The 60948-nt window shown below is 36.8% G+C and overlaps 1 long non-coding RNA gene across 3 annotated transcripts; it reads right to left on the reverse strand.

The window, feature by feature from the left end:
• Positions 1-31121: 31121 nt before the first annotated feature.
• On the reverse strand, positions 31122-60422 carry LOC147378729 (uncharacterized). Of its 3 annotated transcripts, none has more exons than XR_015148764.1 (5): positions 60241-60422; positions 48285-48396; positions 41105-41224; positions 40459-40512; positions 31122-34120 (listed from the first exon to the last, which is right to left on the reverse strand). It is a non-coding gene; the product is annotated as an uncharacterized LOC147378729 (long non-coding RNA). The 3 variants fall into 3 exon arrangements; XR_015148766.1 differs by lacking the exon at positions 60241-60422 and adding an exon at positions 48930-49062; XR_015148768.1 differs by lacking the exon at positions 48285-48396 and having other exon boundaries at positions 33980-34120; positions 60241-60374.
• Positions 60423-60948: the final 526 nt, after the last annotated feature.

The following is a 60948-nucleotide window of genomic DNA, read 5'->3' on the forward strand; positions in this document are numbered from 1 at the left end:
ATATATGTGCAAGAAGCAAAGAGCAACAGCACTGGAAAGTTCAACAGATGTCGATAGCTCTGTTGAAAAAGAGATCAGAAAAGAAAGTATGCCCCCTGCTGTTTACAGAATGATGGTTTCTGAACACGATTTTAGCTGAAAAAGTTTTGAGTTACAGCTCTGATTTCCTAGATCTTGACTCCAGCACTCTGTAACAAGTCTATGACCATGCATGTATACCTAAAGTTATTGTGAACAAGTCTCCTCCTTGTCTCTCTCCTTTGAACAATATAGAGGTGGTAGGTTGTTTAACTCTCTACTTGTGCTGATCTTCTATGTAAAATTTTCAGTACATGAAGATAAACATCTATGTGATTTCCTAATTATGACCGTGTAGTTATTAAAAAGCTCTACATACAGTATCAGACAGTCCAAAATGTGACTGCTCGGTGGTAAAATAAAAGGAATCATGTGTATCATCATCATTTCTTTTGTCTTGAGTCCAACCGGAAACCAAGGTAAATCACCTAAGAACCTTAGTGAGCTGACAGGAACTCTAGCACTTAGAAACTGCCAACTGGCCTACTTATTTCATATAATTCTAAAAACTAACAAATATTTTATATTAATAATTCACAGCTATTTTGCTATACTTTTATTTATTCTGGATATAGTTATAATTAAGGACCAGTATAATGTATTGGTTATAAGCACAGACCCTGGACCCAGACCGCCTGATTTCAAATCCCAGATGCACTACTGACAGTTTGGGGTAGTTTCTCAATATCTCTGCCTCCTTTATCTCATCCATAAAACTGGGATCATATTTATAGCTACCTCATGAGATAATACATGACAACATACAGAAAGAATTGCATCTGGAACATAATAATTACTCCATAAAAAGTTATGAGCATCAATATTATTTATTACTACTATTTATTTCTTTACTTTAGTCTACCATGTATTTCTCCAATGCTTTATGCAAAACCAAGCTTTTAGACTGCAATTTAAAATGTACTAGAGCACTCAGAAATAATCAAGAACTATTATCTATGTGAAGAAAATGAAACAACTTTGCTGACATACAAAAAAATTCTTAAGGAAATTATCACACCATGTTTACAGAGATGAAAACAGATATTATAATGACATAATAACAGTATAAATGGTTTTATTCGAAAATAATGTAAGGGAGCAAACTTGCCAAAAAGACTCAGGAAGAAACTGTGACTCTTCCCCTAACTGCCTAAAAGAATTTACAAAGAGGGCCTGTTTCTAAGCTTTTGCTAGAAATATCTACAAAGAATATGGTATGGGCTAGGTTTAGTTGGGGGAACTTGGCAGGGCCTGGAAATCAGAATTTATTCTGCGTCTCATCATCTCTGCATGACTCAGCAAACATTTGTGTACCAAACATTTGCTTTTCCCTCTTCATGTGAATTGCCTTCCTCTCCTTTGAGGTCCCAAACTCCTACTCCAGCGTCCTCCTTTGTCTGTTGAAGATGGTATTTAAGATGAAGGCTTCAGTCATTTTGAAGAGTTACTCAGTTTTCCTGGGTCTCTCCCATGTATACAGGGAATTAAACCTTAGTTTGACTTTCTCTTGTTAATCTGTCTCATAACATTTCATTCTTAGACCAGCCAGAAAAACCTAGAAAGTTAGAGGAAAATTTCTTCCTCTCTGACAGTAACAATAAACCTAATTCAAGCTACCTTTAAAACCTGAAAAGAATTTGTTGGATATCATAACTAAAAAATGCAGATACTTCAAATGAAGTCTGATCCAGGAGTCCAACAATGACACAAAATATCTGAATTCTTTCTATCTCAATTATCTGCCTAAAGCCTTTTCACCTAGCATCCCCAGTGAACACTGAGATCCCCTGTAATTGGATTGATTTAAGTCTCTAACCCTCCATCTCTGTCACAAGAAAGAAGGAATGTACTGATTAGCTTTAGCTGGAATAGCTTCCCTGAAATTGTATGGCTCCCAAGTGAAGAGAAAGCTCTGGTGGGAATGGAATAGGGGAGAAACACAGTTTAAGAAAAAACACAACAAATATTGACCCACCTAAAATTAATTTGTATGTAAATGGAATCTAATCAAAATTCCAAGGTGGTTTCTATACAGTCCTTTAAGAATTTTATCATTAAAATCTTTAGAAAAATACACATGAGAAAAAAAAGTGAGTTAACTTTAAGGAAGAAAACAATAATTTCAGGGATGGCAACTTGATATACCATATACAAAAATATATAAAGCTATGATAATTAAAAGTATAGTACAAATATAAAGTCAGGCAGAACAACCATTCAATAAATAATAATATAATTGAATAATGACTTAGAAACATTAAATTTTAGATCTTCTGTTCAGACTGCATATCAGAATAATTAATGGATAAAGAATTTAAGTCTAAGACATTAAGCTGTTAAAAGTAAATATCTATTAATATGAGTGAATATGATCTCCCAAATTGGGAAGGCTTTCTTAACATTTTAAAATCAGAAGATTGTTAGATGTGATGACTTAAAAGAACTAAATTAAAATATACTCTTTTACCTAAATCGAATTTTATTACAAAATCAAAAGGCAAACAACATTTCAAGAAAAATATTTGTTTTAAATTTGACAAGTGAGTGAAGTGAAGTCGCTCAGCTGTGTCCGACTCTTTGTGACCCCATGGACTGTAGCCCACCAGACTCCTCTGTCCATGGGATTCTCCAGGCAAGAATACTGGAGTGGGTTGCCATTTCCTTCTCCAAGGGATCATCCTGACACAGAGATCAAGCCCACATCTCCTGCATTGGCAAGCATACTCTTTACCACTGAACCATCTGGAAATCCCAGCTGTGTTTTGCTCTAAATAAGTGCCATAGACTGGGTAGCTTATAAACAACAGTATTTTCTTTCTTACAGTTCTGGATGCTGGAAATCTGATACCAGGATGCCAGGATGGTCAAGTTCTGGTGAGAACTCTCTTCTGGACTGCACACTGTCAACATATTATATCCTCGAAGAGTGCAAATAGAGTGAGCTACCTCCCTGGTCTCGTCCAAGGACACTAAACCCTTTCATGATGGCTCCATCCTCATGATCGAATTTCCTCCCTAAGGCTTCACCTCCAATACCAGGACATTTGGGAATCAGATGTCAGTACCTGAGTTGGTGCTAGGAGAAAGGACCAACATACAGTCCGTAATAAGTGGTAAACAAGAAGGATGTACTATCATGCATATATAGCAGGATTATATATTGATTAAATTTCCTGCAGAAAAATGATTAACAATACCCATAAATAACCTCAAATATTTAAGTTCTTTGACACAATAACTTCAATTTTAAGAATCTATTTGGAAGATATCATTTTAAAACACAAAGATTTATACACAAACACATTCACTGCATCATTATCAAATAAAAACTAAAAACCATAAAAATGTTTCAAAATTAAGGAACTATCAAATAAGTGTTTCTATATTATGCAATAATTTGCAAATGCTAAATACATATATAAAGAATATGTAGAAGTCTGAGAAAATTCTGAAAGTTGAGAGAAAAAAACAATATACAAAATGTGTGTGTGTGTGATCTCATTGAGGACAATTGGAAAAATATAAACAAAAAATTTTTAACAGAGTCCCTGGGTGGAACACAGATGATTTTTATTTTCTCATTTATAAGAATTTTATATACTGCCTACCTTACATTTATCAAATCTAAAGCATTCTTAACATATTAGAAAACATTCATATGCAATTAGATTATTATGAGTTATTTGAAAAATAAACAATCTTTTTGTAAAGAAAATATGTAAATATTAAAATATATTATGTATAAATTCTTATTTCATGCAGCAGCTTTATTTACAATGATGCACATTTGCAAAATACAATAAAGAAGTATGTTTTGTCATTATTAACCCAGAAAAAAAATACACCATCAAAATAAGGAGCTCAAATACTTCTATAATTCATATTCTTTTACTAGCTCTTTATTGACTATGCCAAAGCCTTTGACTGTGTGGATCACAATAAACTGTGGAAAATTCTGAAAGAGATGGGAATACCAGACCACCTGATCTGCCTCTTGAGAAATTTGTATGCAGGTCAGGAAGCAACAGTTAGAACTGGACATGGAACAACAGACTGGTTCCAAACAAGAAAAGGAGTACGTCAAGGCTGTATATTGTCATCCTGTTTATTTAACTTATATGCAGAGTACATCATGAGAAACGCTGGACTGGAAGAAACACAAGCTGGAATCAAGATTGCTGGGAGAAATATCAATAACCTCAGATATGCAGATGACACCACCCTTATGGCAGAAAGTGAAGAGGAACTCAAAAGCCTCTTGATGAAAGTGAAAGTGGAGAGTGAAAAAGTTGGCTTAAAGCTCAACATTCAGAAAACAAAGATCATGGCATCCAGTCCCATCACTTCATGGGAAATAGATAGGGAAACAGTGGAAACAGTGTCAGACTTTATTTTTCTGGGCTCCAAAATCACTACAGATGGTGACTGCAGCCATGAAATTAAAAGACGCTTACTCCTTGGAAGGAAAGTTATGACCAACCTAGATAGCATGTTCAAAAGCAGAGACATTACTTTGCCAACAAAAGTTCATCTAGTCAAGGCTATGGTTTTTCCTGTGGTCATGTATGGATGTGAGAGTTGGACTGTGAAGAAAGCTGAGCGCCGAAGAATTGATACTTTTGGACTGTGGTGTTGGAGAAGACTCTTGAGAGTCCCTTGGACTGCAAGGAGATCCAACCAGTCCATTCTGAAGGAGATCAGCCCTGGGATTTCTTTGGAAGGAATGATGCTAAAGCTGAAACTCCAGTACCTTGGCCACCTCATGCGAAGAGTTGACTCATTGGAAAAGACTCTGATGCTGGGAGGGATTGGGGGCAGGAGGAGAAGGGGACGACAGAGGATGAGATGGCTGGATGGCATCACCGACTGGATGGACGTGAGTCTGAGTGGACTCCGGGAGCTGGTGATGGACAGGGAGGCCTGGCATGCTGCGATTCATGGGGTCGCAAAGAGTCGGACACGACTGAGCGACTGATCTGATCTGAACATTACTTTTTAATCACATTTATAATACTAGAAAAATAAAAATTGCTAAGAAATGAATTCTGTAATTGAAGAACTGTAGATAGCTTAAAAGATAATTCCCATCGGCCTCTTTGCATTATAGTAAGAACGTGCATCAACTTTTTATTTTAAAATAACTACACGATATTGATATAATAATACAGATAGATGCATAGTCTTTAGATTTGGATGGGTTGAACTGTACCAGTTTATCTCTGAGGATTTCCCAATATCCTGTTTGAATACTTGGGAGTCTAGGGTCTAATACCCAAAGGAAAAATTTGGACTGGATAAATTTGAGATTCCATCATATATATATAGTAATTGCAACCATACATATACACACATTATTATATAGTTTATATATATATATATAAAGACAAATAGAGATAGCACTTCGAATTCCTTTTTAAGGAGGAGTGTTAGACATAACAAATACATGAATGGTATTAAACCTCAAAACCAGGAAAAATATATTTGCATGTACAAAAGAGCCCTTTGGTTAAATTAGGGTTTCCCCTAGATGTGTACAAATGCAGAGATAACAGTTTTGTTGTGGATTCTAAAACACTGCCTTATTCTTGAAGATACGAATGTTTTGGTAAACAAAAGGTTTTAAAATGTTACATACTGTTCTTTGATATTGATGTCATAACACATGTCAAAGAAACATTCAATTACATTTTTGCAATGTTTAATTAAGGCATTTAAGAATTCCCACTTAACAAAAATCATACTGACTCTTATCTAAATTCCATGGATTAACTCTGTAAATCTCAATAAACATTTTGGTTTCATGTCCTAGCAGTTATCTTTATATTCACTCATGACAGAAGACTGAAACGTTTGCTTTGCTGCTGTTTCTGAATCAGAGGTTTAGCTCTATAATTCTTAACCACATCTGGCAGGAAACAGAAGACCAGGTTTCCTCATTTTGCCACACATGGTATTTTAAACATTCATTAATTCCTGCAAGTGCTTAAGAACAAAAAGACAAAATTCATAAATTTTTGAGACATTTTCATTTTCTCAGTTTTAGTCCTTTATATTTGAAATTGATTATTTCATTTGTGGCACCTCTTTCCCCATAATTTTATTATGACGTTTGACTATATTTTCATTTAAATGTAATGGATAAATTCTTTCAGAGTAGGTGTGATTCTCATTCCAGAAGAACCTTACACAGACCATATAATGTACTCGTAAGCCACATTCAAAGAAACTCAGTTGGAAATTATGACTCACTGTAATGAACAAGATCATTTCTCTTCATGAGGCCTTGAATTTTTACATCTTGGTAAAATGTTTTCTCATTCTGTATTACTGAAAATTTTTCTAGTGTTTTTCCTACGGGCAATTAAGCTTCTTAATTTAAAAAGACAGCTTGCTATATTCTGTAATGTTTTATTCCAAATCTTGGATTATACTAAAAATATTAATTTTTAATAATTAACTTTTATATATCTTCTGTGCAAATCTACCTAGACATTTTTAGAGTTTCTTTATATTATAAAAATGAAGAGCTCACTTTCAAGGAATTCATGTACCATTTTTATTATATAATCATAACTAATAGCCTAGAAATAAATCAGTTTAATAAATAGCTTCACAACCTATGAAATAGAATTTTTGCATTTCTTTAGAAAGAAAGACAGTAGTATACTCAACCCAAGAAACTCCACTAAGCAGTCTGGTTCATGGGAACTTGGTAATCCAGTTTAACGTGATCAGCTTTATATTCCATTGTATGGAAGATCATACTTTAAAATTACTAATATTAGTTGGTCATTTACTTTTAGGGTGAGAAAGAGATCTACTTAGGTAAATTGATCCGTAATTAACATTTAAGTAAAAAATTGTTTAGGAACTATACTGAAACTGGGAGATACTGTCAGTGTCTCAATCTCTTATCTACTGACACTGACCATTCTGTTGCATGCTAAAGAAGGTCTGAGGGCTTTGCCTGGTCAGAGCCTATCTGCACTGCAAAACAGTCAGAAGAGAAATGCTTGGGAGTAAATGACCTCTGGGACCAATTCTCAACCAATGACTGATGGGTGGCAGTTGATCATAAGCATCCTTCCCCAGTTAGGAATTCAGCCTGAGGTATATTCTAGTCTATCTTTTCAAATGAGCCAACAGTTCAGTTCAGTTCAGTTCAGTCACTCAGTTGTGCCCAACTCTTTGTGACCCTGTGGATTGCAGCACATCAGGCCTCCCTGTCCATCACCAACTCCTGGAGCTTGCTCAAATTCATATCCATCAAGTCAATGATGCCATCCAACCATCTCATCCTCTGTCATCCTCTTCTCCTTCTGCCCTCAATCTTTTCTAGCATCAGGGTATTTTCCAATGAGTCAGCTCTTCGCACCAGGTGGCCAAAGTATTGGAGTTTCAGCTTCAGCATCATTCATTCCAATGAATATTCAGGACTGAATATTCAGGATATTCCAATGAATATCCTTTAGGATGGACTGGTTGGATCTCCTTGCAGTCCAAAGGACTCTCAAGATCTTCTCTAACACCACAGTTGAAAACACCACATCAATTCTTCAGCGCTCAGCTTTCTTTATAGTCCAACTTTCACATCCATACATGACTACTGGAAAAACCATAGCTTTCACCAGATGGAGCTTTGTTGGCAAAGTAATGTCTCTGCTTTTTAATATGCTGTCTAGGTTGGTCATAGTTTTTCTTTCAAGGAGCAAGTGTCTTTTAATTTCATGGCTGCAGTCACCATCTGCAGTGATTTTGGAGCCCAAGAAAATAAAGTCTCTCACTGTTTCCACTGTTTCCCCATCTATTTACCATTAAGTGATGGGACCAGACGCCATGATCTTAGTTTTCTGAATGTCGAGTTTTAAGCCAAATTTTCCACTTTCCTGTTTCACTTTCATCAAGAGGCTCTTTAGTTCTTCTTTGCTTTCTGCCATAAGGGTGGTGTCATCTGTGTATCTGAGGTTATTGATATTTCTCCCAGCAATCGATTCCAGCTTGTGCTCAGCTAGCCCAGCATTTCTCATGATGTACTCTGCCTTTAAGTTAAATAAGCAGGGTGACAATATACAGCCTCGATGTACTCCCTTCCCAATTTGGAACCAGTTTGTTGTTCCATGTCCAGTTCTAACTATTGCTTCTTGAACTGCATACAGATTTCTCAGGAGGCAGCTAAGGTGGTCTGGTATTCCCACCTCTTGAAGAGTTTTCCACAGTTTGTTGTGATCCACACAGTCAAAGGCTTTGGCATAGTTAATAAAGAAGAAGTAGATGTTTTTCTGGAACTCTCTTGCTTTTTCAATGATCCAGTGGATTTTGGCAATTTTATCTCTGGTTCCTCTGCCTTTTCTAAATCCAGCTTGAACATCTGCAAGTTCATGGTTCACATACTGTTGAAGCCTGTCTTGGAGAATTTTGAGCATTACTTTGCTAGCCTGAGATGAGGGCAATTGTATGGTAGTTTGAATATTCTTTGGCATTGCCTTTCTTTCGGATTGGAATGAAAACTGTCCTTTTCCAGTCCTGTGGCTACTGCTGAGTTTTCCAAAGTTGCGGACATATTGAGTGCAGCATTTTTACAGTATCATCATTTAGGATTTGAAATAGCTCAACTGGAATTCCATTGCCTCCACTAGCTTTGTTCGTAGTGATGCTTCCTAAGGCCCACTTGACTTCCCATTCCAGGATGTCTGGCTGTAGGTGAGTGTTCACACCATCATGGTTATCTGGATCATGAAGATTTTTTTTGTATAATTCTTCTGTGTATTCTTGCCACCTCTTCTTAGTATCTTCTGCTTCTGGTTGGTCCATACCATTTCTGTCCTTTTTATTGTGCCCATCTTTGCACAACAGGATAGGGCAAGTGGTAATTTGCATAGTAATAGACCCTACTACCTGCCCATCTGCCTTTCTTCCTTCCTTCCTCCTTTTGAACTCCTCTGTCAGTGTTTCCTGGAAACAGCTTTTAAATCACTAATCGCACCCAAAACTTTGTACTCAGGTCTGCTACTAGGGGCATATACAATAAGTTGGAGGTTATTTAATATTTTTCTTTCTCAAATTTTGAAAAATGTATATCAGCTGGCTCTATGAATATATATATACACCTATATAAAATGAAACAGAAGGAGCTATTTCATATTTAACTTAGTCAACTCTATTAGAGGAAAAAGCTGACACTACTTTTTAGTGATCAGAGATTTTATTATATTCCTAATAACCTGTGATTCTTGGAATACATCACACTTGGCAGTGTAATAAAATACTCAATATATTCAGTATCTTTTAACACAATTCTTTTTTAAAGCAAACTAAACTCATAAAAACTCATTAGACAATTTCAAAGCAACAGTCAAATATACCTTCAATATGTACTGGAAAATCAAATGTCTTCCAAGAGAAAAGCTAAAAATACATTGTAATTACATTTTTATTTCTACACAGATACCCCTAAGTGAATGGAGACATGTCTACCACATTCTCCATGTTCTAATTTATACTTTGAGTGAAACTTTACTCCTTAAAGTAACACACTAATTCCAATCAATATTCCTATGCTGCTAGGAAAAAAGTATCACAGATTTTTCATATATTACTCTTTAGCTAAAAATTAAAATTGCCCTTGAGACATATCTATGCTAAATATTTAGGGGGTTTTCCACATCTCTGAATTTTTAATATTTTTTAGTTCAATTCTTGGCAACTTTCACAGTGGAATGCTAATAAAGAGGAAAGCAAGAAGTGTAAGAACAATCATGCCAGAAAATACAGTAGTTCATCTACCGTGGGATATTGCACCATATTTTTCCAAAGTCATGAGAAATACTTAAAATGCGAATAATTTCAGGAATAAAAATAGCTAAAAAAATAATGTTTCCCATATGACATTCACTGAGGTAGAAGTCTACACTTGAGTAGACTAATCCTTTCAACAAACTCATGGGGCAGTTAAAATTAATGTCCTCATTTTTCAGAAAAAGTAAAGAAACTGAAGCTCAAGAAATTTAACTTACCCAAGGTCATACTGATAGAAAGGGTGGAACCAGTGTTTGAACCCAAGTGTTTTGAATATAATGTGCTCTATAGAGCCCTATAGCTGAAGTGATTCAGTCAAACTAAGTTTTCTCCACTTCACGACCTCTCAGAATTTTCAATATAGTGAACTGAACTCAGAATCTACAAAGGGATAAATAGTTTCTCATGTTTATTTGACCATGTACCTTTTGGCATAGCACATCCTGCTGCTGCTGCTGCTGCTGCTGCTGCTGCTAAGTCACTTCAGTCGTGTCTGACTCTGTGTGACCCCATAGATGGCAGCCTACCAGGCTCCCAGTCCCTGGGATTCTCCAGGCAAGAACACTGGAGTGGGTTGCCATTTCCTTGCATCCTGAGAGAACAATGTTTAATATTCAGAGGAACCTACTTTAGGAAATCCCTAAAGGAGCAAAACTGAGTAACTATTTTTAAAATTTATTATAAAAATTATTTTGGCAACAATAAACAGGTTACTAGAAAGAATAAGAAGAAAATGTATAAAACACATATTTCTTTCTCAAATTTGACTAGTTATAATTTGCACAGTTCTTATAGCCAAAATTAATTTTATGTAAGCTAATAAAATCTCTTGATATGCTATTGATGATATATATATTAATTATTTTATTTTTATTTAATTTTTTGGCTGCGTGGCACGTGGGATCATAGTTACCTGCTGCTGCTGCTGCTAAGTCGCTTCAGTCGTGTCCGACTCTGTATGACCCCATAGATGGCAGCCCACCAGGCTCTGCGGTCCCTGGGATTCTCCAGGCAAGAACCCTGGAGTGGGTTGCCATTTCCTTCTCCATTGCGTGAAAGTGAAAGGGAAGTTGCTCAGTCGCGACCGACTTGTAGCGACTCCATGGAATGCAGCCCACCAGGCTCCTCCATCCATGGGATTTTCTAGGCAAGAGTACTGGAGTGGCTTGCCATAGTTCCCTGATCAGGGATCAAACCCATGACCCTTGCATTGGAAGCATGGAGTCTTAACCACTGGACCACCAGGGAAGTCCGATATAATTACTTTAAATGATGATATGTTGACAGAAGGTTACTTGAAAATATACTGATCAATAAAAGAAAATAAGTTACTAGAAGCAAATTAAAGAATAATGAATTTAATTTTCATTTCAATTTCAATTCTTTCTCAGATAAATTCATAACACAAAAATGTACAATATAATGCTTATTTTTATTATTATATTTTTATAGAAGAGCCTTAAAATGCCTAAAGAAAGCTCCTAAACATATGACAGCATTAGTCCTATGCTTTCTGGTTTCCAGCTAAATTTTATTTTGACTGCTCTGAGTTCTAGTCTGTGACGAAATAGATAAATGACTTTGAACAAGTCATTTAATCTCTGAGTTTAATTTCCTCAGCAATACAGTGAAAAGACTTGACTTAAACACTTGTTTTCAACTTTACAATAATATTATGCTAGTAAGAAAATGTAGTCATACCACCATAAAATTTTCTTCTGTTTAAGCCATATCATGGAAATAAACCTATAAGACATTTTACTAGGTAGAACTCTAATAAAAGTAGTTGACACGTGTATTCTCTTTTTTTTTTTTTGCCACTTTATTTTTTTTAATTGAAGGATAATTTCTTTACAGAATTTTGTGGTTTTCTGTCATACATCAACAAGAATCAGCCATAGGTACACCCATGTCCCCTCCCTTCTATCTCCCTCCCCACCCTATCCCTCTAGATTGTCACAGAGCCCCTGTTTGAGCTTCTGAGTCATATAGAAAATTTCCATTGGCTATCTATTTTACATATGTTGTTGTAAATTTCCATGTTACTCTTTCCATCTAACTGAAATATACATAAGTAAAACAGGTTTAAAGTGTACAGTTTCGAAAACTGGTCAACCACTTGTAAAAGAATGAAACTAGAGCACTTTCTAACACCATACACAAAAATAAACTCAAAATGGATTAAAGATCTAAACGTAAGACCAGAAACTATAAAACTCCTAGAGGAGAACATAGGCAAAACACTCTCCGACATACATCACAGCAGGATCCTCTATGACCCACCCCCCAGAATATTGGAAATAAAAGCAAAAATAAACAAATGGGACCTAATTAAACTTAAAAGCTTCTGCACAACAAAGGAAACTATTAGCAAGGTGAAAAGACAGCCTTCAGAATGGGAGAAAATAATAGCCAATGAAGCAACTGACAAACAACTAATCTCAAAAATATACAAGCAACTCCTACAGCTCAATTCCAGAAAAATAAATGACCCAATCAAAAAATGGGCCAAAGAACTAAATAGACATTTCTCCAAAGAAGACATACAGATGGCTAACAAACACATGAAAAGATGCTCAACATCACTCATTATCAGAGAAATGCAAATCAAAACCACTATGAGGTACCATTTCACGCCAGTCAGAATGGCTGCGATCCAAAAGTCTACAAGCAATAAGTGTTGGAGAGGGTGTGGAGAAAAGGGAACCTTCTTACACTGTTGGTGGGAATGCAAACTAGTACAGCCACTATGGAGAACAGTGTGGAGATTCCTTAAAAAACTGGAAATAGAACTGCCTTATGATCCAGCAATCCCACTGCTGGGCATACACACTGAGGAAACCAGAATCGAAAGAGACACGTGTACCCCAATGTTCATCGCAGCTGAATGTTTATAATAGCCTGTTTATATAGAACTGTTTATAATAGCCAGGACATGGAAGCAGCCTAGATGTCCATCAGCAGATGAATGGATAAGAAAGCAGTGGTACATATACACAATGGAGTATTGCTCAGCCATTAAAAAGAATACATTTGAATCAGTTCTAATGAGGTGGATGAAACTGGAACCTATTATACAGAGTGAAGTAAGCCAGAAAGAAAAACACCAATACAACATACTGACGCATATATATGGAATTTAGAAAGATGGTAACAATAACCCTGTATGCGAGACAGCAAAAGAGATACTGATGTATAGAACAGTCTTAAGGACTCTGTGGGAAAGGGAGAGGGTGGGAAGATTTGGGAGAATGGCATTGAAACATGTATAATATCATGTATGAAACGAGTCGCCAGTCCAGGTTCGATGCACAATACTGGATGCTTGGGGCTGGTGCACTGGGACGACCCAGAGGGATGGTATGGGGAGGGAGGAGGGAGAAGGGTTCAGGATGGGGAACACATGTATACCTGTGGCTGATTCATTTCAATATTTGGCAAAAGCAATACAATATTGTAAAGTTTAAAAATAAAATAAAATTTAAAAAAAAAGAAAAAAAAATAAAGTGTACAGTTTCATGAGTTTTGACAACCCCATCTTAATCAAAGGCAGAATATTTTCATCATCACTTTATTTTCAGAAGTTTTACTGTGATGTCCATAGATACAATTTTATTTGTATTTATCTTTATTGGGATTTTCTGAGTCCTCTGGATTTACTGGTACTAGAAATCGTTTTTTTTTTTTTTTTTTAAACAGTAAGTCCTTTTTGGTTATCTATTTTAAACATAGCAGTGTGTACATGTCAATCCTGAACTCCCAGTCTACCCGTCTGCCCAACCTGGTAACCATAGATTCATTCTCTAAGTCTGTAAGTGTGCTTCTGTTTTGTAACTAGGTTCATCTGCATCATTTTTCTTAGATTCTGCATATAACTGATATCATATGATGTTTGTCTTCATTGCCTGACATACTTCACTTAGTATGATAATCTCCAGGTCCTTCCACATTGCTACAAATGGCATTATTTCTTTTTTTTAATATCTGAGTAATATTCCATTCCATAGATAACTACAACTTCCTTATCGATTCTTGTTGATGGACATTTAGGTAGCTTCCATGTCTTGGCTATTGCAAATAGTCCTGGCTTCCCTGGTGGCTCAAAGGATAAAGCATCTGCCTGCAATGCAGGAGACCGGGTTCGAGATCTGGGTTGGGAAGATCCCCTAGAGAAGGAAATGGCAACCCACTCTAGTATTCTTGCCTGGAGAATGCCACGGACAGAGGAGCCTGGCGGGCTACCGTCCACGTGGTCGCAAAGAGTTGGACATGACTGAGCGACTTCACATACACACACATACACACACACACACACACACACACACACATCACACACACAGGAACACTGTAGTGCATTAATTCTTTCAAAACATGTTTCTCTCCAGATGTATGCCTGGGAATGGACTAATGGAAATGGATCCACAGTAGCTCTATTTTTACTTTTGTAGGGAGCCTCCATAATGTTGTTCATAGTGGCTATATCAAGTTACTCCTCCACAACAGTGTGGGAGGGTTCCCCTTCCTCCACATGCTCTCCAACATTTATGTTTGTGGATTTTCTGATGACAGCCATTCTGACTGGTGTAAGAGGATATCTCATTGTAGCTTTGATTTGCATTTCTCTAATAATTAGTGATGTTGAACATCTTTTTATGTGCCTCTTGGCCATCTGTATCTCTTCTTTGGAAAAATGTCTATTTAGGTCTTTTGCCCATTTTGGGATTGGGTTGTTTGTTGATATTGAGACACATAAGCTGTTTGTAAATTTTGGATGCCTTTTTGGTCGCATAATTTGCAAATCTTTTCTCCTACTCTGTGGGTTGTTTTTTCATTTTTGTTTGTGGTTTCCTTTCTAAGCAAAATCTTTTGAATTTAATTAGATCCTACTTGTTTATTTTTGTTTTTATTTCCATACAATCATCAAAACAGTAGGGTACTGGCACAAAAACATAAATGTAGATCAATGAACAGGATAGAAAGCCCTGAAATAAACCCATGCATCCGTGGTCAATTAATCTATGACAAAGAAGGCAAGACTATACAATGGAGATAAGACAGTCTCTTCAATAAGTGTTGCTGGGAAAACTGGACAACTACATGAAAAAATGAAACTAGAACATTCTTTAACACCATACACAAAAATAAACTCAAAAGGATTAAAGAACTAAATGTAAGACTGGATACTATAAAACTTACAGAGGAAAACTTAGACAGAACACTCTGACATAAGTTGCAGCAACATCAATCCATCTCCCAGAATAATTTAAGTCAGATTTGATAAAAATAGAAAAATAAACATTTCTCTGCCTCATTCTCATTCTACTCTCTTTCTGGGGCTCTGATTATGCGTATGTAAGACTGGTTGACATTATCCCATAAGTCACTGAGGCTCAGTTCTTTCTCTCTCTCTATGCTTCAGATCATTTCTATTGCTTCCAATCTGCTATTAATGTCATCTGAAGGATCTCTCAAGTTTGAAACTATACTTCTTTTTCTAGGATTTCTATTTGATTATTTTTGATAGTTTCCAAATTCTCCTGAAATTCCCAATCACAACATCTATTATACCCATCTTTTTTTTTTTCATTTTCTGAATGTTGAGCTTTATTTTTTATTTTTTTAATTTTATTTTATTTTTAAACTTTACGTAATTGTATTAGTTTTGCCAAACATCAAAATGAATCCATCACAGGTATAAAATTGATTCCTTTACATAGTTATCCTGTTGATCATTTTAAAGTCCTTCTGCAAGTTCCAACATCTGTATTCTCTGTTGATATGCAGATTCCAGATTAAGATTTTTCTCTTAATCATAGGTCACTTTTGCTACTTCATTTGTCTGGTTATAATAAATTGTAGAGTGATTTTACTCTATTATGTTCCCATGAAGAATAGTGAACTTTGTTCTAAGCAAGTAGCTCGATGACTGGTGGAATAGTTTTGCCCTTAGTCCAAAGGTGAATCTCTTAGTCTTAGAGTATAGTCTTTATTCATAGAGCATAATCCTTCTTAGGTTTCAGTAAAAATCCTGAAATATTTACCAAGACTCTGTAATTAATAGGATTGAAAATCCAAACTTTGTCTTCCTCTGGGAGGCAGCTGTTGATCTATTCATCCTTTTCAGTTCTCAAGCTATTGTTTTCTCTTTGAGCTACTTGATAAGATCCTAATATATGCACAGTTTAAGGACAGCCAAAGATTTGAGAAGAGTTATTTTCAAGAAGGATATACACCAGTTATGAGGATTTTCCTCTGAGGCCTTCTCAATTCTTATATTTCTATTCATTTTCCAGCAACTCTGGCAGCCCCTATCCTCTGCCTCTTCAGGCCAATAAGATTGACTTCATGATCAAATGCTATGCACTGTACCCACAAGTCTTTTTTTTAAATATAAATTTATTTATTTTAATTGGAGGTTAATTAATTTACAATATTGTATTGGTTTTGCCATACATCAACATAAATCCACCACAGGTATACAAGTGTTCCCCTATGCACTGTACCCACAAGTCTTAAGAATGCCTTCAATGGAAAAGCCATATACACATGAATCTAAATTGTAATCATTTCTGTCTTTCAAGAGAAGATTTCCTTCTAGTTTGCCTGCTTTTGATTGACATCCAGTACTTCAGAGATTTTAAAAATATTTTTGTTCAAAGTTTGTAATTATTATTGGTAAGAAATTTAGTGCAATACAAGCTCCTCTAGTTACCAGAAACCAGACTTCACATCTGCAATAGCTTTCTGCTGTTGCTGCTGCTGCTGCTAAGTCACTTCAGTCTTGTCCAACTCTATGCGACCCCATAGACGGCAGCCCACCAGGCTCCCCCATCCCTGGGATTCTCCAGGCAAGCTCACTGGAGTGAGTTGCCATTTCCTTCTCCAATGCATGAAAGTGAAAAGTGAAAAGTGAAAAGTGAAGTCGCTCAGTTGTGTCGGACTCTTAGCAACCCCATGGACTGTAGCCCACCAGGCTCCTCTGTCCATGGGATTTTCCGCTACTGAGTCCTAATTTTACTACACTACATTCAAAGAATATTATGATGATTAGTGGCAACTTTCTTTGCAGTTTACAGTGAAGACAATTTTGTATGCTCTGACTCCAGGTGTGAGGTACTCAATACATTAATAGAGAGTTTTTCTTTAATTGGATCACTTTTCCCTCTAAAATTTTTGACTTTTTATAAACTATTTTAATTTCTACTATATTTTGGTATTTTTAAGTTTCTTTGATTTTTTTTCTTTGTTTTCATCCTTTCTGTCTTATATTGATCCTTGGCTTATTCAGATTAATCAGGTAATTTTTTTTCACCTCTACTACTTTCTGTTACACATCTATTTCTATTCTTTTAGTAGTTACACTGATAAACCTTAGCATACAAATTTAACATAAGAGAAAAAATATCTTGACGAGCTCCCTGGCAGTCCAGTGGTTAGGACTCAGCACTTTCACTGCCGTGGGCCCTTTATAATCCCTGGTCAAGGATCTAAGACCTCATAAGCTGCATGGTATGGCCAAAATAAAATAGCTAGTCATGAATGACTATAAAATAAAATATCTTTATCCACCACCATTATATACAAGAACCATAAAAGCACTCAACTCTGAATTCTTCTTATCACATGTTCTACGTTATTTCATATGGTATTTTAATTCTACCTTATTTTCAAACTCTTTAAAATCTAGCATTTTTCTATGTGTGTGCTTAGTTGCTCAGTCATGTCTGACTCTTTGCAACCCCATGGACCATAGCCCACAAGGCCCCTCTGTCCATGGGGATGCTCCATGTAAGAATACTGGAGTGGGTTGCCATGCCCTCCTCCAGGGGATCTTCCCGACCCAGGGATCGAACCCAGGTCTTCCGCATTGCGGGCGGATTCTTTACCTGCTTAGCTACCAAGGACTACTAGGCAATTCATTCTTTAGGTTAAGCTACATCTTCACCAACTTGTTTCCATTTGCTTCTCACATTCCCTTTTGTCTTTCTAAGTTTAATTGTCTTCTAATAATTCTTTTCTCAGGAAATGGTGAGTAGTCTACTCTCAGTCCTCACTTATCTGAAAATGTCTTTAGAGTTTTTTCCTCATGCTAGAAAGATAGTTTGCTCTCTCACACCTTATATATAGTCCTTCTCCCTGGTTGCTTTTAAGATTTCTTTGCCTTATGTATTCTGTACTTTCACTCTGATACCTCTAGGTGAGAATTTTATTTTATGCTATTTTGATTGGGTAACTTGTCTTCTTTACACCTGGTAAATCCTCAGCCAATAAATTATTGTTCTATTGCTATTTTTCCATTTTCTCTATTTTTAGCACTGCAATTTCCATTACATATACATTTAACCTCCATGTTCTAACCTTTATATCTGTCAGCTACTTTTTATTATTCTTCATATCTTTATCTCTCTGAGATACTTTCATGGAGATGATTTCCCCAAATTAACCACAATTTCTCTCTTGAACTATGTCTCCTTATGTATTATACTTATTTTCTTATACTTTATTTCATATTTTCTTGCTTAATGTGGTTTCTGCTCCATCTCTATCTTTTTTTAAACAGTTTAAGTAAACTTATTTTATAATCTCTTTCAGATTGTTTATTATTCTTTATTCTTGGGAGTGTTACTCTTTTTGCTTGCTATTCCTTCTTACTCTCCCTCATAATGGCTCATTTGTTAATGAGATTGAAATTTTGATTACAAAGCAAATTCATCTTCAATGGGTCTGTGTTTTTCATAAGAGTTCTATGTTCCCTGAGTTGTTAAATTATCCTGACAGATCAATTTTGCACTCTTTTTTTCTGACAGAATACAGTAGATTTGAAAGGCCTTGACCAAATGTTATTCGAATTCCTTAGCTTATATTTCCCATACCATTAAGGAAATATCAATTGTGACCCCATTTGGCACAAACCTGGGCTTTCAGTTTCTCACTAGTATTTTTTTCCACTTAGAGCTCCAAGCAAACAGCAGACTTCCAGGCTGCTTCCCAAGCCTTGTGTGCAGGATGTTTCTAGTCCATTTTTGCTAGGAGAGCACTACTTTAGAGTACTGTCTTTTTAAGACCGGTATTCAGTACAAGCTATTCAGTACAAGGTATTCAGTACCTATTGTGGATCAAATGGCATGGCTGTCATCCTTTTGTGTGTGTAAAATTACATCCGTAGAGCCTGTGTAAAAACTGAAACCTATGTGACCTTTGATGGACTCAGCTTCCATTTAAAAAGCTGCCTTTTATTTTTTCTAATTCCTGGCACTTATAGATTATCTTTCCTTTCATTGAAGATATTATTGCACTTTAAATTATTTAAAATATTTTATCCAGCTGCTTTTTAAAAATGATCTGCATTAGTTTAATCCTTCAAATTCTGCAAGTCTCAAAATACAAACATAAGGATACAGATATAATTCCAAGCAAATATCAAGGCTTAAGTGATTTTGACTTAAACACTTATGTCAAGTAGCGCTTCCAAAAGAAGTAATTGATTCGGTGATTAGAAGAATGAAAGTTAATCATAAATAAATTATACTAGGGTATAATATACTCTTGGTCTTCAAATCACACTAAATAGGTTTGTATGACATGGAAAGTTAAAAAGGTCTAATCAAAGAATGAATTACGACATACCATAAGAAAAATGGTACCATAAGAAATGGTACCATAAGAAAAATAAAAGAGTTATAAGGTTATAAAAGTTACTGATTTAAGAACAAAACAAGGCAGGAACACTAGGAAAGATGTTATGAGAACACAAGAGAGAGATAAATGGCATTTGGATAATTAACTTCGCAGCAAAGATAACAACGTCACAGACAAGAGATGTTGTGCATGAGGAAACAGGAGTACTATTTGTGGGGAAAATATAGTGAAGAAATGTCTCCAGGACGCTGAATTTGTAAAAGAAGTGTGCAGCAGGTATATATTTCAGATTCTACAAAAAGTTATGATATCCGCCAAAATGTATTTGTACAAAAATATAGCTTATTTTAGTTTCCTTTTTTTTTTTTTTTTTTTTTGGACTCTCAGGCCCCACGCTGCCAAACGTAGTAAACTCGGTCCGACTGAGTGATTTTCAAAGACTTCAGTTTAAAAAGCAACCATAGCTTCTTTGTCCCCATTCCTCTTTTCCTGGGGCTGATGATAATCTCTAGGAGTACATATAAAATTCCTCCCATAATTGATCCTAAATATCTTTGACCTTCTTCACCACATTCTAAGGGTCTGGCATGGCCCCCTCTACTTCCTCCCACTACTTGAATTTTCTGAGTTGCTCTACCCATTCCACCCTTCTCATGAGCACTGTAGAGATCTGACTATTCTCTGGTTCCCTGCTGAGGACTGTGGGGGGAATTTAGGAATGAGTGCAGTGTCTGCTCTTTCCCTAGTGCCTCCCTTCCATTCCTATGAGGCTGCAACCATTACTGACCAGATGGACGCGTGTGGGACAGGGCCGTTTGGTTCTCACACCTCTGATGCCTGATGGGGAGTGTAGGCCAGGCTCAGTGCCTCTCCTGTTCACTCTTCCTTACCTCTACAATATTCTTTGTCCCCATTCTAGAGGTTTCTCTGACCACAGGACTGTGTTACAATGGCAGACAGTGAGGAGTCCATCTGTAGATTCTGCTCCTGATCTATATTTGGGGGTGTATTTGGGGAATAGGGGGATTTCCCTTGTGGCTCAGAGGGTAAAGCGTCTGCCTACAATACAGGAGACCCGGGTTTAATACCTGGGTGGGGACGATCCCCTGGAGAAGGAAATGGCAACCCACTCCAGTACCCTTGCCTGGAAAACCCCATGAACGGAGGAGCCTGGTAGGCAACAGTCCATGGGGTCACAAAGAGTCGGAAATGACTGAGCCACTTCACTTCACTTGGGGAGAAGAGGAGGGAAGAGGTTGTTTTTTTCACCTGAAAGTTTTTCAAGCTTCATTTTTTGTATTCATAAGTGTGAATAAGATCTGTATTCCCTTTTAATTCTTTCAAGATGATAGTAATACCAAAAGGAGCAGAATTCAATGTGTTTTAATAGTGTAAGGTGACTCTATGGGAATCAAAAGTATCTTAGAAGCACATGAGAAACATCTAAATTTTAGCATAAAATGGGGACACCTTAAATGATAATGTAAAATGTCAGTGCTTAAAAACACAGGTCTGCCGGGGGCTTTCTGGGCAGCTCCAGTTTCTTGCGGAGGCTGCATGCTTTACCATCTGTGTGTACTCCTTTAGAATCATTAATGCAAACTGGCATCTCCCAGATGTGTCCATTTCAAAAACTGATTCACAGTGATTCACCTTCGTGCTCACGTAACTGACAACTTATTTGTTATTTGGTGAAGAAAAACTAAGATGCTTTTTATATTGTGTGAGTTTTTCTTTTGAATGTTCTTACTCAGAAGCCTAATCCGGCATAAAACCATAAGCACAAAAATGCCGTTCATGTTGCTGATTGTATCTTAATACCAAAAGTCTCTAAAGTCTTATATTTTCCAGAAGCTGAAGTAAAAATGAGGTGGCCCCTCATTGCACATTTCTCCCATTATTTCTCCACTCTGTTTGCCAAACCAGTGAAAGACATTTTATCAAAATGAATGCCAGTGCAATCTCAAACAGCTGAGACAGAAATGTGAAATCACTTATTTTTTCAATCACTGCTTTTGACTGTGCTTTGTCCAATCTTTTCTCATCCCTCAGCATCACATTGGGTAGATTCCATAAACTTCCAGTCATTTTTTATTATTAAAACTCAGTCTAATATAAAACTTGAAACTCAATCTAAATGTCATCAGCTTCAAGCATGAGGGCAGACACAGACTTCTAAGGGTAGGGATGAGGTGGGGGCGGAAGGGAAGTTTGTATAACTATATTCTTCTTGTCCCTGGGCCACCCTTTTTCTTCAAGACCTCCCTCCTTTGGTTGTTGGGGGCAGGGAGCACAGAAACAGAGAGGAACAAGTGCCTCTTTGTATAACTATGGCTGTTAAAAACTTCTTTCTATTGGTTTTCTCTGCTTCTCTGGCTGGATATTGACACCCTATGTGAGGCAGCCATCCAAATGCTGACTGTCTTGAGAGTGCTGTGAAAGTTCTTGGGAAAGCCTTAAGGGGTCCTCTCATAACACAGTTCTGTATTAAGGGAGATTAAGCTCCAGATCAACCTCATTCTCCACTCTCAACTCCCTCCCATGGTAATACATTAACTGCCTCTTCCTGTTGGGGCCTCCCTGTCCAGCAAAAAGCCTTTTAATCAGCTCAGACCACTGTAACCAATACTGCAGAACGTGTGGCTTAACAAACACTTACTTCTCACAGTACTGGAGGTTGGAAGTACAAGATCAGGGTAGAGGCATTGTTGGGTTCTCGGTGAGGTCCTCTTTTCTGTTTATGTCCTCTCATGACCTTTTTTTAAATGCATGTACACAGAGAGAGGCAGAGAAAGAGAGACTTTGTGTCTCTTCCTCTTTTTACAAAAGGACATAAAGCCAATTATGGGACTGACAGAGGATGAGATGTCTGGATGGCATCACCAACTCGATGGACATGAGTTTGAGTAAACTCTGGGAGTTGGTGATGGACAGAGAGGCCTGGCATGCTGTGATTCATGGGGTCACAAAGAGACACAACTGAGCGACTGAACTGAACTGAACTGAACCCTCATGACTTTGTCTAAACCTAATTTCATCCCAAAACACAAATACTATCACCAACATATGAATCTTGGAGGGGCACAAACATTCACCCCACATCAGTAGGCAGGCAGGCCTAAGCCAGCTTACATTCCTTGATATATGCCTGAGCTCATCTTTAGCACACCAGATGGTGAAAACACAGGCTCTCTCCACTCTGCCAACAATCTCTCATTGTGTTCTCTTCTGCTGAAATAGGCCAAGAGGTAGACCAGCAAGTTTGCTGGCTAAGCAAATGTTCCATCAAGAAACATAGTGCCAGTCAGTCTCTCTTGGTAAGAGTCCCCATTCTTTACGAGAAATTCTAGTGGAGCCCCTCCTATTCCCAATTTGGCCTTAAAAAGGAAAGCATCTCTCTTCCTCCCCAAGGGAAGGGAGAGTGAAGCTTCTAACACAATAGCTCCATTCATGGTGATTCCTGTCTCCCCAGTCTAGTCATTTTCTATAAAAAGGAGGGTGGATGGGGGGTGGCTGATGCAGAAGGATTGATTCTGTCACTTATTATTAACTCTGAGAGAAGTGCTAATAATTCCATCTTTGGGGCAGTTCTATTTAAATTGGAATACTTAACACCTCAGAGTTTTTAAGCTCTGACCCTAAACAATAAACATTGAATCCCACTAAATATCCTGGGCAGAAGCAAATTTTCATGTTTTTAATCCTACTCCAGAGCTTTCAGCCACTATTTTCTTAAATTTTTTTCCAAAAGTAGTCACAGTATTGAGCCCATGGTTACGACACACAATTAATATTAGAATTTTGCACCTTACTAACCAGGAAGATATATCTTTAAACTAAGGTAAGGTTTAAACTAAAGCTTTAAGCTAAAATCCCTAAATAATTATTTTTTAGTATTCATTTTCAGACTGCAATTCTATTGGCTTCCAAAGAGAATAATTCAGAAACCTCATTAATTCACTGAGGTCTAGAGTATTTGGAGGTAATCACTTAAAATCATTCTGCACTTTTGTCCACTGGAGACATCATCTAGTTTAGGAAATCTCTACACCCTAAACCCATGAACCCATGTTGCTACATGGCTCAATTCTATGTAACTTCCATGGAAGACCTACCAAAACTTGATATCAACATCCTGCCAATAACTTGGGGAACACACATATTTCAGTATTTTAAGAGTATATTCCACAAATTTCACAATATAAGTCTTTTAAGCTATTAAATATGATGGGTCTTTGATAAATGTTCGACAATACCTACATGTTACAGGGAAGGCATCATTGCCACTGACAAATAACATGTGTTTTGAAAGACAGCAAATGCCTTCTGGTATAATCAGTTTGTTTCAATTCCAAAGTAAGTCATGGTGTTTCCATATTATGTTGAAGTGCCTGCTTAAACACAAACTTAATAAAAAGTGGCCCTAAATAAAGATCTTTCTTAATATAGATGAGACCACATAAAACCTGGGAAAAAGAAAAAAAGTAACACCCATAATTTTTAAGGACTAATTTCAGAAGCAAGATGGAACCAGAGACTCAGACAAGGATGCCCCCTATGGCCTTTATAGTTCATTGTAATTAAGGATATGTTGACAACAGTTCTCATGATAAACTATAGTACCAACCTTGCACATCAAATCTTCCCATAGTATGCATAAATCTCCAAGTGACGCAACCCCTTTCAGTATATATAGATACTACAGCCAAGGAAGGTCAAGATTCTGATGCTTTAATAATAACACTGTCTCCTGACTGAAAATACATATCCCTTGGTATGTTATATATTATACTTCTTTATATTGTGTCTTTTATCCCTGCATGCAGAGTTGTGTGGAAATATCTTTCTGTGTGTTTCTGTCTTTCCTTTTGTGGCTGCATTTTTTTTTATCTACTATCTACATTCTCAGAAGAAAGTCAGAGCTACACAAACCTGAGACTATACAGAGACTTCTTGAAATTAGGAAACCTTGAGTGTTCCCAGATTTTCTTTATTTTCTCTACATATCTAGAGGCAAAAACAAATTAATTAAAAGATTCCACATTTGTCGGCTAACTTGGAGAAATAAAAATAACTCCGTGCTTGAGGCAGCAAGAAATGAAGAAGAGCGAAACCATCCCACTCTTCAGCCAGTCTTGGGAGAAGAATCCCAAAGAATGAAGTGATAACCCTCCTCAGGAAAGAAATGTAGACATGTCCTCAAGAGCCAAAGGGTACAGCCTGCAGACTGGGTGCATTTGAGAACTAAGTGTTAACAGGGTTAGTAGTAGAAGACCTAGATGGTTCCAGAACATGCAAAGTGGCATTCATTATTGAAATAGGCATGGATTATGGTGTCAGACATGGGGTTTTCTGTCTAATGCTGTTCCAAAGACTAGAAATATGACTTTGAAGAAGTCATAGCTTCTGACTCTGTTTCCTCTCCAGCAAAACAGGCATGTGTATACCACCTCGAAGAACTTTTTGTAAGGATTTAAAAAGATGATCTGTGAGCACATCTATGTCAATGTCTGGAACATAAAATGCTTATGGAATAAATAAAAATATAAATGCAATACTGCAAATTACATGGAACAATAACATGCTCAAAATATACCTTTCTGATGCCCTACCAAGCTCATTGAACCAGTTTAAACCCAGTAAAATAATGTATTATCTCCTAGAATCAAAATCATTAAATACTTAAGAAGTAAGAATCTGTATAATTTTATATTTGAAGTTATTAAGCTTCTATATATTTGTTTACATTTTCAAGGAAAAAAATGGTTAATCATCTTCACTATTTCTTAAAGTGAAGTGAATTACATTTGATTTATATATCTATACAAGATCATTGCCAAAACTTTATGCACTATGACCTTATTAAAGTATATGACAAAAGAAATAGCTAATACTATAGTTAAACAGCTCCTAAGTTTGGCTTCACTGTTTGAATAACTCAGAACACAGAAATTTCACCAGATATTTAATTAATTCATCAAGTTAAAATAGAAAATTCCTAAAATCTGTAAAGAACCACAAAATAAAACATTCTCCATACATACTTATTTGGCTGAATCTTTGCTTCAGGAGAGAACTAAATAAAGCCTAAAAACACAGTGAAAAGCTTAAAAAAGAACTAGGAAATATTTTAAAAGAATCATCAGAACTGAAGAAAAATAACAATGAAACACACACTAGAAGGAATGAACAGAAGACTAGGTGACACAGAAGAATGTATAAGTGATCTGGAAAATAGAAAAGTGGATATCACACAATCAGAACAGCAAAAATAAAAACAAATTTTTAAAAACGAAAGGGACTTTTGGGATACCATCAAGCATACCAAAATTCACATTTTAGGAGTCTCAGAAGGAGAAGAGAGAGAGACAGGGGCCAAAAATATACTTAATTAAATTATGGCTGAAAATGACCCAAACCCAAAGAAAGAAACAGAGATCAAGATACAGGAAGCACAGAGGATCCCAAAAAAGATGAACCCAAACAGACCCACACTAAGAAATATCCTAACTAATAAGGCAAAAGTTAAAGAGAGAATTATAAAATCATCAAGAGAAAAACAGAGTCATAGACAAGGGAACCCCCATAAGGCTATCAGCTGAATTTTTTGCAGAAACTGCAAAAGGAAGTGGCATGATATACTTAGGGTGCTAAAAGAGAAAAATCTGAAACCTAGGATATTCTACTTAGCAAGATTATCATTTATAATTAAAAGAGAAATAAAGAACTCACACAAGCAGAAATTAAGAGTTCACCAATACTGGCATACATACTTCGAGACATGTATAAAACAGGAATATGTGAACTGGAATTAAAGAAAAACGGTCAGTAGAAATCAGCTTTCAGAAGATACAGATGTCAGAACCATGCAAGAATGTTTAAATAATATAATAAATATATTAAGGGATTTAGGGCCAATTTGTGAGAAAATGTAGGTAATTTGCACAAAAATATGGAAAGTATAAAAGAATCAAATGAAAATTGCAGAACTGAAAAATACAAAATCAGAAATGAAGAAGTCATGTGATGACCATAACAGCAGGATGTATAGAACAGAGAAAGAATCAATGAACTTAAGTACAGGAAAAATGAACCAACTGAGCAAAAAGAGAAAAGAGAATGTTTAAAGCCTAAAGAGAGCAAGCAAAATATGGATTAACAGCACACATTATACAATATGTGTAGTTTGAAGTCCCAGAGGGATTCCCTGGTAGCTCAGCTGGTAAAGAATCCATCTTCAATGCAGGAGACCTGGGTTCGATCCTTGGGTTGGGAAAATCCTCTGGAGAAGGGAATAGCTATCCACTCCAGTATTCTGGCCTAGAGAATTCCATGGACTATATAATCCATGGGGTTGCAAAGAGTAAGACATGACTGAGAGATGTACACTCACTCACTTGAAGTCTCAGAAGAAGAGGGGAGAAAAAAATAGGAAATATTTATTTTAAATAATAATGGTTAAGAATTTTCTGAACTAAATGAAAGAAATTGTAATGGTTAATTTTTTTTGACTTTACAATATTGTATTTGTTTTGCCATACATCAACCTGCATCCACCACGGGTGTACATGTGTTCTCCATCCTGAACCCCTCTCCCACCTCCCTCCCCATACCATCCCTCTGGGTCATCCCAGTGCACCAGCCTCAAGCTTCCTGTATCCTGCATCGAACCTGGACTGGCGATTCGTTTCTTATGTGATATTACACATGTTTTAATGCCATTCTCCCAAATCACCCCCCCTCCCTCTCCCACAGAGTCCAAAAGACTGTTCTATACATCTGTGTCTCTTTTGCTATCTCGCATACAGGGTTGTCATTACCATCTTTCTAAATTCCATATATATGCGTTAGTATACTGTATTGGTGTTTTTCTTTCTGGCTTACTTCACTCTGTATAATAGGCTCCAGTTTCATCCATCTCATCAGAACTGATTCAAATGTATTCTTTTTAAGGGCTGAGTAATACTCCATTGTGTATATAAACCACAGCTTTCTTATCCATTCGTTTGCTGATGGACATCTAGGTTGCTTCCATGTTCTGGCTATTATAAAAAGTGCTGGAATGAACATTGGGGTACACATGTCTCTTTCAATTCTGGTTTCTTTGGTATGTATGCCCAGCAGTGGGATTGCTGGGTCATAAAGCAGTTCTATTTCCAGTTTTTTAAGGAATCTCCACACTGTTCTCCATAGTGGCTGTACTAGTTTGCATTCCCACCAACAGTGTAAGAGGGTTCTCTTTTCTCCACATCCTCTCCAGCATTTATTGCTTGTAGACTTTTGGATCGCAGCCATTCTGACTGGCCTGAAATGATACCTCATTGTGGTTTTGATTTGCATTTCTCTGATAATGAGTGATGTTGAGCATCTTTTCATGTGTTTGTTAGCCATCTGTATGTCTTCTTAGGAGAAATGTCTGTTAGTTCTTTGGCCCATTTTTTGATTGGGTCCTTTATTTTTCTAGAATTGAGCTGCAGGAGTTGCTTGTATATTTTTGAGATTAGTTGTTTGTCAGTTGCTTCATTTGCTATTATTTTCTCCCATTCTTAAGGCTGTCTTTTCACCTTGCTTATAGTTTCTTTTGTTGTGCAGAAGATTTTAAGTTTAATTAGGTCCCATTTGTTTATTTTTGCTTTTATTTCCAATATTCTGGGAGGTGGGTCATAGAGGATCCTGCTGTGATGTATGTTGGAGAGTGTTTTGTCTATGTTCTCCTGTAAGAGTTTTATAGTTTCTGGTCTTATGTTTAGATCTTTAATCCATTTTGAGTTTATTTTTGTGTATGGTGTTAGAAAGTGTTCTAGTTTCATTCTTTTACAAATGGTTGACTAGTTTCCACAGCACCACTTGTTAAAGAGATTGTCTTTTCTCCACTGTATATTCTTGTCTACTTTGTCAAAGATAAGGTGTCCATAGGTGCGTGGGTTTATATCTGGGCTTTCTATTTTGTTCCATTGATCTATATTTCTGTCTTTGTGCCAGTACCATACTGTCTTGATGACTGTGGCTTTGTAGTAGAGCCTGAAGTCAGGCAGGTTGATTCCTCCAGTTCCATTCTTCTTTCTCAAGATTGGGTTTTTTGTATTTCCATACAAATTGTGAAATTATTTGTTCTAGCTCTGTGAAGAATACCGTTGGTAGCTCGATAGGGATTGCATTGAATCTATAAATTGCTTTGGGTAGTATACTCATTTTCACTATATTGATTCTTCCAATCCATGAACGTGGTATATTTCTCCATCTATTAGTGTCCTCTTTGATTTCTTTCATCAGTGTTTTATAGTTTTCTATATATAAGTCTTTAGTTTCTTTAGGTAGATATATTCCTAAGTATTTTATTCTTTTCATTGCAATGGTGAATGGAATTGCTTCCTTAATTTCTCTTTCTATTTTCTCATCCTTGAGAGCTTGAATAGAACAGAAAAAGGAAGACAGAATCCATTCTTTCTCTGCCTAACTGCTTGAACATTCATCTTCTCCTGCCCTCAGACTGCAATTTACACCATAGCCTCTCCTGATTCTCAGGCCTTTGAACTAGGACTAGAATTACACCATTAGTTTTCTTGGATATCCAAATTGCAGATGGCATATTGTAAGATTCTCAGCCTCCATAATCATGTGAGTCAATTCTTTGTAATCTCTCTATACCTATCTACCTGTCTGTCTGTATATCTGTCTATATCTATATCTATATATATACATTCTATTTTTTGGAGAACCCTACCTAATTTGGATAAATTCAAAAAGAATGGCACTCATCTCAATAGATTCAAAATAATCAAAAAATTTTAACACTAATTTGAAATTTAAAATTCTCAGTGAATTAGGAATAGATAAGAATTCACCAAATTTGATAAAAGAGAGTTATGAAAAGAATTAACATTTTTCATAACAGTGAAACACTGAAAGGTGTCACCCTACAACTGGGATTATAGTAAAGATAACTAGCCTCACCACTTCTTTACAGTACAAAACTGGAAGTCTTTAGTGCAAAAAGACAAAATAGCCAGAGTAGAAAGAAAGTAAAACCAACCAGCATTTACAGATAACATTGTGGTAAATGAATAAAACCCTAGAGATCCTCCAAAAATTTACAAGGACTAACAGATGAATTAGCAAAGTCTCAGAATATAAAATTGGTATACAAAAATTAATAATATTTAAATACTATAAGCAAATAATTAGAAAATATTATTTTAAAACAATACCATTCACAATAGCATCAAAACTATCACATACCTGAGACTAAATCTAAAAAAAACACACAAGATCTTTACACTAAAAAATAAAAACTATTCCTAAAATTAAAGATCTAAATAAATGTGAAGACATACTATGTTCATAAAACAAGGAGAGAAATTTGTATTAATAGATTCTCTTTATCATCAAATTGATGGATAGATTCAGTGAAATTTCAGTTAATTATTCAGTAGATGATTTTGTAGAAAATGACAAGGAATTTTTTTTTTCACAGAAGCTAAAAATACTTTATTTTTTTTTTTAATTTTTTTATTAGTATACATGTGTTCCCCATCCTGACCCCTCCTCCCTCCTCCCTCCCCACACCATCCCTCTGGGTCGTCCCAGTGCACCAGCCCCAAGCATCCAGCATCGTGCATTGAACCTGGACAAGGAATTTTTAAAATGTGTATGCAAAGACAAAGGACCTAGAAGAAACAAAAAAATGTTAAAAGAGAAGAAAACAAAATTAACATCTTGCATTATCTGATTTCAAGGCTATAAATATCATGTAGTATTCACATGAAGACAGATGTATCTATCAATGGAACAGAATAGAGTTCATAAATAGAACACACACATATGGTCAACTGGTTTACAAAAAAGGTCTCAAGGTAATGTAATGGAGGAAATTATAATCTATTCAATTAACTGTACTACAACAATGTTACATGAACATGGAAAAATAAATAAGTCTTTACATTTACTTCACACTATGTGTAAAAAATTAACTCATTACTGACCACTGATCTAGCAATAAAATGTAGAGCACAAAACTTCTAGAAGAAAAAGTAAGAGAACATATTCATGACCTTAGGGAGATAAATATTACTTACCCAAAACATATTAACCATAAAAGAAAAGGAAAAATTAAAATTTTATCTCAGTTTCATCATAATCATCCAAAGTTAAAGATTCATTAAATTGAAAATGTCTAGCAAAAGAAACCAATAACACAAAGCTAAAGTAATCAAAGGGGTTTCCCTCATAGCTCAGTTGGTAAAGAATCTGCCTGCAATGCAGGAGACCCTGGTTCAATTCCTGGGTCAGGAAGATCTGCTGGAGAAGGGATAGGCTACCCACTCCAGTATACTTGGTCTTCCCTTGTGGCTCAGCTGGTAAAGAATCCGCCTGCAATGCTGGAGACCTGGGTTCGATCCCTGGGTTGGGAAGATACCCTGGAGAAGGGAAAGGCTACTCAACTCCAGTATTCTGGCCTGGAGAATTCCATGGGGTATAGTCCATGGGGTAGCAAAGAGTCAGACACGACTGAGCAACTTTCACTTTCACTTTCAAAGTAATCAAAACTGCATGGCACTGGCATACAGATGGACACACATATCACTGGAATGAAATTCAGAGTCCAGAAATAAACTCATATTGCTCATATTTATTGTATTTATTGCTCAAATTATTGTAATCACTCATAAGCAATTGATTTCCAACAAGGGGACCAAGACAATTCAATGAGGAAAGAAAAGAATCTATTCAATAAATGGTACTAGGAGAACTGGATAACTACATGCAAAAGAATCAAACTGCAATTGTGCCTCATACGATGTATAAAAAATAATTCAAAACTGATCAATGACCTAGATTTAAGAGATAAGATAAAACTATGAAACTCTAGATGTAAACCTTTGTGATTTTGGATTAGGCAATGGTTAATTAGACATAAAATCTAAAATACAAGCAACCAAAAGAAAACTAAGCTTTATCAAATAGATTCAAGGGGTTGGATCTGATAGAGTGCCTGAAGAACTATGGACAGAGATTCATAACATTGTACAGGAGACTGTGATCAAAACCATTCCAAAGGTAAAGAAATGCAGGAATGCAAACTGATTGTCTAAGGAGGACTTACAAATAGCTAAGAAAAAAAGAGAAGCAAAAGGTAAGGAGAAAGAAAAATATATACTCAACTGAATTCAGACTTCCAAAGAATAGCGAGGAGAGATAAAAAGCCTTTTTAAGTGAACAATGCAAAGAAATAGAGGAAAACAATAGAATGGGAAAGACTAGAAATCTCTTCAAGAAAATTAGAGAAACCAAGAGAACATTTCTTGCAAAGATGGGCACAATAAAGGACAGAAAATGGCAAGGACCTACCTAACAGAAGCAGAAGAGATTAAGAAGAGGTGACAAAAATACACCAAAGAACTGTACAAAAAAGGTCTTAATGACCAGGATAACCACACTGGTATGGCCTCTCATCCAGAGCCAGACATCTTGGAGTATGAAGTCAAATGGGCCTTAGGAAGCATCTCTATGAACAAAGCTAGTGGAGGTGATGGAATTCCAGCTGAGCTATTTCAAATCCTAAAAGATGATGCTGTTAAAGTGCTGTACTCAATATGCCAGCAAATTTGGAAAACTTAGCAGTGCCCACAGACTGGAAAAGGCTAGTTTTCATTCCAGTCCCAAATAAGGACAAAGCCAAAGAACGTTCAAACTACCACACAATTATGCTCATTTCACATGCTAGCAAGGTAATGCTCAAATCCTTCAAGCTAGGCTTCAACAGTACATGAACCAAGAACTTCCAGATCTACAAGTTGGGTTGACAAAAGCAGAGGAACCAGAGATCAAATTGCCAATATCTGTTGGATCATAGAAAAAGCAAGGGAATTCCAGAAAACACCTACTTCTGCTTCATTGACTACACTAAAGCCTTTGATTGTGTGGATCACAAAAAACTGTGAAAAGTTCTGAAAGAGATGGGAATACCAAACCACCTTCCCTGCCTCCTGAGAAGCCTATATGTGGGTCAAGAAGCAACAGCTAGAACCGGACATGGAACAATGGACTGGTTCAAAACTGGGAAAGGAGTACATCAAAACTGTATATTGTCACCCTGCTTATTTAACTTAAATGCAGAGTACATAATGGGAAATGCCAGGCTGGATGACACACACGTTAGACTCAAGATTGTGACAGAAATATCAACAACCTCACATATGCAGATGATTCTACTCTTATGGCATAAAGTGAAGAGCATCTAAAGAGTCTCTTGATGAAGGTGAAAAAAGAGAGTGGAAAAGCTGGCTTAAAACTCAACATTCAAAAAACCAAGATAATGGCATCCAATCCTATCACTTCATGGCAAATAGATGGGGAAAAAATGGCAATAGTGGCAGATTTTAATTTCTTGGGCTCCAAAATTACTGCAGACAGTTACTGCAGCCATGAAATTAAAAGATGCTTGCTCCTTGGAAGAAAAGCTATGACCAACCTGGGCAGCATATTAAAAAGCAGAGACATCTCTTTGCCAAGAATGTCCATATAGTCAAAGCTATGGTTTTTCCAGTAGTCATGTACGGATGTGAGAGTTGTACCATAAAGAAGGCTAGGCACCAAAGAATTGATGCTTTCAAACTGTGATGTTGGAGAAGACTCTTGAGAGTCCTTTGGACTGTAGGGAGATCAAACCAGTCACCTAAAGGAAATCAGTTCTGATTATTCATTGGAAGGACTGATGCTGAAGCTGAAGCTCTAATCTTTTGACCACCTGATGCGAAAGCTGACTCATTAGAAAAGACCCTGATGCTGGGAAAGATTGAGGGCAGAATGAGAAGTGGGCAACAGAGGATGAGACGGTTGGATGGACATGAATTTGAGCAAGCTCCGGGAGAGAGTGAAAGACAGGCAAGTCTGGCATGTTGAGTCCATGGGGTCACAAAGAGTCACACATGAACTAGTGACTGAACAACAACAAAGGCTTTATCAAAACTAAAACTTTTGTGCCTCAAAGGGCACTATAAAGAAAGTAAAACTACAATCCAAAACATGGGAGAAAATATTTGCAAACCATGTATCTAACAAGGGTCTGGTATCCAGAATATATAAAGAAAATTCTCATAGCACAACAATAAAAAAAAAAAACTTTTAAATAAGCAAAAGATCTGGATGGATATTCCTCCAAAGAGGATACAGAAGTGGTTAATAAGCACATGAATAGGTGCTTATTAGTCATTAGAAAAATGCAAATCAAAACCATAGTAGTAACTCTAATTTTAAAAAACGGTCAATAGCAATGGTTTGCAAGGGTATGGAGAAATTAGAACCCTCACACATTGTTGGTGAAAACGGAAAATAGTATAGTTGGTGTGGGAAAGTTTGTCACTTCCTCAAAAAGTTCAACAGACGGTTACCATACGGAATTGCTCGAAATTCAATTCTAAGTAATTATCTTAGTTCAGGCTAATATAACAAAAACACCATAGATTGGTTGGCTTAAACAATAAACATTATTTTCTACAGCTCTGCAAGCCGGGAAGTCCAGGATCAAGGCACCAGCAGATCCGGTGTCTGAGGAGAACCTGCTTTCTGGCTGGGAGACGGCCACTTTTGTTCTGTATCCTCTTGTGACCTGAAGGAAAGGTAGAAAGCAAATGCTCTTGTCTCTTTTTAAGGGCATTGATCCCTCATAAGAAAGGCTCCACCCTCATGAGCCAATCACCTCCCAGAGGCCCCATTTCTAAATGCCATCATATTAGAGATTAGGATTTCAACATACGAATGTTGGTGGAACACGAATCAGTCTATAGTAGGAATATACTCAGGAGAACTGAAAATATATCTTTACATAAAAACTGATACATGGATACTCATGGCAATATTATTCTTAACAGCCAAAAAATGTAAAGACAACACAATATCCATCGACTGATAAATAGAAGCCACACACAAGAGGCCACAGATTGTATGATTTCATATGTGTCCTCTGTCTAGAACAGGCAAATCTATAGAGACAAAAAATATATCAGCAGTTGCCAGGGCCTGGAGGAGAAGGAGGAAATGGGGAGTAAATGATAATGGATATGGTATTTATTCTAAATTTGATGCTATGTGAATAATTTCTTAGTCAATAAAAGAAACCAATAAGGAAAGAGACAATACAGAAACTAGAAGAAAATGTTCAGAAAATATTTATCTAACAAAAGACTTATAGATTATAAGGATCAGTTCAGTTCAGTTCAGTCACTCAGTCATGTCCAACTCTTTGCGACCCCATGAATCACAGCACACCAGGCCTCCCTGTCCATCACCAACTCCCAGAGTTCACTCAAACTCACGTCCATCAAGTCGGTGATGCCATCAGCCACCTCATCCTCTGCCATCCCCTTTTCCTCCTGCCCCCAATCCCTCCCAGCATCAGAGTCTTTTCCAATGAGTCAACTCTTTGCATGAGGTGGCCAAAGTACTGGAGTTTCAGCTTTAGCATCATTCCTTCCAAAGAAATCCCAGGCCTGATCTTGATAACTCTAATCAAAAAAGGATATTGATACATGGAACAATATGGATAAATCTTTAAAACACATTGGGTCAAAGAAACCAAACCCAAAAGAGTATATACTATAAGATTTAACTTATATGAAGTCCAGGAACATGCAAAGCTAATTGTTCTTTCTGGTATATGGAGGAGGGTAGGAAAAAAGCCTAGAAAGGGGCACAAGGAAGCTTCGTGGGTGATGGAAATGTTTTATATTGATTTGGGTGGTAACTACACAGAGTTGAAAACCTTTTGAACTGTAAACTTAAAATGTTCACATTAAATGAAGTATAACTCTATTTTAAGAACTAAAAACAGAAAACATATCTAAGCAATATATCAATTTTACAAATTACTCAGACTCCATAAAATATCAAAGAATTTAGATTCAGAAGAATTTTGAATTTATGGACTAAGGATTAGGTACTCTTTTTCCGTGGCCTATTTTTTGGTTCATTCTTAACTTTGATAACTATGTTTATATGATATGTATTTGTACTTGCATTTTGCCAAATTCAAACTGCAATATTTAAACTAGATTAAATAAGGCAATGGCGACCCACTCCAGTACTCTTGCCTGGAAAATCCCATGGGCGGAGGAGCCTGGTAGGCTGCAGTCCATGGGGTTGCTAAGAGTTGGACACCACTGAGCGACTTTATTTTCATTCTTCACTTTCATGCATTAGAGAAGGAAATGGCAACCCACTCCAATGTTCTTGCCTGGAGAATCCCAGGGACGGAGGAGCCTGGTAGGCTGCCATCTATGGGGTCGCACAGAGTCGGACACGACTGAAGTGACTTAGCAGCAAATAACCTCAGTACACACATGCACACACGCGCACAGAAATACTCCTTTCTGGCAACATTATGAAGTGCTTTTTACATCCTTTTTATAATGAAATGAAAGCATATGTCTCCAATTACCAGTACTATAAGCTTTCAAAATTGTGGGAGTAATGTGAACTACTTTCTTCAAAGACAATTGAATTAAACATCCTCACAGAGGAAGCATAGATATGGATCCTGATTTTTATCTGTTTTAAGAGAGTAGAAAAAAAGAAGGAGTTACAATCTTGTCATATTATGCAACTCTTCTGCTACAATATATCAAAAACTTGATGAACTAAGGTCATGCAGCACAGCTGAGAAGCAATCAAAGTAAACAATGTACATTGCCTCCAGGAAAGCCTGCCAATTTGAGATTAGAACTCTCCATTTTAGCAAAAAAAAGAAAAAAAAGGTCTTTGGAAACTTCCTTACAACATTTTATGACTCATAGATATTCCCAGAGGTTCCTGTTTCCATTCTGCAGTAGACAGTTTGAAGACGTGCAGTTCTAGTCAACTGTTGTTCTTAGGCAACTTGGCTGAAAGATCTGTTTAAAAAACATTTGTTGGAAAGATGGTATGTTTGGATGTTTTCATTTTTTAAAACAAAATTCCAGATTTTAAATTTGTTTAACTCCTAATTCAACATTAACTTAAAGGATATCCAATTAAGAATTACTATGTTACATAATATGTATTATGAACTCAACAGTTTTCCCATTTGAAAACGCCCATACTAGGGGGTATATATTCCTGGCATAGTCCCCCTTGCAGATCCTTCCAAACTGCCTCCAGATCCCTGGCTCTGTATTCAGTAGTTCTGGCTCTGATCTTGGCCACCCAGTTCAGTATCTCACCTTGGCTTCTACTTTGACCAAAACTGCCAAGTCACCTCCCAGCCCACCAGGACTTGATTCCTGGCTGTTCTCCACTTTTGTCTAGCCCCAGTTCTCCCTTTCTGTTCTAAGTATTGAATATCACTCATGAGGTATTTTCTCCCCATACTCATCTAAGTCTACTTCACTCCATTTACAGATCAGTATCTTCACCTCCAAGGCCTATTTCCTACTCCCAACCAGCTCCCACATTCTTGTCTTTCCCTCCCTCCCATGTCCCAAACAATAAGCCACCTGGTCTTTAATAATTTTCATCATCTGTATATGGTTCTTGTAGGTTTGTTTCCTGACAATAACTATAAAGATATGGACATGAGAAAAGCCATAATATTATAAAACACTTTAGCATTATCCAAATAAAAGCTATTCCTTCATATAGTAGGTATGGTAATAGAGGAAGGCCTGATCTCCCTTGACTCCTTAAGCGACTCATCACCACTCTACTCTCAAGATCAACTCTCCATCCCTCGTTTACAGATGGCATTTCCCTCACACACAGTCTCTTTGAAAATGTGGTTCCTTTCCCAGGTTCCACACACATCTCTCCCTTGATTCTTCTGTGGGTCAGACTCTGCAGAGATATGGTAAATGGGGTCCAGACCAAACACATGTTCAGTTTGACTTACACAGTATTTTAGACTTTTTGCAGTTAGTTTCTAACATTTAAAAATTGGAAGAGTAAGTCAAAAAGTAGAGATTTCCAAAGGAAATGAACAGATATCAAAGATATATCTGCACTCCCATGTCCACTGCAGCAATATCCACAACAGCCAAGATGGAACAACTTGAGTATGCATCAATGGAGGAGCGAAGAAAGAAGATATGAAACAGACAGACAGATACACACACATGGAGTGGAATATTATTCTGCCATGAAAAGGGGAATCCTGCCATTTGCAACTATGTAACTGTAGGTAACTTAAGGGCACTGGAAAGACAAATACTGCATGGTACACTTATATGTGGAATCTTGAAACATAAAAAGTCAAACTCATAGAAACAGAGAATTCAAAAACAGTCACCAGAAGCTAGCGGGTGGAGGATATAGAGAGTGATTGGTCAAACAGTATAAACTTTCAGCTAAAAAATGCATAAGCTCTGAGGACATAACATGCAACATGGTGACTAGGGTTGATTACACGGTATTGTATAATCAAACTTTGCTGACAGAGTAGAACCTAAATGTCCTCATAAAAAGGTAAATTGGTGAGGTGACAGTTGTGCTCGTTAATTACATAGATGGGGGAATCCTTTCACAACGTAAATGTGTGCCAAATCACCACAATGTACACTTTAAATATCTTACCATTTTAAACGTCACTTATACCTCAATAAAGCTGAATTCTTTTTTTAAAAAATGGGAAATTATTTGAGATCAGGGGTCAGGAAGGTATGACTTCAAATTTGTGTCCATAAATAAAGTTTTATTTGAACACAGGCATGTTCATTTGTTTATCTGTGGCTACTTGCGTGCTAAAATGGCACAGTCAAGTAGCTGTGACAGAGTTCATAAGGCCAAATATATTATGCTGCTGCTGCTAAGTCACATTAGTCGTGTCCAACTCTGTGCGACCCCATAGACGGAAGCCCACCAGGCTCCTCTCTCCCTGGGATTCTCCAGGCAAGAACACTGGAGTGGGTTGCCATTTCCTTCTCCAAAATATATTATAGATACTACCAAAGCCAAAAATATTTACAATCCAGTCCTTTACAGAAAATATTTGCCAACATCTGCTCAAATGGCCCTCAATCCTGGATTATTCACCCACAGAGATTACAATATGATTAGTCTGCAGTGAGCATTGGTGTCAATGCCCAGAGATTCCAGTGCCACTGATCTGAGTGGGTGCTGACATAGGCATTTTCAAGTTCCCAAATGGTTCTAATGTACATACAATGGTTTGCGAACCATTGAATTAGGTAATCTGGATGTCTTCAACAGTCTATGGTTCTTTTTTCTCTCTCCGGGAATAGATCTAAGACAGTCAAAAGTGATACTAATGCATTGACACATGTCATTACCTCACATTGTTATATATTAAAAGTTAATACATATATCATAAGCTAATTGACGGAATATAAATGAATGAATAAATGTGCAGTATAAAGAAGTAATTGACTTTCATCAGAAGGCAACAAGTTCTCCAACGCGTCCCTTCCAAATGAAAGTTCTCAGTATGTTAATATAATTATTAAAGAAATCCTAGATTAATTACTTTATTTATGCTCATTTCTGGCCAAAAGGGAACAAACCTTTGCACTGAATACATGTAAAGTCACAAGCAACTAAGTCAGCTTGAGGAAAAAGAAAGAAAATTAGATGTGGTTCTGCTCCAGGTTTCTAACCACTCACTCGTATGACCTGGAGCAAGTCTCTTCATCTCTCCTGGTCTTGATGTGCTTTCTGTAAAATGGAGTATGAACTAGAATAAAACCTAATTAGAACTCCATTAGCAACAATTAAATATTTTTTCAAGAAGATATTACTATCAATGTTAACACCCACTTTTGCTTTCGATTGTGGAGGTGTCATACATTTTACATGGCATGTTTCATACCACATAGTGAAAATATATGTGATATATATCCTTTAACATGTGATATGTTTGTGATGGTACATGTGATACATGTGATATGTATGTTATATATATGATATGTGTGATATATATGTGATGATGCATGTGATATACATGTGACTCTGCAACCCCATGGACTATAGCCTTCCAGGCTCCTCTGTTCATGGACTTCTCCAGGCCAGAATACTGGAGTGGATAGCCATTCCCTTCTCCAGGTGATCTTCCCAATCCAGGGATCGAAGCCAGGTCTTCAGCATTGCAGGCAGATTCTTTATTGTCTGAGCCACCCGGGAGGCAAAGGATATATATGACATATATATTACATATATATGTATATATAGATATCAGTTCAGTTCAGTCGCTCACTCGTGTCCAACCCTTTGTGACACCATGAACCGCAGCACGCCAGGCCTCCCTGTCCATCACCAACTCCCAGAGTTTACCCAAACCCATGTCCATTGAGTCGGTGATGCCATCGAACCATCTGTCATCCCCTTCTCCTCGCGCCTTCAATCTTTCCCAGCATCAGGGTCTTTTCAAATGAGTCAGCTCTTCGCATCAGGTGGCCAAAGTACTGGAGTTTCAGCTTCAAAATCAGTCCTTCCTATGAGCATCCAGGACTGATCTCCTTTAGGATGGACTGGTTGGATCTCCTTGCAGTCCAAGGGACTCTCAAGAGTCTTCTCCAACACCACAGTTCAAAAGCATCAAATGTTTGTCAAAAAACCATACAGAAGGGATTTCAACAGAAGGGATTTAATGGAAAGAATTGTCTTCACATGTGTTACAGGACAGACTAAGCAAAAAGGTAACACTGAGGTAACCCAGGAGGCAGCTACAATGCCTGAGATTAGGGGACCGAAAAGGGAAACGAGGGGAAAACCAGAACCTAAGAACTAGAACAAGTCCCCAGATTTGATGCTTTAAGGAAGGGGCTTGGTCTAGCTGCTGCTAATTCCTCAGAGGGAATACAGTGAGACTAGCTCTGGAAGAGCCACAAGGAACTGGAGGCTGGAGTCACTTCCAAGCTGTGGCCACTAGCTGATGCTCAGGAAAAGTGCCATTTTGGAACAGAGGCCAAGAAGAATGGTTCAAATTCAAAAACAGAAAGTCTTACCTCCTTTCCTGCTACTCACCTCCAAAACCTTCAAAGTCCCAGCCTAATGCCGTCAAGAATCCAGCAAAGAAATCTGAGGAATGAAGTTTGCAGAGTCATAGCCCTAGCATCACAGAACAGAGTCAAAAAGGACACAGAGACAGTGGGTAAACAACTGACACAACTTCTTTACTCAGAAAAGTGAATGTCGATTGCACTGTAGTTAACAGCATGAATATTAATGTTGAAGAAAGTATCTTAGAGAATATAAGACTGTGGAGATTTATACATGAACAGACAAGCATGTTTGAGCAGAAAAGTAAAAGCTCTCCCATGCTTAAGGAATGACATGCAGAAAGAGGGAAGAAACAAAGAAAATTTAGACATTGTGGAAAAGATCTCTATTAAAAAAGGAAAGTGGCAGTGGTATAAATACCATAATCATAACATTAAAAGTTTAATCGACACTATATCTCAAAAAAAAAAGTTCTGTGTAATTATGTTAGGTTCCAAGGGTAAGAAATTGGCCCTTATACTGGTGCTGAAAACAAGCACGAAGTGTCCCACAAGACCATGGTAACTAAAATTTGGGATTACTGGGCTCATGTGCTCATGTGCAAACACTGTTTGTCAAGCACCCCAAAGTTAAAATAGACCAACAGTGACATCTGCTGCTGTGGACTTACTTTGAAAATGGCCAGTCTCAACATTTTGAAGGGAAGTCTCCTGCCAAACCACTGGACTTCTGCTGTGATGAGTCAGCACTTCTGGAACTCCTGTTTGTCATCTGTGCTATCAGAAGCTTTCTTAAGTGAACACAGAACATGGGAAAAATGAGAGAATATTTGGAAAAGTAACTAAAACAAACAAAAAACAGTGGGGGTGGAGGCATAAGTGATGAGAAAAAGAGACTTCATATTGTCTTTTCTCATCCTGTTTTTCCTTTAGCTAAGTAAATCCAAATTAATTTTGTAGCTGTCAGCAAGCATGAGCATGTCCGCAGTAAAAGGACGGATTAACTGTTGCCGGCTTCAGTGGACTCCAACACAAAATTTACAGCATAATATCCATACCAGAAAAAAAAAAAAAGGTTAAATGATCAAAGGAGAGTATGTGGAAAATATTTGAAGTTACTCTTGCTTTGGAAATCTCTTCTTAATTATCTAATTGTTTACATTAATTATACTTCCTTCAACATCTGCTGACCCTCAGGCTTTTTCTTTTCTGAAAGCCCATAGCACAGAAGGTTTGAATCAAACAGCATGGCTTTTAAAAATTACATATAATCTCCAGTGTAAAGTGGTCAGTGGGGCCTATTTGCATAAACTAATAAATATGAAAATCATGGGTCAATTTATTTGCTCAAGAAAAAAGATGGCAACTGATACCGAATCCCTGGTTATTATAAAAGAAGATGAATGAAAAGGCCTTGCAGTAAGGAAGAACTGAATTAAGAGTTCTGACTTCCAATGTGGGTTCTGACCACTCACTAAACGTGTCACCATGAGGAAATCCCATAGTCTATCTGAGCCTCAGTTTTCTCTTCCTTAATACTAAAGGCCTGGGCTACCTGAGAGATGGAAAGTGGATTTCAACTCATTTTCCTGCTTTGGTTAACTGGCAATGGCTGCTTTTAAGTAATCCCAAAGCTGCATCCAGACGCAATGAAAAAGCTGCTGACCAACTAGCAGGGTCTGCAGTAAGCAAGACAAATGTGGAAGGGCAGCGTGCATGTCACATATATACCAAGCTTAGACAAAATTATTTCTCTCATTTTCTTGCAGCTGTAGATTCTGCTATTAGCTGCCATTTTTAGTGCCTAGTCTCTTTCAGCTTTGCAAGATGCTCAACAGATATTATTTCTAACCCTCACCATATTTTAAGGACATGGAAACTCAGAAACATGAAATAATTTTCTCAAGACCACACAACATAGCTGGACTCAGTTACTAACAAAATAACCCCACATTCTCTATTGTGAATAAAACCTTCACTTATGTTTTAGATCACATCCCCTAGCCCTCTTGCAATGTAAAAGCTATAATACCTTATGTCTTATCTGGTGATACCTTAATACATCTATATTTTCACAGAAAGAAAGGATGGTTTGGACATGAAACTTGGCTAGTTCATGTAAACATGAAAGGGCAAGGCAGGGAAAAAGTATCCAAGAAAGTGCTTTTTTCAGGATTGTATGGTAAAAATTAAAAGTGACAAAGGAATGGACAATAACTAAAAGTCATATTCAATTTTAAACCAAATAGAATTACAGACAAATAAAATAACAGAATTGAAAAGAGTCCTATGAAAATAGGACATTGTGTATTACATCGATTGGGTCTGCATAGGCATTGCAGCTTAACTGGTATAGTACTCAGGGATGTACTCAGGTATAGTACTCAGGGATGTACTCAGGTATAGTACTCAGATGTCAGTGCTTGATACACACTTTTTGATGATGATGGTTTACAAATAATTCAAAGAAGAGATTCCTGGTAAGAAACATTTTTGAAGCTTCCTTAATTTGATACACCATTTTGGACATTCTTTGGGTTACAGTCTCCAGGTACAGTAGAAAACAAGACACTCTAACTTGCGGTTGGAACAAACAGACTCCATCATACAGCGGAAACTTTGAGAATGACATCACAAAATCGGTCTACCCTGACTGCAGAATTATGTACTGATGCTTTCAGAGTAATACTCAGAAACTTATACTTGCCTTTAGAAAATAACCTAGAAATATCGATTAGTAAAAAAAATGTTTTAAGGAAACCAAATGCAGTACTGCACCCATAGGAGAAAAATTAGTAGTAGTAGTCAAGTTGAGTTTCATGTCAAGGTACCTCATGGCCTATGATTAGCTGGCTGATTCATGCATGTTATAAATATTTATTCTTTACTTACTATGAACCTAGGCACTCTGGAATACAAAATAAAATAGACCTGAGGAGTAGAGGTCTAATTGGAAACAGCCACATAAATAAATTAAAATACAGAATGACATATAAATCAACTGGGTAATGTTTGAGGTACATATGTATCGCACAAAAGTGAAATTACTAATTTTCTCTCATGGTGTCAGAGAAGGATCAGAAAGACAGGTAAGTACAAGGCTGAACGGAAGATCAATATATTTCTTAAGATACCCATAATTTGCAAGTTTTTAATGATATTTAGACAGTAAAAAAAACATTAAAACCAAAGGCATAGACCCCCTTAGACTGGCCTCACTCATAAGAGAGCTCTGAAAAGAATACAGTCAATAACCATATGGAGAAAATGGTACTTGTATACTTAAGTAAAGCAAAGTGTTGTGTATTTTTCATCCTACTATTTTAAGGTAATATCATTCCAAGGTATTAGGGCCCAACATCTTGTCATGCACAGAGAAAGTCAACACAAGAAAGTCCTGCAAAGAGTGTTGTTCCACATATACTCTGTGACTAATTCTGTTTATGGAATGAACTGCGCTGTGGTCATGGGTCACATTGAGCCAGCCAAGAGAATGTTTCCAGAGTGTAATTGTTCTGGGCATCAAGGCACTTTACAGCATGTTCCCATTGCTTTTTGATACTCTGTGGCCAGGAGACTGCTGAGAAAATATTATTCACCCGAATTAGACTGGAGGAGTCAACCGCCTGGGTATTACATCTCCATGTCAGCACAAGCGGTGTCTGCAACCGAACTTACCAGATGTTTCTAATTTCTCTACCTTCTGAACTACAACTTGGTTTTCTTTTCCTGACTTTGAAATATTTTAAACAAAGGACTTTCTGTAATGTCTCGGGAAACTTACAAAATTAAAATCCTGGGGTTAATATCAGAATAAGAGCTCTGGAACTCCTGCCACTGCCACATTGATGAGATTTCCACCTTGCGACTCACTACCTCAGTTTCTCTCAAACGACTTTTGAGCTGCAGGAGTCTCATTCACTCTAGAGATTTCCACCCAGCTAACAAATTGAAAAACACTGAATTCTGGAGGCAACTACATGTCCCCTGTTGCCACATTACCTAAAATAAATGCTACTTCAAATTAAGGCCTTAATGTTAATAAAAATGATCAAGCTGCCAAATCAGCAACTGCATTTCTAGAAAGTTATACAAAGATTTTCACACATGTTCACAAGGAATCATATACAAAGATATTAATTGCAGCATGGTTTGTCAGACATTGAATTTGGAAATAACCGAAGCATCTAGCAGCAGAGGACTGGTAGAATATTTTATGCTATATCCACACAAGAAATAATGTGCAGCCCAAAAAGACCTTGGCAGTTCTCCACATATGATAAGAAGGGAAATCCCCATAATAATTGTTAGGGAAATAACTGGGCCAATATGTATGTGTAAAAATACAATACATACTGTGTAACTTTTTGTAGCTTTTGGATTTTAATTTTTGCCATGTGCAAGCACTGTTTATTCAAAAAAATTAAGTTTGGTGAAAATAAAGTAAAATCAAGATAAAATGAGGTCTTGAGGAAACAAAACTAATGGAAAAGGAACATGGTAAAAAAAGGGAAGAAAGAAGGAAAAGAAAATTGTGAGACTTCAAGCTTCTAAAACTATGAAAGGGTCTGTCTCATATTCTCAGCAAAATTTCCAACTTGTGTCACAGGTTGGCCTGACTCAGTTCTTATCCTTTACAAGCGCTCCAGAGTGCATTTGACTCATGATTGGAGACTCTCCTCTTGCATGAACTGCCTCACCCTGATTCTCTTTTTTTTCTTTCTTTCTTTTTTCCTTTTTTTAAATTGAAGTGTAGTTGATTTACAAAATTGTTTAATTTCTGCTGTACAGCAAAGAGATATACATCCTTTTTTATAATATATTCTTTTCCATTATGGTTTATCATAGGATATTGAATATAGTTCATGCTTCCCTGGTAGTTCAGGGATAAAGAATCTACCTTCAATGCAGGAGACCACCTGCAATGCAGAAGACACAGCTAGATCCCTGGGTCGGGAAGATCCCCTGGAGAAGGAAATGGCAACCCACTCCAGTATTTCTGCCTGGGAAATCTCGGGGACAGAGGAGCCTGATGGGCTACAGTACATGGGGTGGCAAGAGTTAGACATGGATTAACAATTGAACCCACCACCACCACTGGATATAATTCCCTGTGCCACATGGTAGGATATTGTTGTTTATCTACTCTTTTTATAAGAGCTTACCTCTGCTGACCCCAACTTCTCACTCCATCCCCCCCAACCCCCTCCCTCTTGGCAACCACAGGCTGTTTTCTATGCCTGTGAGTCTGATTCTGTTTCATATTTAGGTTCCTTTGTGTCATATTTTAGATTCCACAGAAGGGATATCATATTGTATTTGTCTTTCCTTTTCTAACTTACTTCAATTAGTATGATAATCTCTAGTTATATCAATGCTGTTACAAATGGCATTGCTTTGTTCTTTTTTATGGCTGAGTAGTATTCCATTGTATATATGTACTACATCTTTTTTATCCATTCATCTGTTAATAGACAATATGCAAACATTGTTTCCATGTCTTGACGAGCACTGCTGTGAATGCAGCAGTGCTATATCTTTCTGAATCACAGTTTTGTCTGGATATATGCCCAGGAGTAGATTACTGGACCGTATGGTAATTCTATTTCTAGTTTTCTGAGGAACCTCCATACTGCTTTCCACACTCGCTGCACCAACTTACATTCCCACCAGTAGTATAGAAGGTTCCTTTCTCTCCACACCCTCTCCAGCATTGGTTATTTGTAGACTTTTTAATCATGGCCATTCTGACTGGAGTGAATTGATACCTCATTGTAGTCCTGATTTTCATTTCTCTAATAATTAGCAGTGGTGAGCATTTTTTCACGTATCTGTTGGCCATCTGTATGTCTTCTTTGGAGAAATGTCTATTTAGGTTGTTTGTTTTTTTGTTGTTGAGTTGTATGAGCTGTTTGTATATACTGGAAATTAAGCTTTGTTGATCATATTGTTTGCAGATATTTTCTCCCATTCTCCTATTTTGTAAGTTGTTTTTTTGTCTTGTCATGATTTCCTTTGCTGTGCAAAAGCTTATAAGTTTGATTAGGCCCTCTCACCCTGATTCTTGACATGGTCACTGGTCATTCCTCTCTGCTCTCAGGTGGCTCTTTATCCTCCCCTCTACCCTTCAAAGCTTTGGTTGTGGGCATTTCCCAGAGCTTAGAGACTAGACCTCAGTAGTTCAGATACTTCCTTGATGGCATTTTATTTGTAGATGAGTCATAAAACTGTATCTCCGGCATTTGCCTACCTTTTGTCATTTACCTCTCATCTTCCCTTTCCCTTTTCATTCTCAATGCCTTCCAACCACATTTTCTGACTGCCTACAGAAAACTCCCAACAGATGCTATTTAAACACTGAACTTGATCTTCCCCAGTCTCTCTTGCTCTCATGTTTTATGTATGTGCATGCATTGCCCTCAAAATGAAATGCCAAATTCCTCAAAGTTAGGAAGATTTTTACAATTACCTTAGTATATACCTCATCCTTCTGTTCTTCCTTCAGCCAAGAACAGTATTCTAACCAGGTTGTTAGCCAATAAATTCTTATGTAATATTATATTTTTGTGAATAAACTACTCCCTTCTCATACAACCACCAGATTTAATTCATAATTATACATATGGTATGTATAATAGGATACAGGAATTCTATCTATTAATTATTAATATATTTTTTCTAATCTACTCCACAGTGGATTATTATTACACAGTGGATCTGAAACAGCCTATGTTAGAATCATTGTTTACATTTTCCTCCTCATTTAGTTTTTTGAGGCTAGTACCTGTGTGTTATGTGTTTCCATATTGCTAGAGACTGACTCCCACTAGGAGCTTATCATAATTATTTGTCAAAAGAATAAATATTTTTTAAAAAGAAAATACAAGAAATATTTTCCAAAAAGGATTTTAACATTTAATGGATTAATCCTTTTCTAACAAAGTCATGATTTATATTCACAAGGAATAAAGTGGATCAGAGCAGGGATAAATGGAGGCCACAAATTCAGATATGCAATTAATGCAAATGTATTTCCCATTACTCCAGTGAATTGTTATTATGAGTCTGAATGTCAGGCTGAAGCTTCCCCTTGAGTCTTTTTGAAGGTTCCCCCAATTCTGCAGCATTTTGTTGAGGTTTAAAGAAGAGTAAAGGATTTTGTAAGGTTACGAATTGGGGAAGATGGGGAACTAACACAGCCCTAACGTCACTTCTCATATAAAGGTTACAGCAGAGAAGTCCCGCAGGCCGTGGGATTACGGTCTTTCTGAGGTACCTTCCTGCCCATTCTTAGAGCACAGGAATGTGTCCACAAAGTTTCCCAGTCTCCATCTGCTAAAAGCCTCACGTTGCTGTTTCCTTGATAGCATCTTACCAAATCCTGTCCTCTCAAGGACACTGCCAGAAAGCAGAATTGAACAGTCAGATCTGTAGGATGCCCTCGTCTCCAAGGCTTTCTCTTCCTAGCCTATTCTATTTTCTTCTAGTCTCAAAGCAATTCTCCCTTCAGAAATCCAGCCAAGACGCTTTCCTTTGTATTCACATTCCTTTTGTTGTACCAATTTCACAAAGCCTTCCTCCATTATGGGGTTTAGATTTCTAAAACAAAAGACAAGTTTTGTGGTTCCAACCAGCCATATCCCTTCCCTTAGACAGTGATCCCAGAACCAAATACTTACTTGACTAGGAAAAGAAAAAGGGAAAAACACAATGCAAAGTTTAAAACTAGGTTACTGTGTCAGTATATTATCCCGTTCTGTTTTTCCCAGATCTTTCCATCATTTATCTTCTCTTTCCCTTTTTCATTCTCACTGCATTCCCACTTCATATCACCCTTTTCTGGGCACTTACCTCACACTTGGACTACATCAATATTCTCCTTGAGTCTCCAGTTCATCCCAGCGTCCACCATTTCTTTCCTCTACAAAACCAATTATCACGCCTCTGTATAATCTTCTACTCTCTGTGACAGAAAGCATAAATTCTCCTGTCAACTTGAAATATTTGCATGTTAAGTTATTAATATTTTAACCTAACTTATTTTCACCCAGTTGGGAGCATTCAACCTCTTTTCTGAAAAGACAAATCTTTTCATTGCTCCCTCCATGTTTACAGTACTTGTTCCTGCTTCTGTGCTTTAACTCACATCATTTGTCTCATCTTAAATGCCCTGTTTTCTCCTCTCACATATATTTCAACCAACATTTAGGACCAACTCTAAATTCACTACCACAACCCAGTCTCTCTTATGCACATTAATTTTACCCATAGGGTATGAATTTCCTAATTTAAAATTTAATTATATATTATATATTTTTGCACTGCACTTTAATTATTCCACATTTTTTGTTTTTTTGCACACTCCACTAATTACATGCTCCCTGTCAACAGGGAGCATATATTCTCATTTCCTTCATTATACCCAAAGCAGAGTCTGAAATGCAATAAATTCTAAATCAATACTTGTGTGGCGGAAAGGTCATTGTAATTACTTACCAGTGTCGCTCCTCCCAACCTCTGCCTATGCCTCCTTCCTCCAACATGCACACAAACAACACTTCTAACTGATCTCCTTCCTCAAATTAGGAGGTGGCAAAGGAATTCTATAACTCTCAAAGTAGAGTTGTTCCAGCAGAAATGCAGAAAAAAATAATAATACATGATGGAACCAATTTTTAGCTCTTGACTTTCAAAAGTTTTATAGCCCACACAGAGACAGCAAAAAGTCTATAATATAGAGCACAAAATGTATGCTTTAAACAACTGAAGGATGATGAAGAAAGAAATTAGCTCTCCAATCTAGGAAGAAACTTTTAAAAATAATAATAGCGTGAGATGCGTATGTGAGTCTCTTAGAAGAGACTCTGCCCTCACTTCTTCCCATTGCAAGAAGGTGTAAATAGAATCTCTAGTAAATTTAAGTACTGAAAGCTTACTCTTTGTTTCCCATCTGCTGCCTTGAGAAGAAGCAAGCTAACAGGCTCCAAATATTCACTGGCAGAAGGTTATAGAAATGACTTCATGCATACTTGGATGACTTAAGGGCTTCAAGAAGTATGGAGAGCCTTGAACTAAATGGGTGAATAAAACTTTTTCACTTTTTGAAAGAGGCCAAGCAAAGAGAAAGTAAGTCCACCAAGTGTACTGCAAAACGACTAAATTTTCTGCCCCTAGATAGAGCAGAAGTTGAAAATGAAGCTTAGGTTGAGTTACAAAAAAATAAAGAGAGCTACTTTGCACATTCAAAGTTATTACCTGAGAAATATTATACCCAGTACTGTGTTTATGATTAAGTGATTAACTCATTGATCAATTCATGATGAAATAAAAGGTTGAGCTAGACTCTGAAGTTGAAAACACAATTTCTGAAAGGTCCTAAGTCCATTTTAAGAAATCTATTAAAATATTCATAAAATTTAAATAATGATATAATCTCATGAATAAGAAAAACACCCTCAGAAAAGTACAAATGGCTTCCCTGGTAGTTCAGACAGTAAAGAATACACCTGCAATGTGGGAGACTTGGGTTCGATCCCTGGGTTGGGAAGATCCCCTGGAGTAGGGCATTGCAACCTACTCCAGTATTCTTGCCTGGAGAATCCCCATGGACAGAGGAGCCTGGCGGGCTACAGTCCATAGGGTCACAAGAGTCATACACAACTGAGCAACTAAGCACATGTTTATACCAATAAATGTAACATTTGAATGAGAAAATGAAAATACAAGTCATCACATAGTATTATATAAATATCATGACAGAATTAAGAATATACTGGACTATACTTTTAAGACATTTGTCTGTTTTCACTTTTACATGGGCTAGGATATGTAGAATGAGAGTCCATGATTTTTAATACTACAAAATAATTTATGCTCAAGTCTTTTACAAATCTATCAACTACCACCATTCACAATGTCTAAAAGCAAGAATTTTGTCTATGGAGTCTTTAGGTAATTATATAATGGGTTTATAAGGTCACCAGGCTATTATTAAAGAAGAGTATAGAGTGTTATAATGTTTCAAACCAGTAGAAAAAAAGTATTCAACTTAGGTCTTAAATAAATAGACCATTTTTCCCTTTCCTCACAGTTTGTCTCCTAATTTTACCAACAGCATTCTGTCAACCCAGTACACTAGAACCACGATGATGGAAAACACTGGTCATTTGTCTCCTTCTTATATTTGATGAGTTACTAACCCAAAGCACAGCTGGATGATGATTAACTACTTGTCTTAGTGTGTCCTCACTGTCAGAATTTTTTCATTTTGATTTATAACTTTCCTGGCAAGCATATTATTAACTTTACATCTCTGTAGTTAACTGCCAAATGTGAACAATAAGTTATTCAACATAATAGCCTCGCTATTCTGAATAAGCCCAGGTTCTACTTGGTAAGAAAACATTCAGCAGAAACTACTAATTATGGTAGGAAAATACTCCATATTTTGAAATTAGGAATCCAAACTCACAGATCAATAATTGAATGTTATTAATATAAGCCTGGTTAAAGTGCATTTTCACTTCAAACATTTTTGAACTTGTTTTCAATCTCACTGAATAATGTTTAGATCATGTTTTTAAATATCAATTTTAAGTCATTAAGAAAGGAAAACAAAAATTAATTTCTTATACCATGTATAATCTTTGAGAAATAGGTCTTCAAGAGAATATTCTGAAACAGATGGAAACAAATTCATTTCTTTTAACACTGATTTCTAAATGGTAGTCAAAAGACCATGTAGAAGCCTCAACTGAGGCAGATGCCTTGCTGGAAAACACTGACCACCTCTGATGTGCCTTTCTTTATTCTCCTAGCCACTAGATCAGTGTTGAGGGCTGTGTTACCATACCTGACTTGGGAATTGCTGTCTCTACTAAGGGGAAAGGGGATTTTTCCACCAAAGATGCTGTAAGGCCTTGCTAATAAGAACTGGTAAGAAGCAGGACAGCATGCCTTGAAAGTCCTGAACCAGGAGGGGATCTGAACTTAGAGCTGGATTTGTTTGTTTTTGGCTGAGCCTGTGAGGCATGCAGGATCTTAGTTTCCCAGCCAGGGATTGAACCCACACCCCCTGCAATGGAAGCACAGAGTCTGAACCATTGGACCACCAGGGAAATCCCAGGAAGAATTTGTGGATATGGGGGCATGCTCTGTGACTCAGGATTTAATGCCCTGGCATGTTCTAATATGCTGCTGGGATGAATCTTGGAAGCTTGAAAAAAAAATAATAATGATGGCTTTCTATTAAATCTAAGATGCCAGAACTGATAGGCTGCTGAAGGAAAGGAAAAAATGACCCAGTGAAATGAACATGGCAAAACGAGTCCATTACATAAGATGTGAGAACCCACCAGCTGACCTTTCCTGGAAGGGGCCAGAGAAGATTTCATTAACTGTGGTGATAAGAAATGCAGTGGAAACAGAGATGCCACCCTTAATGAGAAGCTTAGTGGTGGCTGGCCTCTGCAGGCTGAGGTTGATGGCAGGACATGCTACTACGGAACCTGGCTCCCCAGTATCAGCAAAGAAGATGGGATTCCAGAGTAGCAGAGACAGCTGGTAGCACTTAATTGTCGGAGAAAAGATGCATGTAATAACTGTAACTGACAGCATAGTTGAAATGGAGGCATCCAGGGCATCCTGACCCACAGTGAACAATCATGATGACGAATATAGTCCATGGTTCTAAAGAGCAAGACAAATAAACAGTAAACAGGGCGTTTCTTCACATGATTGATACATGCACATATACATATACACATAATATAAACAGATTCAAGAGAGATCAAAAATGGATGAACAGAAAGATGATATCAGCTGCCCCAGTGGAACTAATCAAATGCTGCAATCTCTCACCAACCTTCTATACCTGAGCCAGTTCTTAGACAAGTCATCGATTAAAAGAGAGATCAGATGTCTGTAAGAAAAAATTCTCAAATACCATAGTAAGTGAAGGTAGCAGTTCCTTCAGTTTTTTCCCACAGTGACCTAGGATCATTCATTGTTTACATGTATATTTTTCAGATCATTTTCCATTATAGGTTATTTAAGATATTGAATATAGCTCCCTGTACTGTATAATAAATACTTGCTGCCTATTTTATGCACAGTAGTTTGTATCTGCTAGTTCCAAACTCCTAATTTATCCCTCCCTCCCTTTCCCCTTTGGTAATCACAAGTTTGTTTTCTCTGTCTGTGAATCTACTTCTGTTTCATACATAGATTCATTTGTATTTTTTATATTCATACTTTTATATTCCATCTATGTGGTATCACATAATATTTGCATTTCTTTGCCTGATTTACTTCACTTAATATGAAATTCTCAAATAATGTAAATATTTTACATAAATATATGTATATATTTTATAAAATATATATTGTTTAAATGTATATATATTGTATAATATATATTTAATATAATATACTATATACAAATATATATAATATGTATAAAACACATATCACATATATTTATAAATTATGTATATTTGTATATAATATAAATATATATTTTATCAAGTGAAATGGCAACCCCTCCAGTATTCTTGTCTGGAAAATCCCATGGACAGAGGAGCCTGGCAGACTATAGTCCATGGGGTCACAAGAGTCAGATACAACTTAGCGAATAAACTGCCACCATATATAAAACATCTTAAACCAGCCACCTATTGACGGGTGCTTGGTTTGTTTCCATGTCTTGGTTTTGTAAATAGTGCTGCTATGAATAGTACTGCTTTTGAGTTAAAGTGTTCATCTTTTCTAGATATATACCCAGGAGTGGGGAGCTAGATCCTGTGGTAGCTCTATTTTTAGTTTTTTTAAGAAACCTCCATACTGTTTTCCATAGTGTCTGTACCAATTTATATTCCCACCAACAGTGTATGTGGCAGGGTTGGGGGGGACCAGGATCTTGTGAGGCCTACCAAATTCAGAATCTAAACTGACTCTGATAACAGAACTACAATAGATACCCCACCCAAGAAAAATAGAAAATCAAGAACAATACTGAACAACACTGCATTTCAGATAGAAGGACAGTTTAGTGCCAATCTCAAAGGCCTAAAAAAAATGCAGTGAAGGTGTTTACTATTAATAACCCATTTAATTCACCAATTTGGCCATAAAAATTAAATGGAGCATGGCAGATGACAGTTGAGTTCAGTTCAGTTCAGTCGCTCAGTTGTGTCTGACTCTTCGCGACCCCATGAATCGCAGCACGCCAGGCCTCCCTGTCCATCACCAACTCCCGGAGTTCACTCAGACTCACGTCCATCGAGTCAGTGATGCCATCCAGCCATCTCATCCTCTGTCATCCCCTTCTCCTCCTGCCCCCAATCCCTCCCAGCATCAGAGTCTTTTCCAATGAGTCAACTCTTCGCATGAGGTGGCCAAAGTACTGGAGTTTCAGCTTTAGCATCATTCCCTCCAAAGAAATCCCAGGGCTGATATCCTTCAGAATGGACTGGTTGGATCTCTTTGCAGTCCACGGGACTCTCAAGAGTCTTCTCCAACACCACAGTTCAAAAGCATTAATTCTTCAGCACTCAGCCTTCACAGTCCAACTCTCACATCCATACATGATTACTGGAAAAACCATAGCCTTGACTAGACAGATGAATCCCAACTTTAGCTTTTTTGCTAAATGTAGTGTATTTGGCAGATCAACATGGATGGCTGTCCTCTGCAGGCTGAGGCTGAAGGCAGGACATGCTGCTCTGGAACCTGCCCCCAGTATCAGCAAGGAAGATGGGATTCCATCCAGTATATGATACAGAGCTACTGGTCTGGTAAATAACTGGTCAGGAAAGAGGCTAAAAAGCAGTTCTCACTTACCACAGACCAACAACATGATATATTTATGGCATCGCCCAGGGCTACGTTGAATCGCCTCTCTTCTGTCACTGTATAGTCTTAATGTATCTTGATTACCTGGACCTTCCATAGGTCCTTTAATGACTTTCTCATTGGTCTAGTTTATTGATAACAACATGGCAAATAGAACTGATAAGCAGAAAAAGGCAAGTACTCTGATGGCAAAGAAAATGGCAAGTAACATACATGAGCTCCTAAAAATGGGCATTAAGTCCTACAAAGTCCCAATTTACCAGTCAATTGCTTAGAACTCCAGCAGTATGCTAACATATCCTTTTCAAGATAAAGAACAGGTTATTGTGCTTTGCACTTCCTACTGCTTAGAAGCATAGCACCTGGAGGGCTTTATGAATAGTGTTTCAACTCACTTATCATGTGACTCAAAAGAGGGCTTTACAGTAAATCGAGGCTGACATACAAATAGTCCTGCCACTTGGGCCACACAGCCCATCAGACCCATAATTTAAAGGAATTTATGTTAATCTACATAATCAACATTATGTAGAGTCTCTGGGAACACCCAGTGGGAGAGCTGCAGCAAAGAACTCCAAGGTTCTGGATCAAAGTCATGCCATCTACAGTAGAGAACTGTATTCTATTTAGAAATCAGTTCCTAGCATGCTATTGAGTCATGGTGAAAACTAAGCGTAAGACCACAGAATAGCAAGCGACCATTGACAATAGCTTCCCATAATGAACTAGATTCTGTTAGACCTAAAGATGTCATAAGGTTCAACGGGCCTGTGTGTGTGCTAGTTGCTCAGTCATGTCCAACTGTTTGCGACCCCATGGACTGTAGCCTGCCAGGCTTCTCTGTCCATAGGGATTCTCCAGGCAAAAATACTGGAGTGGGTTGCTATGCCTTTCTCCAGGGGATCTTCCCAACCCAGGAATCAAACACAGGTCTCCCACATTGCAGGCAGATTCTTTAACATCTGAGCCACCAGGAAAGCCCTCAACTGGCCTAGCAAAGATATGTCTTTCAAGATAAGCTTCATACAGGTATACCTAGGACAGAAAGAAGAAAATTTAGAAGACTCAGTAAGCTTCATGATTAGGTTTATTATGTACCAATAACTCATCCTTTTCTTACACATATGGGCTCATAGAATAGTTTCTTACAGCCAGCTAACAAAGGAAATTAAAAAAAAAAAAACAGAACTGGTTCACAGATTACTAGATATGTTGAGGCAAGATTAGAAATAGACTGTGGCTGTACCAACTCAAGGGTGGAGCCCAACTTAAGGGTGGCCCTGAAAGACAGTAATGAGAAATTCTCTCAATGAGCAAAACTTGGGTCAGTGTATCTGGTCACCCAGTTCATCTGAAGACAACAACTGGCCAAAGATAAGGACATACATGGACACATGGACAATGAAAAGGTGGTTTGACTGGTTGGTCAGAGGCCAGGAAAGAGCAAGACTGGAAGATCAGAGATAAGAAAAAAAGTCTTAGAAAGAAGTGTTTAGATGAGCCTGTAGCAGTGGGCACAAAGGTTGAGCATTCTTGAAACACACTAAACGCCCTTTATAGAGCATCAACTGCAAAAGACATCCTAAATAACAGGTACACAGGATTACTTATCCAGTGGCTGTCTGCCAGCCTCTGCACTTTGGCACACAAGTACTTCTTCAATGGGCCCAAGAATGAAGTAGTGGTGGTGGAAGAGATGAACCTATACATAGGCTCAGTACCATGGGGTCCCATGTGTACACACACACACACACACACATATCACATGCTCTTTATCCATTCATCTATTGATGAACATAATTAAGGTTGCTTCCATGTCTTGGCTATTAATTAGTGCTGCAATGAACATTGAGATGCAAGTATCTTTTCAAATTATGGTTTTCCGGATATATGCCCAAGAATGGAATGAAGAATCATTGGTAACTCTATTTTTAGTTTTTTAAGGAACCTCCATACAGTTCCCCATAGCGACTAACCAATTTACATTACCACCAACTGTTTAGGAGTGTTCCTTTTTCTTCACACCCTCTCCAGCATTTATTATTTCTAGACTTTTTGATAATGGCCATTCTGACAGTGCGAGGTGATACCTCACTGTAGCTCTGATCTGCATTTCTCTAATAATTAGCAGTGGTGAGCACTTTTTCATGTTTCTGTTGGCCATCTGTATGTCTTCTTGGGAGAATATCTGTTTAAATCTTCTGTCCATTTTTTGATAGGGTTGTTTGTTTTCTGATATTGAGCCATATGAGATGTTTATATAATTTGGAAATTAATCCCTATGGGTCACATTATTTGCAAATATTTTCTCCCATTTCGTAGGCTGGCTTCTTTTGTTTATGGTTTCCTTTTCTGTGCAAAAGCTTTTAAGTTTAATTGAGTCCCATTTGTTTGTTCTTGTTTTTATTTCTATCACTCTTAGAAGTAGATCCAAAAAGATGCAGCTGCAATTTATGTCAAGGAGTGTTCTGTCAATGTTTTCCTCTAAGAGTTGTATAGTATCCAGTCTTACATTTAGGTGTTCAACTCATTTTATTTTTATGTATCGTGTTAGAAAATGTTCTACTTTCATTTTTTTAATGTAGCTGCCCAGCACCACTTACTGAAGTGACTGTCTTTTCTCCATTGTAAATTCTTGTGCCTCATTTATCATAGATTGATTGGCCATAAGTGCATGGGTTTATTTCTGGGCTCTCTCTCCTGTTCCATTGATCTATATGTCTGCTTTTTGTTGCCAGTACCACATTTTTTGAGTACTATAGCTTTGTAGTATAGTCTGAAGTCAGAAGGCCTGATTCCTCCAGTTTTGTTTTTCTTTCTCAATATTGCTTTGGCTATTGAGGGTCTTTTGTGTCTCCAAACAAATTTTAAAACACTTTGTTCCAGTTCTGTGAAAAATCCCATTGGTAATATGATAGTGATTGCACTGAATATGTAGGTTGCTTTGGGTAGTATAGTCATTTTGGCAATACTGATTCTTCCTATCAAAGAATATGGTATATTTTTCTATCTGTTTGCAACATCTTTAATTTTTTTTATAAGTGTCATATAGTTTCTGGAGCACAGGTCTTTTGCCACCTTAGGTAGGCTTACTCCTAGGTATTGTATTTATTTTGATATGATTGTAAATGGGATTGTTGCCTTAATTTCTCTTTCTGCTATTTCATTGTTAGTACATAGAAATGCAACAAACTTCTATATATCAATGTTGTTAAAGAATTGATATTTTAAAATGAATTATTTCATGGTTCTACTTCAAGCTTATGTACGTCCAGTTTTTTAAACTATTTAATATTATTCAAATTTTCATACTTTATATATAAAACATTGAAAATGAATAAAAGCCTTTTTTTTGTTGTTCTGTCGCTATGCAGTGTCCAACTCTTTGTGACCCTATGGACTATACCATGCCAGGCTCCTCTGTCCTCTACTATCTCCTGGAGTTTGCTCAAATTCCATTGAGTATGAATAAAAGTCTATCTTTCACTATTTGCTAATACATATGAAAAACTTCTGCAATTATATATAAGAAACTATAAATGACAGTATTTATGCAAGTAAACTAGCAGGAGAATTTTCCTTTTAATTTTAAGTCCTTATGAAAAGTCTGAGGGTTTACAAAGACCATGAATTACTCACAAAATCATCAATAAGCACATACAGATTTCTCCAAAAAAATACACTCATTATAAAGTGGAATTTTTCCCTTTTTTCTTCTGATGAAGCATTTTTGCATAAGCTTGTATATTTTAAAATTACATTTCAAAAGATAAGGTTTGTTGACTTGTTTAGCCATTACTTCATCTTTGGTTTGTAGATTTTTATAATATGCATACAAATAAGTTTTATTTTTGAATGCTTTTCAGGAAATTACATCTCTCACATTTGATGTTAGGACTGTTAACAGAGGGTGAATTTTGCAAGCCAGTCAGTTAATATCAAAGGCAATGACTTCATATTTTGGGAAAGTTGACATATGTTTTAAAAGTTTTTCACATACTACATTTGGCATAACTTCAGAAGGCCCTATATTGTTCTGGATCATTTCGTGGCAAAATTAATTTCTGTATTACTTCACTTTTTCCTCCAAAGGATGCCATTTTTTTTTCTATTCCAGTTAAGTAGACATTAATATCTCAGCAGGGAGAATATGACTTTTTAAATAATAGCTTTTTTGGTCCCAAACATTACATTATTGGTTACAGTTACTATTTACTAACCAGAAAATGTTCTTTACAGTTCAGTTCAACAAACATGTATTGATCATTTTATATACCACAAACTGGATAAAGCTCAAGACTAACAAAGAAAGCTATGTTCTCTGCTGTTTGAAAGATTCATCAACTAAAAGAGATATCTAAAGAGAATTTCAATACGATCACTGAAGACTAAGGACCCACAACAGACAAAAACTTCTCTCATTTCTACTTTTCAAAATAAATATATACTCTTTAGTTTAAATTTATCAGTTTAAATTTAATTCTAATTCAATTATACATTCCCACTTGGTAAAAATCCCTTTAGACCTTTCTTTGTGCTAGACTTTCCAAATAGTTATGAATAATCTGACTCAAAATAATATTCCTTGTGAATGACAGCAGTGAGAAAGGCCTGGGAAGAAATATGGCAGGGACATAAGAGTTTCAGCTTCATGTGAAACAAAATTTGATATGAGAAGCTTAAATTCTAAGAGAACAAGAAAGGACATAGCTGATACAGGAAAAAAAAGAGAGAAAAGGAAAGAAGTGAGGTAAAGAATGTGAAAACTAAATCAGTTCTGTAACTCCTGTACACTGCACATGGAAGTATCTCCAACTCAGGAAATGCCTTTTATCTCCCACTTGACTAAGGTCATGGCATGGCTTACAGATCCCATTTTGAACTTTTTTTTAAGCAATGGGACAATATGTCATTGATTTTTGCTGTGAAAACACACAAGTGAAAAGAACTTATCCTTGAAATTGATTTCTTTCTTTTTTTTTTTTTTCAAGAAAATGTCCCATGAAGAAATAGAAAGTAACCTGCACAAACCCTGTCTAAGAAAAAAGCCATAAAAGAAGTATCAGGTCAAAAGACAATTACAAATTAGAAGAGAATACTGTAAAGAAAACATAATATGAAAAGTGAAATGACAATTGCATACTGCATGAGTGATAAGGTATGGGTTGGGCACAAAATTCACTAGATACTGAATTATTAAATTATCATTTTCATATATTTTTTCTTACCTAGGGAAATCTCAAAGTTTACATAGCTTTATTGAGGAAGAAAGATTCAGATTCCTATGGTTGTTGAAGTCCAATTTTACTGTTTTTTAGTTTTAAAATCACTTAGGAAGAAATTGATCATGACCTCAAAATAATCTTTAATAAATTTTACGTATCATGTTTAAATAAATGACTGCTAGAGAATCAATTTAATGGAATAACTCAAGAGCTATATTTATAGAAAACATAACTGTTAAAAGATGCATTGCTTCAAAATAATTATCAAAGATCCACTTTTTCCTTAGTATTATATGATATATTATTCTCCATTGAAAGTGTGCATTCAGGTCAAGGGAAATGTGAACTAAGGAAGACATGAATGAATAGGTTAATATAAATGCATAAATCTTCAGGGCATAATAGTTTATAAACTGTTCTTTCACACTATAGATCTCTTTAAAAATAGTTTCTAAACAAATGAAAATGAAAGCACCTTAAAGTTAATAGGAAATTTGACTGCCTCGTAGATTGAATTGTCCCATATGCACAGAACAAAATGTAAGCAAAATATTATATGCCAGAACATGAGTGTATCCAAATATAGAGTATACATGTGTATTCACATATATGAAGTACATGGAGAAAATTCATACCTAAAACTAACAAAAATGGGAAACAGGCATTCAAAAGGTCTGTATTCCAAAATGGCCCTACAAAAGTAAATTGATGTGTAAAATGTAAAGACCTACTTTGTGCTTTGCTGTGCTAAGTCACTTCAGTCATGTCCAGCTCTTTGCAAGCCTATGGACTATAGCCGACCAGGCTCCTCTGTCCACGGGATTCTCCAGGCAAGAATACTGGAGTGCGTTGCCATACCCTCCTCCAGGGGATCTTCTCCACCCTGGGATTGAATCCACATCTCCTGTGGCTCCTGCATTGCAAGAAGATTCATTACCACTGAGACACTAGAGTAGCCGAAAATGAAGATAAAAGAGTTACTGAATAAACTATTTTTTTATTTCTACACAAATTTCCTTTATCAAATAGCATTACTTCATAACTATATTTTGCTGGATAGCTTGAAGGTCCTATTTTATTAATCAATACTGTGCATAGATTATAAATAACTATTGATTTCATGTTTGTTTAACACAAAATAGAGGTAATGGCTTCTTCTGTCAACTAATATGATGTCTATGTTTTGTTTGTTGCATATGTTATACATTATTTATCAATGTTTAAATTCTTATATAGGGACTATTACTTTCCCAAATTACATTTTGCCCAGTACTGTACTATTTCTTATATAGGAGGCCTAGAAGGGATCTCTACCTAACTGGTCCAAGTTCTTGCCTCAAGGTAAGTTCAAATGGTGAATAAAGAACACAACTTAATAAAACTGTCATATTTGAAACTAATTACATAGACATCTGGAATTCAGAAGACAGTAAATAAAA

This window comes from Bos grunniens, chromosome 2 (genome assembly GCF_055505025.1).
Source record: "Bos grunniens cultivar Pamir isolate PY7600 chromosome 2, Bosgru_T2T1.0, whole genome shotgun sequence".
NCBI classification, from domain to species: Eukaryota; Metazoa; Chordata; class Mammalia; order Artiodactyla; family Bovidae; genus Bos; species Bos grunniens.